This window comes from Mobula birostris, chromosome 24, assembly GCF_030028105.1.
Source record: "Mobula birostris isolate sMobBir1 chromosome 24, sMobBir1.hap1, whole genome shotgun sequence".
Taxonomy (NCBI): domain Eukaryota; kingdom Metazoa; phylum Chordata; class Chondrichthyes; order Myliobatiformes; family Myliobatidae; genus Mobula; species Mobula birostris.
In genome coordinates, this window is record NC_092393.1 from 23,362,656 (window position 1) to 23,434,744 (window position 72,089).

Genomic DNA, 72,089 nt, shown 5'->3' on the forward strand with positions numbered 1-72,089 from the left:
TACTTATTTACATTGCCTCTGATAACAATGCCTTTATCACATCCCACTCCTACATTGCACGACATGTATATGATGTACTGCTTGATTTGCAGTTTGTCCTTCTGTACTAAACCAGCTTCGATAGCCTCCAAAGATGAGTGGAGACATCGCAATGCACGAGTAACCTGCGTTCATTCACCTGACACAAACCCCATTGGTGCTGCTGGTTTAGAGCAGTTACAAAGCTCTGTTGAGTGGCTTTACGTCAGGGTGAGGGAGAGGGGTGAATTTTGTGAGTAGCCAGCGCAGTTAAAATTAACATGTGGCATGAGTGCAATGTATGCAAATCATTGTGGAAGCGATTGGGAGTTATTAAAAGGCTAATGAGTGTGCAGGAAAGGTTCAGCTGCAGTTTGGCATATAGAGTGCTTTGTGGAGTAATTGGTTGACCGTTGCACAGTTTCAGGTGGTCCATATATAGTAAAGTCTGGTTGTTACATAAGTGGCAGATTCTAAGGGCTATTGATGGGAATGTGAGGAGAATAGATTGGAGATTAGAGTATGACGATTGTAAATGGGTGGTTAATGATTGGCACAGACTCATTGGGTTGGTAGGCCTGTTTCCATGCCGTATAACTCTCAGCTCTAAATTGTGATTCTGTAACTGCTGATTTTCAGATCAGCTCGGTCTGCTGAGAGGGCCATTGGGGTTTCTCTTCCACCTATCAGAAATATTTATCAGGAACGCTGCATGCACAGGGCCCTTAGCATTGTCAATGATCCCTTGCGTCCAACCAACGATGTCTTTGACCCCCTACCATTGGTCAGGAAACGAGAACTGCTAGGATGGGAAACAGCTTCTTCCCCCAGGCCGGAGGACTACTGAATCCCCTGCTACCACCCAGATCTCATCACCTTTGAAGCACCTGTAGCATTACACTGTCTTCTTTTTTAACTTGTGTCATAAATGCACCTTATTACGTGTTAATTTATCTGTGGTGATATCACTTTAAGTGTTTATATGTACTGTGTGTTGTGTGAATGAATTCACTAGAGAAAAGTACTGGTAGAGCTACTAGGACTTGATGTTTCAATCCCTATGGTGAGTTGGCACTCTCGATGTTGGCAGTGGGCTTGGAGTGGTAACAAGAAGGGAGGATAGGTACATCATCAGGGTCATCAGGTGGGCACCCTTCTTCTTTGACGTTTCGTTGATAAGCCCACAACGTCTCCAGAGGGCTCAACGGTGCTACCTGGCGTCCCAGATACAACCCCCTCAATTCCATACCCTCCTCTCTTCATCTTGCAGCCCAGTTGTTGTCTTTCCTTTTAATCCAAATCCAATTGCTGCTTTCTTCTGCTGCATTTGAATGAATTCACTGGAGAAAAGTACTCGTAGATTGGAAGCAGCTTCTTTATTCAACAAAACGTGATACAGCACGCATCATATGGAGACGCTTTCAGTGGAAAGGTCACCTATGCCCAGCACTACACACCTATTTTGTACTAAAGATCAAAGATAATTCAAACACCTGTATTTACAATCTTCCCACCATCACACACAAAACAGGTGTTAATCTCTGTCGCAACCTTGCAATGGAATGTGGATTGGACTCGTGCATATGCAAACCATCAGTTTAGTGCCTGTTTCCTGGTCTGTGAACCTATTGGTCAGAGCTGCATTAAAATCAAATCCACAATCCATATTCCGATGTGAACACTGGTAGCCAAAGTTATCTGCTAAATGTGCTAAACCCAAAGATCATTCTAAAGGCTAATTTATACTTGTACGTCAAATGTACGCCGTAGGTACAGCATAGCGGCGTACCTACGCTGTATTCTACGCCGAACCTTACACCGTAGCCTAACGTGCACCTCTCCCAAAATGTAACTACGCGTCTCGGCGACGGAGACCTCAACAACTGTGATTGGTCAGCTTGGTAGCATCGGATTTCCTCCTACGCTGCAATAGTTTTCCATTGGGCAACTGAAGGGCAGGGAAGGAACTCTGGCTGCAATGCTTTCTATAAAGCTTTACAGACCTGTGAAATTATGGAGACCCTGTGCTTGATGCCAGTTTGTAGTTAGCTGCTACAGCCTGTTGACTTCCACCTGAAGCTAAAACTCGAATGGTGATTGCCAGTCTCTGAGTATACTGTGTGTACACTGATGCGAAATAAATGGTTGGAGACAATGAACCAAATCGTCAAATCTACCTGCTGACATCTGAAAATATTTGAAATGCATTTCCTCGTCCATGTCTCTTTCAAGCACAGAAAGTTCACCCTCTTTCAGTTTCAGTCGCCATTGTTTGAAGTTTGAGTTTTTTCGTGTTGAGTTTCAACACAAAGAAACTCAACACAGTGGCATAAAAACCCCACTGCCATCTAGTGTTTTGGCGGTGAATTGCAGAGCGATGCAGACACACCAACGCACAAGTATAAATGCTCACAACGGCGTAGCCCACTTGCGTAGGCTACGGCACAAGCCAGTACACACAAGTATAAATCAGCCTTAACACTGTGATGTGAGCCTTGGTCCGGAGGAACATTGTATCATTTGGTGATATACATGTGTACAGTTCAATGACAACAAACTGAACATGAACTTCAACTTGAAAGTCATGAGTTCTGGTATTGCATCATCATTACTGCCATTGGAAAACCAAAGACTGAATTTCAACGGGGCACTAGGAAGCCAGAAAATGGTCATGATAGTGTTCCAAGCCTATTTACCACTGCCCTGAGCAGTTTCTTCAGCAGTGTGAGAGCAGCCTGTTCCTTAGAAGTTTGCAAAGACTGGGCATGACATCTAAAACTTTGACATACTTCATAGATGTGTGGTGGGGAGTATATTGACTGACTGCAACACTGCCTGATATGGAAATACCAATGCCCTTGAACGGAAAATCCTACAAAAAGTGGTTGACACGGCCCAATCCATCAGAGGTAAAGCCCTGCTTACCATTGAGCACATCGACAGGAAGTGTTGCATCCATCATCAGGGTCACCTACCAGCCAACATTGACGTCCCCTCTTCTCGCTGCTACCATCAGGAAGAAGGTACAGGAGCCTTAGGATTACACCAGCAGGTTCAGGAACAGTTACTATCCTTCAACCATCAGGCTCTCGAACCAGAGGGGCTAATTTCACTCTACTTCACTAGCCTCATCACTGAACTGCTCCCACAACCCATGTACTCACTTTCAAGGACTCTTCATCTCGTGTTCTCAACACTTATTGCTTAATTATTATTATGATGTCTTTCTGTTTGTACTTTCACAGTTTGCTGTCTTTAGCACGCTGGTTGTCCGCCCTGTTGGTAAGGTCTTTCATGGATTCTGTTATGGTTATTGGACTTATTGAGTATGCCTGCAAGAAAATGAATCTCAGGGTTGTATATGGTGACATATACTGTATGTACTTTGGTAATAAATTTACTTTGAACTTTGAACAAATCCAAACTTTTGCTTAATTTTCCCTTTCCTAAAGTGCCATTCAGAAAAACTAGCCTTTTCAATTTGGCTAGCATAAACTGATTGATAAAATGGAATCTTCTAAGAGGTTTAGCTGCCTGAAATATTGGCCTACATTCAGCCCAAGATAGTTACTCGTTAAAGCCAGTAGCATCTGTGAAGGACGGCTAAGGTAGTTGCCGCAGGAAACACAACATTCAGAAGCTCTCTGGCAGGTCAGCCCCACTTACAGCACCACCACCTTCCCTATCCTCCTTAGTACTTAAATACAATACTTTACAGTGCCAGTGACCCAGGTTCAAGTCCCACCACTGCCTGTAAGGAGCTTGCACGTTCTTCTATTGACCATATGGATTTCCCCCGGGTGCTCCAGTTTCCTCCCACAGTCGGTAGGTTAATTGGTTATTGTAAATTATCCCAAAAAATAAATAAACATTGCATTTTACAAACTGAAGACTGATCAGTAAATTCTCCCCATTGTGTCTCTTGAGAAAATAAATCTGTTGTCTACAGAGAATCAAAAAGATTCCAACAGCATCCTTGTGTGTGGATGATAACTTGTTGCAATGGGAGATAATGAAACAACATTCGCCTTCTGTGAGATGTCAGTTCTGTGAGATGGAATTTATACTCTTGCTCAAAGTTAATGTTTATCCTTTGATCCCCATTAAGCTGGCCAAGCTCTGCAGCTATAGCCATGAGGATAAAATAGTCAGCCTGAATGTCATTTTGTTAAATAAAGAGGAACTTCAGGTGACAACCTTGATATTCAGCATTGTGCAGTGACCCCTGCTGGACTCCATATATCTGGCTGAAAACAGGAGACTACTCAACTGCTACATGTCCAGTTCAAATGATCTGCTGAACATGTGCTTTCTGAACTCACATCAGGCCTGACTTTATCATTGTGGAACCTTTCTGACCTGAACTTGCTCTTTGAAACAAGCTGAAGGAACAGCTCTTCTTCTGTATATTGCAACATTCTGGATTCAACACCGAGTATGACAATTTCAGATAACCAGCCATCCCAGTCTCGTATCTCTCATTTCCAACAACCTGCTTTCTCTCTCGTTCCATCTTTTTCTCTCTTTATCTCTTTCAGATTGTATTCTATTTACACCTCCTCCAATTATCCACCAGCTTATACCACTCCCTGTCAGCCAGGACCACCATCCCTTGTATTATTCAATTTCTCCTGATCGCCACCCTATGACAGACCTTCCTTTTTGTTCGTCCGAGCCATTGGATCATTACATCTTAAGATGTCTGTGTGTGAATTCTTTTGACACAGGGTAGCCTGTGCTTACCAACTCTCCTAGAGTCTTAACAGAGCAATTCCCACCTATGCATTTGTAGCCAAAGAAACTGATCTTGCCCACAGATTTATCCTTGTTTCCTCTTATTTCTCATCAACGTGTCATCTCTTAGTAACATAATGTATAAAACACCATTAGTTTCAATTTGTATGTTAATGAAGTCATCTTTTTTCAGCAACCCTCCCCCCAGTAGCTTCAAAATCCATCACTCAATAAACCCCATGTAGCCCAGTGCCAGTTTCTTTTCGTGATGGCATTCCTGGAACAACTCCAGAGCAACCACCATGAACAATCACCATAAAATTGCAAAATCAATATGAGCTGCTGCTTTTGTATTTTCCATTTTTAATTGTAAAATCACACATTGTTTTAAAATATAAAATAATTTCTTGTTACAAGGAATATATCTCTTCCCTGCCCCACAGTATTTGTAGACTTTCCCTGGAGCGTGGTCTTGGCACAATTTCTTTTTTAGGAGATTTAATACCTTTGGCCACCAGGGGTCAGCCAAGCACAATAAATAATACAGAAAACGAGAACCTCTGCTGATGCTGGCAATCCAAAGCAAAACACACAGAGTGCTGGAGGAACTCAGCAGGCCAGGCAGCATCCACGGAAAAGAGTAAACAGTCGACGTTTTGGGCCAAGACCCTTCATCAGGACGGGGAAAAAAAGAGAAGACAGAATGAGAAGGTGGGGAAGGGGAGGAAGAAGTACAAGGTGGTAGGTGGTAGGTGATGCCAGGAGTGGTAGAGGAGTGAAGTGAGGAGCTGGGAAGTTGATTGGTGAAAGAGATAAAGGGCTGGAGTAGGGGGAATCTGACAGGAGAGGGTAGAAGACTATGTAAGAAAAGGAAGGGGGAGCAGCACCAGAGGGGGGTGATGGGCAGGTACGTAGATAAGGTGCGAGAGCAAAATAGAAATTGCGGAATCGTGAAGGAGGAGGCAGGGCCTGACCATCAATTTCTCAAACTTCTGGTAATTGCCCCCCCTTCACCATTCCCCCCATTCCATTTCTCTCTCTCACCTTATCTCCTTACCTGCCCATCACCTCCCTGTGGTGCTCCTCCCCTTCCCATTCTTCCATGATCTTCTACCCTCTCCCCCCTTCTTCGGTCCTTTATTTCTTTCACCTATCAACTTCCCAGCTCTTTACTTCACCCTGCCCCACACCCCAACCTCCTTTCCTGGCTTCACCTATCACTTACCACCTTGTACTTCTTCCTCACCTTCACCTAGCTTCTTACTCTGACCTCATCTCTTTTCCCAGTCCTGATGAAGGGTCTCAGCCCAAAACGTTGACTGTTTACTCATTGCCATATATGGTGCCTGGCCTGATGCAGTCCTCCAGCATTTTGTGTGTGTGTTGCTTGCATAATACAGAAGCTGATTTTCTTGTTAGCAGGCAACAAACACACTCATCGCCATTTTTAACTTCAGGAAAAAAGCTCAGCTGCAGTAGCTCGAGTGGGTATTGGGGAGAATGCCAAACATCACAACAAAAGCACAATAATTTATTTGATAGTTGATAATATTTTCTAAAACATTCCCACCTATTTCTTCCACTTCACGATCTTTTATGCTGTTGTCATAAGACCATAAATTCATAAGATATAGGAACAAAATTAGGCCATTCAGCCCATCGAGTTCACTCCACCATTTAATCATAGCTGATCCTGGATCCCATTTAACCCCATACACCTGCCCTCTCACCATATCCCTTGATGCCCCAACCAATCAGGAAACTATCAACTTCCACTTTGAATATACCCACAGATCTGGCCTCCACTGCAGTCTGTGGCAGGGCATTCCACAGATTCACAACTCTTTGGCTAAAAAAATTCTCTCTTTACCTCTATTCTAAAAGGTCACCCCTCAGTTTTGAGGCTGTGTCCTCTAGTTCTGGCTACCAGAGGAAACATCCTCTCCATATCCAACTTATCTAGTCCTTTCAACATTCAGTAGGTTTCAGTGAGATTCCCCACATTCTTCTAAATTCCAGTGAGTGCAGGCCCAAATCTTCATTAACCCCTTAATTCCTGGAATAATCCTTGTGACCCTCCTCTGGACTCTCTCCAATGATAATACATCCTTTCTAAGATAAGGAGCCTAAAACTGTTGACAATACTCCAAGTGCGACATTAGTGTCTTATAAAGCTTCAGCATTTTCTCCTTGTTCTTATATTCTACTCCCCTTGAAATAAATGCCAACATTGCATTTGCCTTCTTTACCACAGACTCAAACTGTGCTTTACCCTTCTGGAAGTCTTGCACAAGGACTCCTAAGTCTCTTTGCACCTCTAATGTCATGCCTTCATAATTTCACGGTTGCCTACAAGACCCTTACCATCCTAACCCTTCTCTCCTCATCCTATTCTCCTTTCTTCTCTCTTCCCTCTTATAATATTTTATAAGATGTTATAATATAATTATTTGCAAATAAAGTTCAAAGTATCCCCCTGAGATAAATAAGCCATTGAAGAAGTGGAGATGAAAATTTTCAGAGTTTTGCAGACAGTAATTAAAATAATAATGCAAAATTGGTTGATACTGCATATAGAAGCATTGGAAAAGAATAACTGCTGAATTTAATAGCTGCAGAATGAATATTCAGCAATGGGTTAACAAGGGAGGTATGGGTGATAATAGACAGGTGACCTGTAATGAAAAGGAAACTGTATCCAGGTGATACAACACACTGTGAACTTGGGCAAACATTAGGTGAGCAAGAGTTGAAAAATAAAAAAGATGATTTGGCTCTTCCAGTTTAATGATAGTTTGAATATTGCAATAAATACTTACTTTATTGTAACCTTGGTTTAAAGTAGATTTTTCTAAACAAAAATGATTTCTTATATTGAACTTCGTAGCAGAATGCGACCTCCTTTCTAAGCTGGATTTAAGTGCATTTCCTACAGTACAGAAACAATTCATTGGGATGGAATAGTACTTCATTAGGAATTTAAGGAGATTTGATCTGTCACCAAAGGCTAATAAATGTCTGCAGAAGGTTTCAAGCTCAGCCAGCCCCATCATAAACAAGAAAATCTGCAGATGCTGGAAACCCAAGCAGCACACACAAAATGCTGGAGGAACTCAGCAGGCCAGGCAGCATCTATGGAAATGAATAAACAGTCGACGTTTTGGGCCGAGGCCCTTCATCACAGAGTCCTGATGAAGGGTCTCGGCCCAAAACATCGACAGTTTATTTATTTCCATAGATGTTGCATGACCTGCTGAGTTCCTCCAGAATTTTTGTGTGCAGCTACATCATGGTCACTAGCCTCACCACCCCTGAGGACATCTTCAGAAGACAATGCCTCAAAAAGGCGGCTTCCATCATTAAGAACCCACACACTGGGAAAAGCTCTCATTACCACCATCAGAGAGGAAATACAGGAGCCTAAGGACATACACTTAGTGTTTTAGGAACAGCTTCTTCTTCTCCGCCACTGGAATTCTGAAGGGAAAGTGAACCAATCCATGAACACTACCTCACTATTTTTTGCTTTCCTTTTGCACTACTTACTTAATTGTATTTTATTTATATTTCTTATTGTTTTGTATTTCGTGGTATTTTTTATGAATTACGCTGCTCTGCTGTTGCAAACAACAAATTTCATGTCACATGTCAGTGATATTAAACGATTCTGATTTACTGTCAGCAACCTGCCTGTATTGTTAAACAAGTGATCAAAATTAAACACCCTGAGGCTAATTTCCTGTAATTATTCTCTCCTTTTCTTTTCAGTCTCAATTGGCTCAATTAGCAGGAATAAAAAATTGATTTCATACAGAAATGATGCCATTCCAGATTTTCTTCTCAAGACCAAAATGATACATTATCTACACCTGCCCCTTACCTCCATTCAGGGCCAAAGGTAAATGGCAGGAGTCGCCTAGCACTTTAGCGCAAGGCTGTTTACCAGGTGCATTAAAAACCAATCTTACAAAATTTCGTGAAGATCAGTGAAAATAAAAATGCCAATATTTACAAATGATATCTACAAGAGAACACTTGTCCAGTGTGAACTCCTGGCAGCCCCGATCTCTCTCACTGAGGGCGAAGAGCTCCTTTTTATTTGGCGTTAGGACATACCATCTTTAATTACTCATAAGGTTAACATAAGACTGCACGTGAATTAGAATATGACGCACCCCACAATGTAGTTAGAATCATATTAAAAAATGAACAGAAGTATCTACCTTAACTACAGTATACAAACAGCATATATGCATTTACACATCCCATGACTAAAGAAATGAAATATTCCACCTTGTATAGCGAGAAAGGCTCCATAAATCCAACCCAAGTGCATCAGCTCAGTTTAAGACCCAGCAGACACCACATGGCTGCCGGGGAATGACAGTGTGAAACAGCAGAATGCTTAACACAATTGCTCACTTGCACTGAAATACAAATAAAGAATTAAATCACCAGACCTCGGTGTCTGACTCTGAATGTACGGATGGAGCAAGGTGAAGGGAAAACAGTGGGAATACCAGGGGCAACACTGAAATGTGTACACTCACGGCAACGACACCAGAGTGACAAGGCAATGTTTGCGTGAGAGCATAAGGAGTCCGCTTATCAATTGCTCTCCATCACACAGCCCTTCCATGTGAGGCAATACTTCATCTGCGAATCTGTTTAAGGTTGTCTATTGTATCCAGTGCTCATGATGCAGACTCCTCAACTTTGGTATCAAGATAGTTGGCCACCAGGAAGTCCTGCTCTTTGCGGATGGACTGAAGGTGCTTGACAAAACGGTCCCCCAATCTACGTTGGGTCTCACCAACGTAGAGGAGGCCACATCGGGAGCACCGGATACAGAAGACAACCCCAACAGGTTCGCAGGTGAAGTATTGCCTCACCTGGAAGGACTATTTAGGGCCCTAAATGGAGATGAGGGAGGAGGTGAAAGGGCAGCTGTAGCACCTCTGCTGTTTGCAGGGATAAGTGCCAGGAGGGAGATTAGTAGGGAGAGACAATTGGACAAGGGAATCACGAAGAGAGTGATCCCAATGGAAAGCGGCATGTTGGGGGGGGGGGGGCGGGTAAAGATGTATTGGCAGCAGGGGCCTGCTGAAGATGGCAGAGTTTGTGGAGAATGATGTGTTGGATGAAAAGGCTCATCAGGTGGGAGGTGAGGAACTCAATCACTGTTAAGGCAGCGGGATGATAGGATAAGCGCTGTGGTCTGGGAAATGGAGGAGATGCGGGTGAGAGCATTCCCTTTATCAAAGATATTTATTTCCCAGCTTCTTTTTCCATATTGAGGAAGGGATGGGTCAGTGATCTTTGAAATTTCATATAACCATGTGGGATAAATTGTATTGTGCTCATGGGCTGACATTGGATTTGGAAGATTGAGCTGCCCACACGTCGATTTTAAGTCCTTGTCATGACAGATGATGTGTGGCATTAGACTACACTGCTTTGAATAGATGTGCTCTTCATGAGAAACCAATCACTCTGAATTATAAAGGGACACTGCTGCACATTGGAAGTTGCCTAGAAACTCAACATCAATCTGTAGCGCCTTTTGTGCTGTATTGTACCATCTGCCCTATGTACTCAGCTTCCGAAATTCAAAGGAAATGGTCTATACAAGAAATTTAAATCAATTTGTTTTGTGCAATCCTGTTTTTCGTAAATGATTAGGTTTTTTTTAAATCCTCAAAGCCTGCAATGGCTGAAGAGGCACTGTCTGTTCTGATACTCTGTTCATCCACAGTGAGGCAAAAACTCTGCCTTTGGAGTGAAAGGAAGTGATTGCTGCGACGTGAAGGCACAAGCATCAATTTTCCAACTAAAGTGTGTCCTAGGAGTGCCCCAGCTACCGTATATCCAACTCACAATTATGAGGTGCAACGCTCGGGCAATTTTAGCAGCTGTATAACTGAGGCTCCTTGCAAGTGTTACAGAACTAAACCAAACTAAAATGTAAATATTTAAACACTTACTCTCATAGTGAGTCGGGACAACATAAGGTTCCTGATAGCTCACAAATGGTTTTATCCTCCCTGTTCATCCTACGAGCACCCTTGCAGCAGCTAGCAACTGGTCTAGCTCAGTATTTTTCAAACTGGCAGGCTGCAGCATTGTGGCTCACAGCACCAGGTTCAATCCTCACCTCAGATGTTATCTCGAGTGGAGTTTGCACATTCTCTCTGTGACTGCATGAGTTTCCTCCAGGTGTTACAGTGTCCTCCTGTATCTCAAAGGCATAGGGGTTGGTAAGTTATTGACCATTATAAACTGCCCCTAGTGTATAAATGAGTGGTAGAACATGGGCAGAGTTGATGAGAGAGTGGGAAGAATAAAAAGGGGCTGAATGTTGGATTAGTGTGAGTGGTAATCAGTAGTCAATAGACTCAATTGGCTAAAGGGCCTTTTTTCAGATTGTAAACCACTATGACTCTGGATGCCTTGCCACTTTCAAGCAATTGCCCAATGAAAATGGATGAACCTCAGGCCTCAGGCTTCTGGTACAAGCTCCAAGTGGACAGTGTATTTCAGGGCCAAAAGTGATCCAAGGTTCCTGATGAAACTGAACACTACAAACAGATCACATACTGAAGATGGAAAGATTGGGAAATATTTAACTACTATGTCATATCTTTAAAATTTTCCAAGGCATTTTACTGAAAGAAGAAAAATGGTAGGCTGACTCTTCCTACCATGGGAGGAAGCAGCATTGAGCATAATTGTAAATTCAGCAGTTCCAGTCAAAGCTAAGAGCTTGCCTAGTGCATCCAGAAATCCAGGTTATTGGCAACTGATCTATGAATGCATCTATAAGGGAACAAAGTTGTCAATTGCAAATTGGAAATCAAGAAAAACTGGAGAGGCTGAATATATGAAAGAAAAGCAGAAAAAACTGGCGATATTCAGCAGATCAGGCAGTATCTGTGGGAAGAGAAGCAGTTAACATTTCAGGTCAATGACACTTCATTGGGAGTTTATACTCACTTTTGCATTCCTAATTGACCATTGACCTGACATGTAAACTCGGTTTTTCTCTCTCCATAGATCAAAATTCAAAGTAAAATTTATTATCAGAGTACATACATGTCACTACATACAACCCTGAGATTCTTTATCTGCCTGCAAACATAGCAAATCTATAGAACAGTAACTGTAAAAAGGATCAATGGTCATCAAACTGTGCAACTGCAGTTATAAATAAATACCAATAAATAATGAGCATGAAATAATAAAATAAAAGAGTCCTTAAATGAGTATAACTATCCCCTTTTAGTCAAAAGCGTGATGGTTGAGGGGTAGTAACTGTTCTTGAACCTGGTGGTGCAAGTCCAGAATCTCCTGTACCTTCTCCCTGATGGCAGCAGTGAGAAAAGAGCATGGCCTGGGTGGTGAGGATCTTTAATAATGATTGTTGCCTTCGTACAGCAATGTTTCAGGCAGATGTACCCAGTGGTTGGGAGGGTTTTACCTATGGTGTATTGGGCCGGATCCACTGCCTTCTGTATGATTTCCCGACTGCTTGAATATTCCCAGCATCTTCTTCTTTTATTGCAGCTATTGTCAGATGGTTTATGAAAACAACTTGGTAGTTCACTTGCAGCTATAATAGTCAGATATTCCAATCATACTCTAGGTATTTCTCATCCACTCCCTCCTAAATAAATTACAGCTAAAATTACATCACTATGCTTTCTCAATTAGGTTCATTGTATCTGCTCACTTGGATTTCCAGCATCTGCAGATTTTCTCTTGTTTGTCATTGTACATGCTGAGGTGAATTCAGCAGTAAAACATTAATTACAAAGGATGGTTCATCATTGAAAATAGATTGTTAAACCCTGATTTTTTTTCATCTAAATTCTTATATTCTCTGTCAATCCCAAGCTGGGTCATTTCAGGAATTGCATTATAGCTATCAAATGAAAATGTGATTACAAATATAATTGCCACAGGTTTCACGTTTCTACTGCATCTTTGTGCACCAGCTACAAAATAGTAGGTCACGAGATTACTCTATTCAACAGCAAAACAAAGATGCTGATAGTTCTGAGAGGGAGGAATCGATGAAACAATGAAAATGTCAGAGCTGTGTGATAGCAGGTAGGTGAACAACATTATAACCATTAGCAAAATACAGCAGCTTCAGAAAATCTGGAGTGGAAACAGAAACTGCAAGGTCTACACAGCAGGACAGTGGATGTGGGGACGGAGTTGACATTTCAGGTCGATGACCTTTCATCAGAATTGGCAGAAATCAGTAACAGGAAAGGATTTAAGTTGCAAAATAAAGGTGAGAATAATGAAGGTCTGTTTTCGGGAGCAATGGTGGTAAGGGTGCTGACTGAAAAGGGATTGCAAAGACCACTACATCTGAGAGCAGTGAAATCTGAAATTAACTGAAGAAAAGGAGATAAAAGTTGAAAGCTGGGAATGGGAGCCTTACAAACAGAGGCACCAACAGATGGTAAAGTTTAACAAATTTAAACTTTAAACATGGACTCGTAACTGTTCATTTTTGAAATGACCCACATTGTTCCAATAGTCACAGACTCTGACTGAAGCTCCAGCAGCTGTGTCTAAGTAGTTGTTGTCAGAGAGGTTGCTATGGCAACATGGACAAATTAGCACACTTGTTAATTACTACCACCATTCTCTGTCCCAAGACTAAAGGTGAATTTATATTTATTTTTCAAAAATATGTTTTATTCATATAAATATATTGGCATGAAATACCAAATAGTATATGCTTTCCTTTATATTGAAGGTAGTCTATACATTTACCATGTACTTGAGGAGCTGTTTACAGCCTAACAGTGTCTGGTGATGGCAGGATTCTAGATTGCTGCCCTTGCATTGGTGGCACCAACTCCTGTGCATCCCTCAGTATGTAAAGTCTTCCTGTAGCATGGAATTAGTCACCTGGCAACTTTCACTTAGAAGTACCTTATTGTACTAAAAGACCAAAATGTTTTGAGCAGACTAAAATCCAGCTTTCTCTGAGGTGTTGATCTTTCACCCACCACTGGTGTCTGTCTAAGTTTGCATCCTTGGGAACAGCCTTTAGATGAGAAAGTCCTCTCTTACTCCATGTCCCGTGATCCTCTCATATCCCTTTTGCCAATCACCTGTCCAGCTCTTGACTCCATCCCTCCCCCTCCTGTCTTCTCCTATCATTTTGGATCTCCCCCTCCCCCTCCCGCTTTCAAATCTCTTACTATCTCTTCTTTCAGTTAGTCCTGATGAAGGGTCTCGGCCCGAAACATCGACTGTACCTCTTCCTAGAGATGCTGCCTGGCCTGCTGCGTTCACCAGCAACTTTGATGTGTGTTGCTCCTCTCTTACTTAACTGCTTTGGACCTTGACAAGGACTCTTACACTCCTTTCGAGTTCAAGTTCAAGATTAATTGTCATTCAACCATACATGAATACATCAAAGTGAAACAGCCTTTCTCCGGGGCCAAGGTGCAAAACACATTACCAACAGCCCACAGCACATATTGTTACCACAGCAAAAAAACAAAAAGTTACAAAAAAAATATATAGCCCAAGTCCCTGAGCGGCATGGGCTGTAGATTGAAGGTGCATGGGATGTTGCCCTGGCCCTGTTTGTCTTCCACCATGCGAACACTGGAGGGCAGCACCCGCGGAAGGAGCTAGCCCCCAGTCCAGTGCAGATTCCAGTACGCCCTCAGAAGCCTCTGGTCTCTCCCACACCACTCTTCATCTCCAACAAGAGACCCTACGGCATGAGGGCCTGGTCCATGCAACAACCAGGACTACACGGCTTCCCTGACGTCAGTCCTCCCAATAGAGCAAATGTCCAAGACAATCAATTGCACCATGCACTGCCTCTGAACAACAACAGCACGCAGCAAGGCCAGGCGACAACATAGCCTACATCTCCATGGCTATCGAGCAACTCACTAATGGGGTAAACCTCCAGTATTTGATGTTCTTAATTTCCAGCTGCGTCTTGCGATCCTAAAAAAGGTGCAAAGAACGAACAATTACCTTGCTTGAACCGGGAAAGGCCAGTGCAACTGAGTGCACCGCCATCATACCGGAAATTCCAGAGCTCCTTTGCAAACGAACCGTCCACAGAGAGTTGGGTGACTGTTCCAGCCGCATCACTGCTGTACTTAGGGCAATGTGCATTGGGTATGAGACTCCAACTGGACAGGAATGGTCTGATGGGGAGAACATCACTCACTGTCAGCCAAGCAAGGCCTGGTGCTTGGTAATGAGGCAATCTGCTCAGGAGCCAACCCACAGGATTGATCCATCATAAGACCATAAAACCATAAGATATAGGAGAAGAATTTGGCCATTTAGCCCATCAAGTCTGCTTTGCCATTTCATCATGGCTGATTCAATTTTCCTCTTAACCCCAAACTCCCTTCTCCCCATATCACTTCGTGCCCTAACCAATCAAGAATTTATCAACCTCTGCCATAAATATAAATAAAGACTTGGCTTCCACAGCTGCCTGTGGCAAAGAACTCCACAAATTCAACACCCTCTGGCTAAAGAAATTCCTCCTTATCTCCATTCTAAAAGGACACCCCTCTATTCTGGGGCTGTGTCCTCTGGTCTTAGACTTTCCCACCATAGGAAACATCCTCTCCACATCCACTCTGTCAAGGTTTTCACCATCCAATATGTTTCAATGAGGTCACCCCTCATTCTTCTGAATTCCAGTGAATACAGGCCCAGAGCCATCAGGCACTCTTCGTATGACAAGTCATTCAATCCTGGAATCATTTTCATGAACCTCCTTTGAACCCTCTCCAGTTTCAGCACATCCTTCCTAAGATAAGGGGCCCAAACCTGCTCACAGTACTCCAAGTGAGGCCTCACCAGTGCTTTATAACGTTTCACATTACATCCTTGCTTTTATACTCTGGCCCTCTTGAAATGAATGATAACATTGCATTTGCCTTCCTCACCACAGACTCAACCTGCAAATTAACCTTTAGAAATCCTGCACAAGGATACCCAAGTCCCCTTGTGTCTCAATTTTTTGTATTTTCTCTTCATTAAGAAAATAGTCAACCCTTTAATTTCTTCTACCAAAATGCATGACCATACATTTCCGGGCACTGTACTCCATATGCCACTTCTTTGTCCATTCTCCTAATCTGTCTAAGATCTTCTGTAGCCTCTCTACTTCCTCAAAACTACCTGCCCCTCCAACTATCTTTGTATCAGCTGCAAACTTTGCAACAAATCCATCAATTCCATCATCTAAGTCATTGACATATAACCTAAAAAGAATCGATCCTAACACAGACCCATGTGGAACACCACCAGTCACCGGTAGACAGTCAGAAAGGCTCCCTTTATTCCCACTCATTGCCTCCTGCCAATCAGCCACCGCTTTATCCATGCTAGAATCTTTCCTGTAATACCATCAGCTCGTCGCTTGTTAAGCAGCCTCGTGTGGCACCTTGTCAAAGGCCTTCTGGAATCCAAGTACACATCAACCAATTCTCCCTTGTCTATCCTGCTGTTACTTCTTCAAAGAATTCCAGCAGATTTGTCAGGCAAGATTTTCCTTTGAGGAAGCCATGCTGGCTACTGCCTATTTTGTCATGTGCCTTCAAGTACCCTGAGACCTCATCCTTGATAATCAACTCCAACAGCTACACAAACACTGAGGTCAGACTAACTGGCCTGTAGTTTCCATTCTTCTGATTTTCTCTATTCTTGAAGAGTGGATTGACATTTGAAATTTTCCAGTCTTCTGGAACCATTCTAGAATCTAGTGATCCTTGAAAGATCATTACTGATACCTACACAATCTCTTCAGCCACCTTGGGGAATACACCATCAGGTCCAGGTGATTTACCTACCTTCACACCTTTCGGTTTTCCAAGAACCTTCTCTCTAGTAATGGTAACTTTACCATACTGCTAGTGCCTTCCACATTGAAGACTGATGCAAAATACTTATCCAGTTTGTCCACCATTTCTTTGTCCTCCATTGCTATTTCTCCAGCATCATTTTCCAACAGTCTTGTATCCACTCTCACCTCTCTTTTACACTTAATGTATCTGAAGAAATTTTTGGTATCCACTTTAATATTACTGGCTAGCTTACCTTCGTATTCCAACCTTACCTTCTTAATGACACTTTTAGTTGCCTACTGTTGGTTTTTAATAGCTTCCCAATCCTCGAATTTCCGGTAATGTATGGATCTATTTCTTTTAGAGCCATGATCACCACCCTCCCCCACCCCGCAGCAGTACTAGTCTGTTGACTGAGCACATGCTGTTGTCTATGCATGCGCTTTGTTTTCTCTCTCTCTCTCTCTCTCTGCAAGGTGAATACACCAGTTAAAGCCATCTCTTGAGTGTGTGCTTCTATTTTGTTCTGAATACCAACCTGAAGGTCAGAAAATATCATGAACTGCACTGACAGTTGCAGAACAAAACAGCAAGAGTTAAACAGCATGAGAAAGCTGTCACGGACACTAACAAAGTCGTGAGTACAGCACAGTACACAGTGAAAGATGCACTGAATTAAAAGTAAAAATAACGTGACAAAGGTTTCGGTCAGGAAAGTTGACAAATTTGATGGTGCTAATGAAGGCTGGGAGTCGTATTTCAAAAGGGTGGAACTGTATTGTAACATGAAAAATGTGGAGGAACAAAAGAAAGCCCCTACGTTTCTCAGCTTAATGGGTACAAGAATGTACAATCTCTTATGCAACTTAGTAACTCCTGCAAAGCAAGCAAGCTAATTGTTTGATAAAGTTGTGACAATTTTACAAAATCATTTGAGTCCTAAACCACTGATAATAGCTGAAAGGTTTAGATTTTACAAAAGGAACCAGTCAAAGGATGAAAACATTGCAAAACTGCACAAATTTTCCAGTACTGTGTAATTAGAGATGGACTTTCTGATGCATTAAGGTACAAGCTTGTACGTGGCATGCATAATCAAAGCACTCAAATGAGGCTACTGTCAGAAAGAGACCTAACTTTAGAATGGGCATTGGTCATTGCAATATCATTAGAGACTGTGGCAAAGGAAGCAGCAGAACTACAGAAAAAGGGTTTAGAAAGTGAAATGCACAATATGTCCCTGAATGGAGCAAAAACCCAAAAATGCTATCGATGTGGCAAATCCTCCTATGATGCAAATGTCTGTCAGTTCAAAGAAAAAGTTTGCAGAAAGTGTCACTGACAAGGTCACATAGAGAGAGTGTTCAAGGCAGATAAAAAACACTACAAAGAGAAAAACCACACCAAGTAAGGAGTTTCACACACAAAACTAAGCAAATGCATAAAGTGAGCGAATGTGAAACAGACAATATGGAGTCTGACGAAGGTGAACTGTCATGCCTAGATGTGTCTGGTGTAAAACTGAGAATGGAACTGGACACCAGCTCAGCTTTCACTATAATTTCAGAGGCTGACTACAACACACTGTTTTTTAAGATACCGTTAGAGAAGACCTCAGTGATGTTAAAGACCTACACAGGTGAAAAAGTGTCTCACAAAGGCAAATTGAAGGTAAATGTGGCATATGGAGGCCAAACACAGTGGTTAGAGCTTTAAGCATTGAAATGTGGAGGGCCAGCACTTTTTGGATGGGAATGGTTGAGAAAAATCCAACTAGACCGGCACTCACTCAAAGCTCTCAGTGTGACATCAAGCAGGCAACTGCATCCCAAATGGTAGCACTAACCAGAGGCTGTCACAGCTACTTATGCTAATCAGAAGGTGTTTGAGATGGGAATAGATAAACAGATCGAAGACTTAGCCAAAAGCTGTTTCGGATGCCAAAAAGTTCAAAATGCACCCACACAGACACTGCTGCACCCTTGCAAGTGGCCATCATCACCATGGTAAAGGGTACATACTCACCTGCTGGGCCATTCATGGACTCCATGTTCTCGATTGCTGTGGATGCTCATTCGAAGTGGCTGGAGGTTATACCAATGAAGTCGACCACCTCAGCAAAGACTGTCCCCACTCTGAGGACTATTTTCCCCAGAGACGGCTTACCAGAACAAATTTTCAGTGACAACGGACCACAATACAAATCAGAAGAATTCCAATTGTTTATGAAGAAAAATGGCATCAGGCATTTCAAGTCAGCTCCTCACCACCCAGCCCAAATGGACTAGCTGAAAGGTTTATCTAAACCTGCAAAAAGTCCATTAAAGCAATGGATAAGGAGGACATTTCTCTACAGCACAAGCTGGACAACTCCTCCTTGTGTAGCGGAACTCTGTTCATGCAAAAACAAATCAAACACCTGCAATGTTGTTCATGAACAGGAATCTAAGATTTCACATAGACCTCCTGAAACCAGATCTGTGAAGGGAAGTACAGAATAAACAGTCCAGCCAGTTGCCAAGTGAAGCAGCAAGGAACTTCGAGATTGGACAGCAAGTCTTAGCATGTGATTACCAAGAAGTCATAGTCATAGTCATAGTCATACTTTATTAATCCCGGGGGAAATTGGTTTTCGTTACAGTCACTCCATAAATAATAAATAGTAATAGAACCATAAATAGTTAAATAGTAATATGTAAACTATGCCAGTAAATTATGAAATAAGTCCAGGACCAGCCTATTGGCTCAAGGTGTCTGACCCTCCAAGGGAGGAGTTGTAAAGTTTGATGGCCACAGGCAGGAATGACTTCCTATGACGCTCAGTGCTGCATCTCGGTGTAATGAGTCTCTGGCTGAATGTACTCCTGTGCCCAACCAGTCCATTATGTAGTGGATGGGAGACATTGACCAAGATGGCATGCAACTTAGACAGCATCCTCTTTTCAGACCCCACCGTGAGAGAGGCCAGTTCCATCCTCACTATATCACTGGCCTTACGAATGAGTTTGTTGATTCTGTTGGTGTCTGCCACGCTCAGCCTGCTGCCCCAGCACACAACAGCAAACATGATAGCACTGGCCACCACAGACTCGTCCGGCAGATGTTAAAGGACCTCAGTCTTCTCAGGAAATAGAGACGGCTCTGACTCTTCTTGTAGACAGCCTCAGTGTTCTTTGACCCGTCCAGTTTATTGTCAATTCGTATCCCCAGGTATTTGTAATCCTCCACCATGTCCACACTGACCCCCTGGATGGAAACAGGGGTCACCGGTACCTTAGCTTTCCTCAGATCTACCATGTGAAAAAAGACTTTTTTCACATTAAGCTGCAGATAATTCTGCTCACACCATGTGACAAAGTTTCCTACCGTAGCCCTGTACTCAGCCTCATCTCCCTTGCTGATGCATCCAACTATGGCAGAGTCATCAGAAAACTTCTGAAGATGACAAGACTCTGTGCAGTAGTTGAAGTCCAAGGTGTAAATGGTGAAGAGAAAGTGAGACAAGACAGTGGACACCTGGTAGGTTACCTACAAGAACTGGACCACTGATGGACACAGTGGATGTTGGAGATCAGACATGGAGAAATCATATGGATCAAATATTGGATGCGCAACCAAAGAACACTCCTTAGTCGATTGCATCCAACAGGATGGGCACATTACAGTCACCGGACTTACCTCTCAGTGATGCTGTCACTGACAGCAACGTGACACTGGAAACCTAGAACGTTGTCCTGGACAAGATGCCTACCAAAGCTGATGTCACATCACAGGTCCAGAGGTGCCAACCAAAGGACTGAACCTTTAAAACTGTGAAGTTGTTATGGACTGTTATTGTGAAAGTGTGGCGACCCACCTTCTACGCAGGCGAACCGGCTCACAAAATGGCGCGCGTGTTGGCAGAGAGGCCAGCCCCAAAATGGCGCTGCGCCTTCTTCTTCACCAGCAAGGGGAGAAAACCCACGCGCAGGAAGGGACTTCTGTAATGCACCTCTGACGTCATTTCCGCCCAGAGAGGGCAGGAACGGAACTGCGTAAAAGCCAGCGCCGCGAAGTTTGAATAAACTAGTCTCGAGTCCAACTTACAGACTGCATGTCGTTATTTCTAGCTCTGTGTGTAGCACGTCGCTACAAAAGCATGCTTATTTGGAATATGGGTTTATGAATGTGGAATTGAGTGTTTTGTACATATACAGTTTTATGGCGCATTAATGTAAAGGGGGAGGAAGTATAATGTATGGAGCTATTTCTTTTAGAGCAGGAACCCTCCCCCTTAGCGTTATGTATTGATCTGTTGTCTGTGCATGCACTGTTGTCTACATATGTGCATTGTTCCCTCTCTCTCTCTTCCTCCCTCCCTCGCTCTCTCTCATTGCAATGTGAATGCCCCTGTTAAAGCACTGGAGAAAAGGAGATGAGCCACCCTGACATTTTTGACAAAACTTGTCTCTCAAACAACACCATAAAAATGAGGCCCTGTGTAACAAAAGTGTAGTTCAGAGGGACATTATTAGATTTGAAGGTCTGTGGGATGGTGTTCGGCTGTGATAGGTGCAACATAAACACACATTATTTCCTTTACATCTTGGAGCTTATGAATGGTAATGAAATAATTGGTCTGGCAGCACCTAATATTTCATGGAAGTCTACAACTTTGATACCCTTCACAACACACAAAATGCTGGAGGAACTCAGCAGATTAGGCAGCAGCTATGGAAATGAATAAACCGTTGACGTTTTGGGCCAAGAACCTTCTTCAGGACTGAGATCCTTTATCAGGATTTGCATCCTTCGCTTGAAGAACAACAAATGTGCACAAGTTATCTGAAAAAATCAAAGTTTACCTAAATTATGCATTAACCCAAAATTAAACCGAAAATTACAGTGGTCCTCGCACATATTGTCAATGAATCAAAAATACTACAGATTCTGTAAAACCTCAGCTTCAAACTGTGAAATGTAAAACGATTCAGATGGAGAACAAAACGCAGTGGGAACAGAAATGATAAAATATTCATTAATACAGTAGCAACATGAACAGCAGTTTGTGTTAATGGAGCACTTCTGATGCAGTAAAATGTCCCAAAGTATTTTGCAAGTACCTAGTGAAGCAAAATTTGGCACAGCTGCATAAGGGTAAATCACCAGAAGTCGGGTCAGAGGATTATAAATTTTGGGATTACCTTATAGAGAGGATGAGAGATGATTGAAGTATTAAGGAGGGAACACAGGGCCTTGATAGTAAAGGGGATGACCATCAAGTTAGGAGCAACCAAAATTTGGGATGTGCCAAAGATCATAATTTAAGAAGTGTAGATGCCATAGAGGGTTGAAGAATTGAGTAATTTTCAGATAATGAGAAGAAAAAGGCCATGAAAATTCTCTTCAGTTTTTAATATTCAGGTGTTGCTTATCTGTGAGCTGATGCAGTCTGGTAAGCACGAGCAAATGGAAGAAAGAGAAGGTGCGGTTGGAGTATAGGCGACTGAATTTTGGCCAAGAACACATTTGCATAGAATGAAAAGAGGGAGTGATCTGGAATTGTTAAGCCCAGGCATAGCCATGCCAGCATGACAGATAACCTGAGGTAAGAATGGTGTAAGGAAAAATCACAAGAATGAGAGGAGGGATTCCTACTAATACCAGCAATACATGCTCCGAAGTTTCTCAGGTTAAATATCTCAACAAGATTCTGAAGTGTCCAATTCAATACATGCAATATGGTTGCAGGGGGAGGGTTGACTAAAAAAAACATTTTGTGAAAGGAATTGAAGAGAATGGTATTGATCATCCACTTTTACCTGTCGGACATTCCTTGTTGTTTAGTATCTGACAAAAAAAAATCTAACAACTTGAAGGCAGTGGAGCACCCCGGAGAAGGGGCAGTGCAGTAATATGGGTAAGATGTCATTTGCATGAGATGATTATGCTAAAAAACATCCTATAAATAAAATTAAAGGAAGTCTGGTATAAAGACAATACAATATTATAAACACAAGAAAATCTGCAGCTGCTGGAAATCCAAAGCAACACACACAGAATGCTGGAGGAACTCAGCAGGTCAGGCAGAATCATTGCAAATGAATAAACAAATGACGTTTCATGCTGAGATCCTTCATCAGGACTCAATATAACATTATATCTTGTAGATTACTTATTTCTGCTGTGGCTATTATATTAGTAACATAATTTTTTATACACATGCTATTTAATAATTCCTTGTATGTTCAGTACAAGGTTCCCCTGCTACATAGTGTTGCAGTGAACAAGCACATAGTGGAAAGAGCACAAAGGACACAATAGAATATATAGTATCTATATCAATGCCTGCAGAGTAATTAATAAGTTTAGCGGCCTGTAGGCACAATTACCACACAGGATTGTGATGTGGATGCGTTAACAAAGATGCACTTAAATAAGACCCAGCATGTTTCTCAATTATTCTAGTTACGAAGCTCTTGAGAAAGGTGGAGAAGGAAATGAAGTAATGGGGTGGTACTATTGATTAATGATTTTGATTTTATTCTAAATATACAGTACAGTCTAGGATATAACTAATGCTTCTATGATTTTGTATAGGATAAGCATGACTGTGGCTATATTTCATTAGGAGTTTGAGGAGATTTGGTATGCCACCAAAGATACTTGCAAACTTCTACAACTGTACCGTGGACAGCATTCTAACTGGCAACATCATCGTCTGGTATGGAGGGGCTCCTGCACAAGATCAAAATAAGTTGCAGAGAGTTGTAAATTTAGTTCGCTCCGTCCTGGACACAAGCCTCCATAGTATTCAGGATATCTTCAAGGAGCATCCATCATTAAGGACCCCCAACACTTAGGTCATGCCTTCTTCTCTTTGCTATCATCAGGAAGGAGGTGCATGAGCCTGAAGGCACACACTCAATGATGCAGTAACAGCTTCTGTAGAAAAACTTGCCAAGAACAATCATAGTCATGGAAAGACTATGATCACCCATGACCTACAACACGGTATATAACGAATGAACGATAACAGGAACAATTTCAGTCTATAAGTTCCAACAAGGAAGGGAGAAGTGTTGGATATAGTTCAAGAATATGCAATAGGGAAACTGTTACAGGAATGGATTATCAAACCATCAGTCACCACAATAAAATTCAGTTTAGAGCAATTATGGAAAGATACCAGAAGATATCTACAGCAAGGAAGGCAGAGCTTAGGAAGGTTAATGACACCTAACAGCAACTCCTTTGTTTGCATCTTCAGAAACAGCTCCATTTCCAGCTTTAATATCTCTATTTTTCCCTTTCAGGGTTCTTTTGAAGACTCTGACCTGGAGTTACACGTTGACTACGATTCCTTGCGGGAACGTAACCTGCTCTCAGGGTTTCACAACCAACCGTTGCTGTTTGGCACGCCAAAGACTCGGCCTAAGAGTCTGGCTCGGATTCAGAAGCATGGGATCTCCGGGCTCTGGAAATGGGCAGATCGAGGGTCGGTGCTGTGACAGGAGACCTGTGTGTTGTTGGGGGAGTCGGAATATCGGCAGTCGTGTGCCCAGTTTTTTGGGTACAGAGCTCGAAAAAAGCGACGTGGTGGACTTTTAACATCGTAAACCAGCAAGTTGTCTGTTATGTCTCCCCACTCGCTGGGAAAATGGAGACACCTCCTTCTCCCTTATTAGGGAGAGAGAGAACCTGTGGTACATTGACTGCTGGGTGAAATGCGAAGTCTTTGGGGTAAATGCAAGTCTGTGTCTTTGCTATTGCTTTGCTCAAGCTTGAGTGCTCGGTGGTTGTGCTGATGCTTTTTTCTGCTGGTGGGGGGAGGGGGGATTGTTGCTCGCTGCCGCTTATGCGCGGGAGGGAGGGAAGCTGGGAGGGACTTTGGGGTTCTAACATTTAACTGGCGTTCATTGTTTAAGGCACTCCTCTGTTTTCGTGGGTGGTTGTGAAGAAAAAGCATTTCAGAATGTATATTGTATACATTTCTCTGACATTAAATTGTACCTTTGAATCTTTGAATAAAAATGCTTCAATGGAAAATAGATAATTCAATAATTTAAGATGGAATTCAGCACTATTAGATTAGAAAAGATAATTGCAGAGTATGGCAGGTAATGATGCAATGGTAGACATTCGGGCAAAAGATGAGTAGAAAACAGGCATTTTTTTTAAAGTGTGTAACATCCATAGTTACTGGGCCATGAATGAAAAATGGAAATAAAATCCAAAACAAACTAGGAAAAAACATATTTATACAAGTGTCCAGAATGACTTCCAATTAATAACTGGGTCATTTATGGGAAGCACAGTGGAGAGCTGAAAAACTTAATACTGGGATTTAGATGATGTTTATAAGAAAGGATTAGCAGACAACTTAATTGAACATTAAAGCATTTCATAAGTATGTGGTTAGTTAGATAACAAAAAATGGGCTTGCTGGGGGCTCTCCATGAACTCTTGAATCATATGCCACAGGCTAAATATGGCCAAATGCATCCACTGCATCAGTTACTAAAGTGCCTCTGATATTCCATTACATGTGAGGTCTAAGACATTGTGCACGGTAAAAGAATCCCTATCTTGAGAATTCATTGCCATTGTGGAGACTACGGAGGAAGCCATTCAGAGAAGGGGGAGTGTTTCACAGGATCAGGAGAAAGGTTCACAGAAGGTAGCAGTGAAGATAAGAAACAGAACTGTAAGAATAATTGGGAATTCACCAAAAACATCAACAGCAAGTTGGAACAGGTTTTGAGGTTACAACTGACAATCAACAATCAGAAAAGTGAAGAGCAGAAGGAAGGTGCACACCTCAGACTTCCAAGCAAAGTACTGCAGAGATGCTCAACAAATGCTGAAGTATCTTTCAGTCCTTTAGTTAAGAACTAATTTGTTGTTTGAAGGCTACAACACACCTGTGAGCTACAAGTCCACCTCAGGATGTTCTACAAGTGTTATCAGAAGCACCTTGTATGTTGCCACCCACATAGATGGAACAACATATGTTACAGCCACATAGGAGCAAGATTAGGTCCATTGAGTCTGTCTGTCATTCCATCATGGCTGATTTATTAACCCTCTCAACCCCATTCTCTTGCCTTCTCCACATAACATTTGATGCTCTGACTGATCAAGGACGTTTCTCCTCCAGCTTAAATACACTCAATGCTTTGGCCTCCCCAGCCATCTGTGGCAAAAATATTCCACAGATTCACCACACTCTGGTTAAAGAAATTCCTCCTCACCTCCATTCTAAAAGGATATCCTTCTATTCTGAGGCTGCACCCCCCTTAAGGAAACTATGCTGACCTTGGCCTACTTTATCATGTAATTTTCCAGCAGTCCAAGTACCCTGAAACCACATCCTCAATAATGGATTCGAACATCTGAACCACTGAAATCAGGTGAATGGCCTATAATTTCATTTCTTCTGCCTCCCTGCCTTCTGAAAGACTGGCGTGACATTTGCAATTTTCCCAATCCTCTGGAACCATTCCAGAATCTATTGATTCTTGAAAGATCATTACTAATGCCTCCACAATCTCTTCAGCTATCCCTTTCAGAACCTGGGGTGTATTCTATCTGACCCAGGTGACTTACCTACCTTTAGACATTTCTACTTCCCAAGAACCTGCTTCTTAGAAATCAGAAATCAGAAATCAGAAATCAGAATCAGAATCAGGTTTATTTTCACTGGCATGTGTCATGAAACTTGGTAACTTAGCAGCAGCAGTTCCATGCAATACATAATATAGAAGAAGGAAAATAATAATAATAATAATAATTAAGTAAATCAACTACAGTATATATATATAGAATAGATTAAAAATTGTGCAAAAAACAGAATATATATTAAAAAAGTGAGGTAGTGTTCACAGGTTAAATGTCCATTTAGGAATCGGACGGCAGAGGGGAAGAAGCTGTTTCTGAATCGCTGAGTGTGTGCCTTCAGGCTTCTGTACCTCCTACCTGATTGTAGCAGTGAGAAAAGGGCATGCCCTGAGTGCTGGGGGTCCTTAATGATGGACACTGCCTTTCTGAGACACCACTCCCTAAAGACGTCCTGGGCACTTTGTAGGCTAGTACCCAAGATGAAGCCGACTAGATTTACAACTTACTGCAGCTGCTTTCAGTACTGTGCAGAAGCACCCCACCCTCCCCCCATACCAGACAGTGATGCAGCTTGTCAGAATGCTCTCCACGGTATATCTATAGAAATTTAGCAACTACACGCACTTCTGCCCACTGACTTTCTCAAATTTCTACCATACTGCTGGTGTCTTCCACTGTGAAGACTGACACAAATTACTTATTAAATTCATCTATCATTTCTTTGTCTCCCATTAAGACCTCTCCAGCGTAATATCCGGCATAATATACACTCTCTCCTCTCTTCTACTCTTTATATATCTGGAAAAAAACCCTTTTGGCATCCTCTTTGATATTATTAGCTAGTTTACCTTCATATTTCATCTTTACTCTCCATTTTTTTTTAGTTTCCTTTTGGTGGTATTTAAAAGTTTTCCAATCCCCTAATTCCCACTAATTTTTGTTCTGTTATACGCTCTCTCTTTTACTTTTATGTTGTCTTCGACTTCTCTTGTCAGCCACAGTTAGCTCCCCCTCCCTTTTAAATATTTCTTCATCTTTGGGGTGAAGAGCCACCCCCCTTCCCACTCTGCCTACCTGCCCGTCCTATTGATACAATATATACGCTTGGATGTTCAGCTCCCAGCTGTGATCTTCATTCAGCCACTACTCAGTAATGCCCACAAAGTCATACCTGCTAATCTCTAACTGCAGTACAAGATCATCTACGTTATTCCATATGGTGCATGCAACCAAATATAACACCTTCGGTCCTGCATTCATCACCCATTTCGATTTCCCCTCCATATTACCATCATATTCTGAACATGAATGAAATTTACCATCCATAAAAAATATTCTTGATGGAAATTACCTATTTTGGAGCATCAGCTTTAAATTGGAAAATTATAGCAAGCAGGATTTTCTTCTATTGGCTGTAGTGCATTGTCAATATTGGTCGTTAGGCAATTGAATTCCATGCACCCAGCATCCAAAGGAATATTTCCCCAAACTTAGAATCACTGTTTCATTCCATGAATATAATGAGAATAATCTATCAGATGATGACTTGCACTGTGATTGTGTCATTCACTGTTCTCAAAATGTTTTTCAAAGTACATGTGAAATTTAGACAATCCAATAATAAAGAAAATGAGTTAACTTATAAAAATGTAGAAATAAAGAAAAATAAATAAACACAATCTGGATGCAATGTGTATCACCAATTATGGATTTGAATCAAATACTGAATGAATAACGTGAGTGGAATGAGTTAATAATTTACAATCTGTCCTGCTCCGATATTTTTCTGACTGCTAGTGAATAATTAAAGGATTTCCTGCTGGAATGAATTGTTCTGTTAATAGTTCTTTTTATTATTTACTAGGAGTTACACCCTAATTATTCTGTGACTGGTAAAATGGTGTGTTCCATCACTTAGGAGCATACGTTACATTATTTTCTGACTGAGGAAAAAAGAGTATTCCATAAGCAGGTTAAAATATAATTACAGACCTCTGTGCATTCTCATCCATCGGTAGCTTCTTAAAATTATGTGCTATTCTTTCTCTTCCCAAATTCCCACAACTAAGAACCACAAGCCTTATGTATAACTTGTCAACACAGTAAAAAATAACAGACTTATGAAAAAAAAACCTTAACTTACCTTAGAAATCAAATCATCCAAAAATGATTAAAACTGTGCTGGAAAGTACTGTCCTATACCTTCATTTTCCACTTCAAACATTATTACAAACATTAGTTTAAACGTTCAGTTTAATGGCAGGTAATAGTGTCTACTGTGAATTTGCCACCCAGCTGGCTAACTGGCATTATGGAAATAGTCAGCTGTGGTTACCTGATATGGAAACTGTTCAATGCAAATCACATACATTCATTCTTCAGTGTCCATGTTATGCTTAGGCAAAAAAAAACAAAAATCTATTCCCTGAACTTTAGGAACTGGATAGAAACTATTTATACTCATTTTCTTTGGGTATGTTTATAACTAGGAGTGGTAATAATATCTCCCTGGGTTAGATATCAATCAAGTCTTGCAAACAAAAGAGCAACCTGCTTTTCCACAGAACCTACCAACACTCATCACTTCCCCTCACTCGTAAAATAAAACAACTGTACTTCTTTGGCTTTATGTCCTCAATTGTCTACAAATTCAGTCAGCAGGCTATTCAGCCCATCCTAGTTCTGCCAACACTTTGAAAATGCAACTGATGTACCACAACTCCACCATTCTGGCATCTTCAAGATGAACTTACAGTACTTCCTAGTCCATTTTGAAAGTTACTATTAAACCTACTTCCCCACCCTTTCAAGATATTTTTCTCAATTTTTAATGGGTTATTTTGGTTTTCTTTGTTTTGTGGCTGCGTTTTGAGAGATGAAACTCAAGGTTGCCCTTAATGATGGATGTCACCTTCTTGCAGCACCACTTCTTGAAGATAGAAAGATCATAGAAAGATGTAAAAAATCCAGTTACTTTCTGATGTCAGTCAGAGGCAAGTGTACTAAGAACCATCCGGTAATACTGTGAATGTTTGCTGGGGTACAAATGAACGCTGACATTTTACTTCATGGAATCACTATTCTAAGGAAAAGGGCACTAAGCAAGTTCAAGGCAATGTATCTGATCTTCAGAATGGGGTGTTTCAGCTGTCAAAATCCAACAATTATTTCAATGATTTCAGGACACCAGCTCATCCAATCTGTATCAAACCCAACTTGTTCTGATTAAAGTTCATTTTCCTGTAATGTTAACTCAATTCTTCACTCTCCATCAATACTCCACCCTCTCTTGGTTGTCAGTAGCACCATACAGATTTTGAACATAGAAAGTAAAAGGAATGGGCCACTTGGCAACTCAGCCTCTCAAACCTATTCCAACTTTCCATAAGACTATACTTAATCAGTTTCCTACTGCATTATCCCTTCCTGTAATTTTGAAAAATATGTTTGGCTTCTTGAAAATATGTTTGATGATAAGTAGTCATCAACCTGACACATTAACTTTCTCTCCCCGGCCTGCTGAGTACGTCCAGCATTTTCTTACTTCATTTCAGATAACCATCATTTCCAGTTTTCTTTTTCATTCATTTTCTCAAACGGAGAAGCAGCTTTGCTGAACACTTTCTACGCAGTTTAACCCACAGTGGAGGTTTGTTAGTGCTATTGGGTAGGCTTTAAGCTAGATTTGCAGGGGGATGGGAACCAGAGTGCCAGAGCTGACAGTGTGGCTGGGGTGAAAATAAATGATTTTAAAAGTTCAAGCAAATCCGCTAATAGAAAGGTTGTGAGTGGTGGTAAAAATCTTCTGAGGTGTATATATATTTCAATGCTAGGAGTATTGCGGGGAAGGCGGATGAGTTGAGGGCGTGGATTGACATGTGGAGTTATGACGTTATAGCAATTAGTGAAACTTGGCTACAGGAGGGGCAGGACTGGCAGCTTAATATTCCAGGGTTCTGATGTTTCAGATGTGATCGAGGCACAGGAATGAAAGGTGGGGGAGTAGCATTGCTTGTTAGGGAAAATATTACAGCAGTGCTCAGGCAGGACAGATTAGAGGGCTTGTCTACTGAGTCCTTATGGGTGGAGCTGAGAAACAGGAAAGCTATGACCACATTAGTGGGATTGTATTACAGACCACCCAATAGTCAACGAGAATTGGAAGAGCAAATCTGCAGAGAGATAGCAGGCAACTGCAGGAAACATAAAGTTGTGGTGGTAGGGGATTTTAATTTTCCATATATTGATTGGGACTCCGACACTGTTAGGGGTCTAGATGGTTTAGAGTTTGTAAAATGTGTTCAGGAAAGTTTTCCAAATCAATATATAGAGGGACCAACTAGAGGGGATGCAATATTGGATCTCCTGTTAGGAAACGAGTTAGGACAATTGACAGAAGTCTGTGTAGGGGAGCACTTTGGTTCCAGTGATCATAACACCATTAGTTTCAACTTGATCATGGACAAGGATAGATCTGGTCCTAGGGTTGAGGTCCTTAACTGGAAGAAGGCCAAATTTGAAGAAATGAGAAAGGATCTAAAAAGCATGGTTTGGGACAGGTTGTTCTCTGGCAAGGATGTGATCGGTAGGTGGGAAGCCTTCAAAGGAGAAATTTTTGAGAGTGCAGAATTTGTATGTTCCTGTCAGGATTAAAGGCAAAGTGAATAGGAATAAGGAACCTTGGTTCTCAAGGGATATTGCAACTCTGATAAAGAAGAAGAGGGAGTTGTATGACATGTATAGGAAGCAGGGAGTAAATAAGGTGCTTGAGGAGTATAAGAAGTGCAAGAAAATACTTAAGAAAGAAGTCAGGAGTGCTAAAAGAAGACATGAGGTTGCCTTGGCAGTCAAAGTGAAGGATAATCCAAAGAGCTTTTACAGGTACATTAAGAGCAAAAGGATTGTAAGGGATAAAATTGGTCCTCTTGAAGATCAGAGTGGTCGGCTATGTGCGGAACCAAAGGAAATGGGGGAGATCTTAAATAGGTTTTTTGCATCTGTATTTACTAAGGAAACTGGCATGAAGTCTATGGAATTAAGGGAAACAAGTAGTGAGATCATGGAAACTGTACAGATCAAAAAGGAGGAGGTCCTTGCTGTCTTGAGGAAAATTAAAGTGGATAAATCCCTGGGACCTGACAGATTGTTCCCTCGGACCTTGAAGGAGACTAGTGTTGAAATTGCAGGGGCCCTGGCAGAAATATTTAAAATGTTGCTGTCTACAGGTAAGGTGCCAGAGGATTGGAGAGTGGCTTGTGTTGTTCCATTGTTTAAAAAAGGATCGAAAAGTAATCCGGGAAATTATAGGCCAGTAAGTTTAACGTCGGTAGTAGGTAAGTTATTGGAGGGAGTACTAAGAGACAGAATCTACAAGCATTTGGATAGACAGGGACTTATTAGGGAGAGTCAACATGGCTTTGTGTGTGGTAGGTCATGTTTGACCAATCTATTGGAGTTTTCAGGGAGGTTACCAGGAAAGAGAATAAACAGAAGGCAGTGGATATTGTCTACATGGATTTCAGTAAGGCCTTTGACAAGGTCCCGCATGGGAGGTTAGTTAGGAAAATTCAGTCGCTAGGTATACATGGAGAGGTAGTAAATTGGATTAGACATTGGCTCAATGGAAGAAGCCAAAGAGTGGTAGTAGAGAATTGCTTCTCCGAGTGGAGGCCTGTGACTAGTGGTGTGCCACAGGGATCAATGCTGGGTCCATTGTTATTTGCCATCTATATCAATGATCTGGATGATAATGTTGTCAATTGGTTCAGCAAATTTGCTGATGATACAAAGTTTGGAGGTGTAGTAGACAGTGAGGAAGCTTTTCAGAGTCTGCAGAGGGACTTGGACCAGCTGGAAAAATGGGCTGAAAAATGGCAGATGGAGTTTAATACAGACAAGTGTGAGGTATTGCATGTTGGAAGGACAAACCAAGGTAGAACATACAGGGTTAATGGTAAGGCACTGAGGAGTGCAGTGGAACAGAGGGATCTGGGAATACAGATACAAAATTCCCTAAAAGTGGCGTCACAGGTAGATAGGGTCGTAAAGAGAGCTTTTGGTACATTGGCCTTTATTAATCAAAGTATTGAGTATAAGAGCTGGAATGTTATGATGAGGTTGTATAAGGCATTGGTGAGGCTGAATCTGGAGTATTGTGTTCAGTTTTGGTCACCAAATTACAGGAAGGATATAAATAAGGTTGAAAGAGTGCAGAGAAGGTTTACAAGGATGTTGCCAGGACTTGAGAAACTCAGTTACAGAGAAAGGTTGAATAGGTTAGGACTTTATTCCCTGGAGCGTAGAAGATTGAGGGGAGATTTGATAGAGGTATATAAAATTATGATGGGTATAGATAGAGTGAATGCAAGCAGGCTTTTTCCACTGAGGCAAGGGGAGAAAAAAAAGAGGACATGGGTTAAGGGTGAGGGGGGAAAAGTTTAAAGGGAACATTAGGGGGTGCTTCTTCACACAGAGATTGGTGGGAGTATGGAATGAGCTGCCAGACGAGGTGGTAAATGCGGGTTCTTTTTTAACATTTAAGAATAAATTGGACAGATACATGGATGGGAGGTGTATGGAGGGATATGGTCTGTGTGCAGGTCAGTGGGACTAGGCAGAAAATGGTTCGGCACAGCCAAGAAGGGCCAAAAGGTCTGTTTCTGTGCTGTAGTTTCTATGGTTTCTATGGTTCTATGAAGGAGCGTATAATGAGAATAAAGCTGAGGAAAGTTTCTTGTTTCTTATTAGAAACATTAATGTGCATAAAAAAGTCTCCAATGTTATGCATCATTTTCCTTTTTTTCAATATAGCTTATGAATAGAAAAGTTGTGAATTACGCAGCAAACACTAGCCTCTAATGATATGAATTAATCAGTGCATTAAAATTTGCACTGAAGCTGTGGTTTCTAATCTGACGTTTAGCCTGGCGATGATGTAATTCAGTTCCCGCCCCGGTAAAAGATCTGCCTGTCGCTATTCATATCATGAATTCTCGCTGTTATACATCTGTCGCTCTTTAACGGAGAGCAATGTTTCCCATGACAAACTACAAGGGGGAGGCACAGCCTTAATCTCATTTCGTTTTGGGGCTTTCCATAGACGGGACCTTGGGATAAGGAGAACGCGAGCGCCCGGCGGAAAGAGGTGTCAGAGCTGGGAAGGAGTGAAGGCAAGTATCTTTACTACCGGTCGAGAGGGATGGGGCGCAAAGACCGGGACGAGACTGACGAGTGTGAGGAAGCTGGGTGGTAACTGAAGAGCGAGATCGATGAAAGCGCAAAAACATGTGAGATGTAAGGAGAGTTTAAATTACAAGCGGCTGTGTTGCTGTAATCGTTATTTCCAACTTTTGACAAGTACACACACTGGATCTGAAATGGTTAAAATGTGTTTGAATCAAAGCGCCAGATTGTAACTTCCCCTTTACGTTTAATATCCAGAAGTTGAGAGCGCACTGTCAGTTGTCACGGTGATTCATTCATCAACCTGGGAGAGGCTGAGAGGTTCGGGAAGTGGGGGTGAAGATGAAAAGGAAGAGCAGGTGGGGTGACAGAACAGGGGTGGTTGAACTGGGAGCTGACCGTAGCTCAAGCGTCTGGTCGGAGCGATTAAAGAAATTTGAGACGCGGCACTACACAGATTATAGAGTAATAAAAGGGGTGGTTAGTTCTCCAGACTTGTGTTCAACTGTAGTGTTTGTGGGCAGTATTACGCATTGGGATAAGAGGGTTTTGCAAAGGACTCTTTGGGAGTTTGCACACAAGCGAAGTCCCGATCAATGGCTGTGTCGAGCCCGGAGCAGCTGCACCGCCACTCAATGTAAATGTTTATATAGAGGCAGAAAGCGGATAAAAAACAACTGGCAACGAGAAGCCGCGCCCAAAGCTACCACAACTCCAACAATAAATCATGGGATACAGTAATCCCAAAAGAATAGCGAGCCGTGAGAGTGGAAAATAAATGGTAATTTGGAGCACTTTTACAGAGCAAATCGATACGTGACGTGCCCAGCGGTGTTAGCTAATTACCAGGAGTGTAATTGCACATTGTGTGTGTTGGGGGTGGGGCTTCCCTCACCCTAATCAATTTATATCTGAGAAATAGATGTTGTCTGGATGGGAAGCAGAGAAACGGTACCATGCCAGCAACAATTGGCATTTCTGCTCTAGTGAGATAAGATTTGTCACACTCTGCCGAATTGTTCATGTGGAGTGTCCCAACGGGGGTGAAATAGCTGAAGAGATTTAGGAAGAGAACTGACAAGGTGACAGAAATGGTGAGTGATGGGGAGAAGGGAAAAGGGAGTGACCTGGGGTTCCCAAGAGGCTAGGAAAAGGTGGAATTCTCAGCAGTGGAGATTGGAGGGTGGTTACTGAGGATAGAAGAGTAATTCCTTCGAGCAGCTTGAAAATGAGGATAGGAATTTTAAATTTGCCACTTACTGGAGTATGAAGTAAATTGTAAATTGGTAATTTTGTTCATTGTTGTCACTTGTATTGAGGGACCCTGAAAATCATCTCTTGCACACTGCTCATGCAGATCCATTCTTTACAACTCTGATGTCATACAGAATAATGCAGAGAATTTAGATTTAAAAGAGTTGAACAATTATAATATAAGTAATGAGTCGATCTGCAGGGAGCTGCTTAAACCGGTTGATGGGCCTTAGGAGGTTGAGAGAGGAAAAGTGCAGAGACAAGTTTATAGAGTTTAGCCAGGACAGCATTAACTTGAAGATAAAATGGTTAAGAGTGATGGTGGTACCAATTGATGAACTGGGTCATGCTACACTACAGAGGCAAGTCTAAGTGGTCATGATGAAGGGGAAGAAAGAGTCGGAAGGTGGCCCAGGAGTTGTCAGTATTCTATTGCAGAATTAAACAGTGGCTAGGAATCACAGGCTGAGGGACAAATTTCTATCAACCCAAGATGGAAGTGATGCAATCTGAAAGGTATTTTGTAAATGGACAAATCATTGACAATATGATAATTCACAAACATGTACACTCTAGAAAGTGATCCCAATCTGGAGTGGATAAAAGTTAGTAATAAACAATGGGTTTGTTGCAGAAAATACTGGAATCGCCCACAGTCTTTCTTACATTGTTTCATTGTGACTGATACACTGTTTGACTCCAGGTGCACTTGGATTTTCTATCATACTTAAGTACCTGAAGGTGTTACCAAATTGGAAATGTTTCAGTTACAAATGTATGACTATTGATCTAAATCTTAAGTCAATATAAGGTAGGGTCTGTATTTTAATCGATACAAGGACTTTGTTATAAGAACTGTGATTTAAATTTGACAATGCCAAAGCTCAATCTTTTTATATAACTTTTCTCTGCAGTTAGATTAAGTCTTAAACATATAAACAATTCATACCAATTGTGCAGAACTTTAGTCTTTTGAAAGTTCCTTGTTCTATAAAACAAGGCCATGTTGCAACTATGATATATTGTGTTTGTATAGCACCCATAACATGGGGAATTATAGAAAGGAGAATTAAGTCAATTGAAGAAAAACCTTTTCATCAATAAAATACAAAGTGCATTTATAAAACACTTTCAAATCTGCTGTCTGCTGTTGCCTTTTTAGGTACTTCCGGGGATTTATTACAATTGGAAAGATTGTTAGAATCTACTTTCCAGGGGCGTAGTCCAAAATCTGAATTATGGTAAATCCTTCAGCCTTCACCCAATGGCTTAGACTGTGTACAGCAAATGTTCCAAACTGTTATTAACCTAGACAGGGTTTCCTAACTTGGTTAGCAAGGGGTAAGCACAGACCCCTTGCTTAATGGTAGGGATCCATGGCATTAGAAAGTTTGCGAACTGCTGACCTAGAACATTATAGGGATTTATCTATATTGTCAACTTGTGAAATTGACTTGATGGTTTATGTTAATTGTGCATGTTGAGTTTTCATTGGCTCATTATTGCTATTAACTGTTTGAGTTGCAATTGTCATCAATTGTCACTACCCCTATTTGTATAGGCAGTTATTCACAGCTTTCAGAAAATTAGCATTTAGTTATCTAATAATTTCAGAAAGAAAATTAAAGAAAAATTGCCAAAACTGAAAACACTATGGCTTTAATTGCTGTCAAATCAACACTTTGAAAGCCTATCTGCAGACACTTAGCTGTAAAAATTTGCTTCTTATTCTTGGCTAGAATATGAGGTTCTGTGTGAATTCCTCTTTGGTGTAGGTCAAACAACATCTAGCCATGCTCAGTAGAAAATGAATTCAATTAACCAAAGGACACTTAAAAACATTAATGATTATTTATTTGTGGCATATAATTTTATTAGTTCCCTGATAATGTAAATCAATCTAACATTTGATCAATCACATTTTAAAATTTCATTCAAAGTCACCTATCCTATATACTGTATCATTACACTTCATAGACCAAGAACAAATAACTGCACCTGCTGAAGGAGGGCAAATCTTTGGTGTCTAAATGCTGACATCTCCGTTACAGCTTTTAAATGGTGTTAACATCTATTTGTTTCACTTTGTAAAAAAATTTCCCTGTAAGAGATTCAAAGTTAATGAGACCAGTAGAGAAAACAAAATTAAGTTATTCTGACATGGAGAGCATTCTGATTGGCTGCATCACCGTCTGGTACGGGGACTACTGGACAGGATCAAAGAAAGTTGTCAAGTTAGTCAGCTCCATCATGGGTACTAGCCTCTGTAGTATCCAAGATATCTTCAAGGAGCAGCGCCACAGGAAGGTGGCATCCATCATTAAGGATCCCCACCACCCAGGACATGCCCTCTTCTCATTGTTACCATCAGGAAGGAGATACAGAAGCCTGAAGGCGTTCACTCAGTGATTCAGGAACAGCTTCTTCCCCTCCACCATCTGATTTCCAAATGAAATCACAACCCCACTATTTTATTTATTTCTGTTTTTGCGTACTTATTTTAACAACTATTATTTATATATATATATACACACACACCTCTGTAACTCAGTTTTTTTAATATTTACCATGTATTGCATTGTACGGCTATTGCAAAGTTAACAAATTTCATGACATATGCCAGTGATATTGAATCTGATTCCGATTTGTACATACATTTTAACTATGATTAAAACACAGTGAGCATTATAGCCAGGAGTTGTTGATATCCATTAAAATTTTCAGAAATTTCTGTACCAACAATGCATATGGCAATTTTCTGCCTGAGTGCACTATTCAGTATGAGTTGCTAGCTTTTGAGTAAATTTGACGATAAGCAGTCCACCTCCTTTAATTATATCATTCCGCACCCAGAAGCTCCAACAGTGAAAGCAGATTAGAATTGATTAAGAGTAGCTATTTACCAATTTCCTGTTCCCTTCATAGCTTATCTAAAATGCTGTATCTATGTTGAATAACCAGAAACAGATACCGGATATGGCTTACAAGGAATAATAAATCTTTTTGTATTTTAAGGCATGATGTTACTTGAGTAGTTATATTCTGATGTTCTCGACCTGCTTATATTGCAACTAGCTCAAGACAAATGGGTTTTTGTAGCTAAAATACAATGCATAGTGATAATATCATTTAATGATAATTAATTCTGAAATAATCATTGCATGTATGATCATCACAAGATATCACTTTCAGGCCTTCATATGTAAGAATAGCAGTTAAGTTAAGAAAATTGCAAACTGCTTTCAGCTCCTTACCTGCACAGTTTTAATTTATGCCACAAGGGAAGAATCACCTCCGTGAAAGTTGTTTGGATGAGCTTGCTACAAAATGTGATAATATATATCATAAATACATCTGCTTTCTCACTGCCTGCTTATATAACACTAGTGTCACAGAAACTTGCAAACCAATTCCAATTTTTCCTACAGAAGTGAAGTGAGTCTAACTCCAGTGCTGGGCAAGTTATTGGAGCAGATCCTGAGAGGCAGGTTTTATGAGTATTTGGAGAGACATAAGCTGATTAGGTTTAGTCAGCATGGCTTTGTCAAGGGCAGGTCATGCCTTACAAACCTGATTGAATTCTTTGAGGATGTAACAAAACACACTGATGAAGGTACAGCAGTGGATATCAAGTATATTGGATTTCAGTAAGGCATTTGATAAGGTTCCCCACGCAAGGCTCATTCAGAAAGTAATGAGGCATTGGATCCAAGGAGACCTTGCTTTGTGGATCCAGAATTTGCTTGTGCACAGAAGGCAAAGAGTGGTTGTAGATGGTTCATATTCTGCATGGAAGACGGTGACCAGTGGTATTCCGCAGGGATCTGTTCTAGGACCCCTCCTCTTTGTGATTTTTTTTATAAATGAAGTAGAAGGGTGGGTTAGTAAGTTTGCTGATGACACAAAAGTTGGGGTGTTGTGACTAGTCTGGAAGGTTGTCAGAGGTTACAGCACGACGTCAATAGGATGCAGAACTGGGCTGAGAAGTGACAGATGGAGTTCAACCAAGGTAAGTGTGAAGTGGTTCATTTTGGTAGGTCAAATCTGAAGACACAATATAATATTAATGGTAAAACTCTTGGCAGTGTGGAGGATCAGCAAGAGCTTGGGGTCCGTGTCCATAGGACACTCAAAGCTGCTGCGCAGGTTGACGGTGTTAAGAAGGTGTATGGTGTGTTGGCCTTCATCAACCATGGGATTGAGTTCAAGAGCCGTGAGGTAATATTACAGCTATATAAGCCCTTAGTTAGACCCCACTTGGAGTACTGTGCAACACACACAAAATGCTGGAGGAACTCAGCAGGCCATGCAGCATCTATGGAAAAAAGTACAGTCGACATTTCGGGCATACTATGTTCAGTTCTGGTCACCTCACCACTATAGAGAGAATGCAGAGGAGGGATACCAGAACGTTGCCTGGATTGGAAATCGTGCCTTATGAGAATAGGTTGAGTAAATTTGGCCTTTTCTCCTTGGAGCGACAGAGGATGAGAGGTGACCTGATAGAAGAGTATAAGATAATGAGAGGCTTTGATCATGTGGATTGTCAGAGGCTTTTTCCCAGGTCTGAAATGGCTAACACGAGGAGGCATAGTTTTAAGGTGCTTGGAAGTAAGTACAAAGGGGAAGTCAGAGGTAAGCTTTTCACACAGAGAGTGGTGGATGTGTGGAATGCACTGCCAGCGAAGATGGTAGAGGTGGATACAATAGGGTCTTTCAAGATACATGGAGCTTAAAAACTAGAGGGCTATATGGTAGGGAAATTCTTGGCAGTTTCTAGTGTAGGTTACATGGTCGGCACAACATTGTGCGCTGAAGATTTATGTTATGTTATATGTTCTAATTACACAAATGCATTGACCCGAAACAGACAAAGTGGCCAAACTTTTTTTTCAATAAGCTCCTCGCAAGCTTCTTCATCTAACTCAATCAAGCATAAACTTAGTTCTTTCTCTCATTTGCTGATGTAGCTTCCCCTTAAAAGCATCTATGCTACTCTCCTCAACAATATCCGGTATTAGCAAGACCCATGTTCTAATCACTCTCTGGCAATGCAGCTCTCCTAAATCTCCTATTCCATTTGTCCGGGTCAATACTCCAAGTTTTTGACTCCCTACCATGCCAACAGCCTGCTCCATGCATACTTAGCGTTTCTGTATCTAGCCTTTCAATATATTTTCTAATAATTTAAAAAATCTCCATCAATCACTTTTCTCTTCTGATTTTACCAAAAACGGCACAATTTGATTCAATTTTTTTCTTAAGTATAACAAGTCAGTACCAGAAATATTGCTCCTTATCCTTTTTTATAATGTTGACCAGAAATGTGCACAGAATTACAAACATGGTATAAATGAGTTGTTACATAACTTTAACTCCTCTACAATTCAACTCTAGCCACACAGAAATTACCGCAATGTCTGGTTATTAAAGCCCTTTTATTCTGTCTCACCAATTTAAGCGATATGCATATCTTGCCCTTTGAATTACAGTATTGTGCAACTACTTTTAGGGTCTTATCTTCCAAAGAGTAGCAAAATGTGTCCCCATAGATTCATCTATATTGAAACAAATTTTTCAGCTACATACTGTATATTGTGGTACATTTATTTGTTTTAATCACTTATATATTTGCTGCCTTTTTTTTACAACTTGTTTCTTTTGCTCAATCCTTAGAGTTTCTCTGCCTATTTTTGCACCTAATCTACTTCACTTTCTCTCTCATAAATAATGTATAACAATTTTAAAGCAGGAACAGTGTAATTGAATAAAACAGTAACAACATCAAATGCAAGCAAATGACTTTCAATATTACTAACTCTGATGTGACATATTTTGTAAGAAAATTAACATTATATAATCTTTGAAAACCTGAAAAACATTGATATGTTCTTATCAAATATCAAAAGGAACATTGACAATGTTAGGGTGCGTTACATTCATTAACAATAAAAGAATTGAGTAGTTTATCATTAGGTTTCTTCAAATATACTCCTATAAATTGAGCCATAGTCATAGAGTCATATAGCACAGAAACAGGCCCTTCAGCCCATTTCGTCCATACTGATCAAGATGTCCTATCCAAACTAGCTCCATTTGCTTGTCTTTGGCCCATAACTTTACAATCCAACTTTTCAAATGATGAAGGTAGAGCCGTAGATGTAGTGTATACAGATTTTAGCAAGGTATTTGATAAGGTACCCTATGCAAGGCTTATTGAGAAAGTAAGGAGGAATGGGATCCAAGGGGACATTGCTTTGTGGATCCAGAACTGGCTTGCCCACAGAAGGCAAAGAGTGGTTGTAGATGGGCCATACTCTGCATGGAAGCTGGTGACCAGTGGTGTGCCTCCTGGATCTGTTCTGGGACCCCTACTCTTTGTGATTTTTATAAATGACCTGGATGAGGAAGTGGAAGGATGGGTTAGTAAATTTGCTGATGACACAAAGTTTAGAAGTGCTGTGGATAGTGTGGATGGTTGTCAGAGGTTACAGCAGGACATTGATAGGATGCAAAACTGGGCTGGGAAGTGGCAGATGGAGTTCAACCCAGATAAGTGTGAGGTGGTTCATTTTAGTAGGTCAATTATGATGGCAGAATATAGCTTTAATGGCAAGACTCTCGGCAGTGTGGAGCATCAGAGGGATCTTGGGGTCCTAGTCCATAGGACACTCAAAGCTGCTATATAGGTTGACTCTGTGGTTAAGAAGATATACGATGCATTGGCCTTCATCAATCGTGGGATTGAGTTTAAGAGCCGAGAGGTAATGTTGCAGCTATATAGGACCCTGGTCAGACCCCACTTGGAGTACTGTGCTCAATTCTGGTCGCCTCACTATAGGAAGGATGTGGAAACCATAGAAAGGGTGCAGGGGAGATCTATGAGGATATTGCCTGGATTGGGGAGCATGCCTTATGAGAATAGGTTGAGTGAACTCAGCCTTTTCTCCTTGGAGCGATGGAGGATGAGAGATGACCTGATAGAGATGTATAAGATAATGAGAGGCATTGATTATGTGGATAGTCAGAGACTTTTTCCCAGGGCTGAAATGGCAAGCATGAGAGGGCAACACACATCAAAGTTGCTGGTGAACGCAGCAGGCCAGGCAGCATCTCTAGGAAGAGGTACAGTCGACGTTTCAGGCCGAGACCCTTCGTCAGGACTAACTGAAGGAAGAGTTAGTAAGAGATTTGAAAGTGGAAGGGGGAGGGGGAGATCCAAAATGATAGGAGAAGACAGGAGGGGGAGGGATGGAGCCAAGAGCTGGACAGGTGATTGGCAAAGGGGATATGAGAGGGTCATGGGACAGGAGGCCCAGGGAGAAAGACAAGTGGGGGGGGGGACCCAGAGGATGGGCAAGGGGTATAGTCAGAGGGACAGAGGGAGAAAAAGGAGAGTGAGAGAAAGAATATGTGTATAAAAATAAATAACAGATGGGGTACGAGGGGGAGATGGGGCATTAGCGGAAGTTAGAGAAGTCAATGTTCATGCCATCAGGTTGGAGGCTACCTAGACAGAGTATAAGGTGTTGTTCCTCCAACCTGAGTGTGGCTTCATCTTTACAGTAGAGGAGGCCGTGGATAGACATGTCAGAATGGGAATGGGATGTGGAATTAAAATTTGTGGCCACTGGGAGATCCTGCTTTCTCTGGCGGACAGAGCGTAGATGTTCAGCAAAGCAGTCTCCCAGTCTGCATCGGGTCCTAACCTATTCAATCTTTCCTTATAACTCAGATCCTCCAGATCCAGCAACATCTTTGAAATTTTTCTCTATGTGCTTTCAACCTTATTTACATATTTCCTATAAGTAGGTGACCAAAACTGCACAGAATGCTTCAAATTAGTCCTCACCAGTGTCTTATACAACTTAAATATAACATCCCATCTCCTGTAATCAATACTCTGAATTCTGAAGGCTAATGTGTTTTCTTTATGACCCTCTCTACCTGTGACACCACTTTCAATAAATTATGGACCTGTATTCCCAGATCCCTTTGTTCTATCACACTCCTCAGTGCCTTACTGTTCACTGTGTAAGACCTACCCTGGTTGATCTTAGCAAAGTGCAAAACCTTGCACTTGTCTGCATTAAATTCCATTTGCCATTTTTCAGCCCCTTTTTCCAGCTGGTCTGGATCCCAGTGCAAGCCATGATAGGCTTTCTCACTGTCCACTGCTCCTCCAGTCCACAAATTTGCTGATCCAGTTAGCCACATTATCATCCAGATCGTTGATATAAATGACAAACAACAACAGACCCAGCACTGATCCCTGTGGCACTCCACGAGTCACAGACCTCCAGTCAGAGAGGCAACTGTCTATTACAACTCTCTGGCTTCTCACGCAATGCCAATGTCTAATCCAATTTACTACCTTATCTTGTATAGAGTGACTGAACCTTCTTGACCAATTTCTCATGTGGAACCTTGTGTATGAGATGATGAGAGGCATTGATCGTGTGGATAGTCAACTTTTTCCCAGGGCTGAAATGGCTAACACGAGAGGACACAGTTTTAAGGTGCTCGGAAGTAGGTACAGGGGAGATGTCAGGGGTAAAGTTTTTTTTACGCATAATGGTGAATGCGTTGAAAGGGCTGCCAGCGACTGTGGTGGAGGCGGGTACAATAGGGTCTTTTAAGAGACTCTTGGATAGGTACATGGAGCTTAGAAAAATAAAGGGCTATGGGTACCCTAGGTAATTTCTAAAGTAAGTACATGTTCGGCACAGCATTGTGGGCCAAAGAGCCTGTATTGTGCTATAGGTTTTTTTATGTTTCTATTCTATGTCAAATGCTTTGCTAAAGTCCAGGAAGACAATATCCACTGCCTTACCTTCATCAGCTTTCCCAGTAACTTCTTTGAAAAACTCTGTAAGATTGGTTAGATATGACCACCATAATTGAAGCCATGCTGACTATTCTTAATCGGTCCACGTCTATACAAATACTTATATATCCAGTCCCTTAGAATACCTTCTAATAACTTTCCCACTACTGATGTCAGGCTCACCAGCCTATAACTTCCTGGTTTATTTTTAGAGCCTTTCTTAAGCAGCAGAACAACATTGGCTATTCTCCTACCCCGCCTGTTGCTAAGCTGCTAGGGCCCTGGCAATTTCTGCACTTGCTTCCCACAGAGTCTGGGGGAACACCTTGTCAGGCCCTGGGGATTTATCCATCCTATTTTGCCTCAGGATAGCAAACACCACCTCCTCTGTAATCTGTGTAGGGTTTCAAAATCTCTTGAAAACTAAGGTTCCCTACCCCTGATATCTCTACCTTTTATTCTGACAGGCACTCACAAGCTTTGTACTCTCAAAATTTCACTTTTGAAGGCCTCTCATTTACCAAGTACACTTAGCAAGGCCAAACAACAGCCTTTTCCCAATCTACACTTACTAGATGCTTGCTGATACCATCAGACTTGGCCTTTCCCCAATTTAGAATCTCAACCTGCGAACCAGACCTATCTTTCTGCATACTTACTTCGAAACAAATGGCATTGTGATCACTAGATGAAAAGTGTTCCCCAGCACAAACTTCGATCACCTGCGCTGTCTCTTTCCCTAATAGCAGATCAAGTGGTAATCCCGAGATCACAACTCTGGAGGTCTCCCCACCCCTTTAATTTGGTACCTAACTCCCTGAACTCACTTTGCCGAACCTCATCCCTCTTCCTAGGTACCTTCATGGACCACAACCTCTGGCTGCTCACCCTCAAGCTTAAGAATGCAGAGGACCCAATCTGAGATGTCTCATACCCTGGCACCCGGAAGCAACATTCCATCTGGGAATCTTGTTCTCATCCACAGAACCTCCTGTTTGTTCCCCTAACTAACAAATCCCCTGTCACCACAGCTTGCCTCTTCTCCCCCCAGCTTCCCTTCTGGGTTGCAGAGTCAGACTCAGTGTTTCATAGACAATTGCCCTATTATACCAGCTTTGCCATCAAAGTCAAGTCAAATTTGAGTTTACTGTCATATGTGTAAGTATATGCATGCATGGTACACTGAAAAACTGTCGTACAGCAGCAATAATGGCAGATAACATCACATAAGCAGCATTCACAAGAAAGCATGAATTATACCCAATTTTACAAGAAATACAGTTACTAGAACAAACAGAAAAGTCCATTTACGTGCAAAGTATTCATAATGTTATCCTACTGTAGTGATTGGGTTGTGCCAATTGATTCAGGAACCAAACGGTTAAACAGAAGTAGCTGTTTCTGAACCTGGTGGTGTGGTTCTTCGTGCTTCTAAACCTCCTGCCTGATGGTAGCTGCGAAAGATGGAATGTCCTGGATGGTGGGGATAGTTGATGATAGATGTTATCTTCTTGGGCCAGCACCTCACGTGGTTACTACCAATGGTGGGGAAGGATGTGCCCATGACATATCGGGCTGAATATATCCAACTCTCTGAAGATTCTTACTTTCAAATTACTGTACCAAGATGCAACCAGTCAGGATACTTAAGGTGTGTTGGTAGAAAATTTTTACTGTTCAGTGACATGCCAAACCTCCTGAGAAAATAAAGTCTCTGGCCTGCCTTCCCTGTGATCGCATCGATGTGCTGGACCCAGGACAGATCATTCAATATGTTTTAGAGCATAGAACATAGAATAATACAGCACAGTACAGGCCCTTCAGCCCACAATGTTGTGCTGACCCTCAAACCCTGCCTCCCATATAAGCCCCCACCTTAACTTCCTCCATATACCTGTCTAGTAGTCTCTTAAACTTCACTAGTGTATCTGCCTCCACCACTGACTCAGGCAGTGCATTCCACGCACCAACCATTCTCTGAGTAAAAAACCTTCCTCTAATATCCCCCTTGAACTTCCCACCCCTTACCTTAAAGCCATGTCCTCTTCTATTGAGCAGTGGTGCCCTGGGGAAGAGGCGCTGGCTATCCACTCTATTACTCTTAATATCTTGTGTACCTCTATCACATCTCCTCTCATCCTCCTTCTCTCTAAAGAGTAAAGCCCTAGCTCCCTTAATCTCTGATCATAATACATACTCTCTAAACCAGGCAGCATTCTGGTAAATCTCCTATGTACCCTTTCCAATGCTTCCACATCCTTCCTATAGTGAGGCGGCCAGAACTAGACACAGTACTCCAAGGGTGGCCTAACCAGAGTTTTACAGAGCTGCATCATTACATCGCGACTCTTAAACTCTATCCCTCGACTTATGAAAGCTAACACCCCATAAGCTTTCTTAACTACCCTATCCACCTGTGAGGCAACTTTCAGGGATCTGTGGACATGTACCCCCAGATCCCTCTGCTCCTCCACACTACCAAGTATCCTGCCATTTACTTTGTACTCTGCCTCGGAGTTTGTTCTTCCAAAGTGTACCACCTCACACTTCTCCAGATTGAACTCCATCTGCCACTTCTCAGCCCACTTCTGCATCCTATCAATGTCTCTCTGCAATCTTTGACAATCCTCTACACTATCTACAACACCACCAACCTTTGTGTCGTCTGCAAACTTGCCAACCACCTTTCTACCCCCACATCCAGGTCGTTAATAAAAATCATATAGAGGTCCCAGAACAGATCCTTGTGGGACAGCACTAGTCACAATCCTCCAATCTGAATGTACTCCATCCACCACGACCCTCTGCCTTCTGCAGGCAAGCCAATTCTGAATCCACCTGGCCAAACTCCCTGGATCCCATGCCTTCTAACTTTCTGAATAAGCCTACCATGTGGAACCTTGTCAAATGCCTTACTAAAATCCATATAGATCACATCCACTGCACTACCCTCATCTATATGCCTGGTCACCTCCTCAAAGAACTCTATCAGGCTTGTTAGACACGATTTGCCCTTCACAAAGCCATGCTGACTGTCCCTGATCAGACCATGATTCTCTAAATGGCCAGAGATCCTATCTCTAACAATCTTTTCCAACAGCTTTCCCACCACAGACGTAAAGCTCACTGGTCTATAATTACCCAGACTATCCCTACTACCTTTTTTGAACAAGGGGACAAAATTCGCCTCCCTCCAATCCTCCGGTACCATTCCCGTGGATAACAAGGACATAAAGATCCTAGCCAGAGGGTTAGCAACCTCCTCCCTCGCCTTGTGGAGCAGCCTGGGGAATATTCCATCAGGCCCCAGGGACTTATCCGTCCTAATGTATTTTAACAACTCCAACACCTCTTCTTCCTTAATATCAACATGCTCCAGAACATCAAACTCACTCATATTGTCCTCACCATCATCAAGTTCCCTCTCATTGGTGAATACCGAAGAGAAGTATTCATTGATGACCTCGCTCACTTCCACAGCCTCCAGGCACATCTTCCCACCTTTATCTCTAATTGGTCCTATCTTCACTCCTGTCATCCTTTTTTTCTTCATATAATTGAAGAATGCCTTGGGGTTTTCCTTTATCCTACTCGCCAAGGCCTTCTCATGCCCCCTTCTTGCTCTTCTCAGCCCCTTCTTAAGCTCCTTTCTTGCTTCCCTATATTACTCAATAGACCCATCTGATCCCTGCTTCCTAAACCTCATGTATGCTGCCTTCTTCCACCTGACTAGATTTTCCACCTCACTAGTCACCCATGGTTCCTTCACCCTACCATTCTTTATCTTCCTCACTGGGACAAATTTATCCCTAACGTCCTGCAAGAGATCTCTAAACATCGACCACATGTCCATAGTACATTTCCCTGCAAAAACATCATCCCAATTCACACCCACAGGTTCTAGCCTTATAGCCTCATAATTAAAAATTTTCCTGTCCTCTCTGATTCTATCCTTTTCCATGATAATGCTAAAGGCCAGGGAGCGGTGGTCACTGTCCCCCAGATGCTCACCCACTGAGAGATCTGTGACCTGACCCAGTTCATTACCTCGTACTAGATCTAGTATGGCATTCCCCCTAGTCTGCCTGTCCACATACTGTGACAGGAATCCATCCTAGACACACTTAACAAACTCTTCCCCATCTAAGCCCTTGGAACTAATCAGGTGCCAATCAATATTAGGGAAGTTAAAGTCACCCATGATAACAACCCTGTTATTTTTGCACCTTTCCAAAATCTGCCTCCCAATCTGCTCCTCTGTATCTCTGCTGCTACCAGGGGGCCTATAGAATACCCCCAGTAGAGTAACTGCTCCCTTCCTGTTCCTGACTTCCACCCATACTTACTCAAAAGAGGATCCTGCTACATTACCCACCCTTTCTGTAGCTGTAATAGTATCCCTGACCAGTAATGCCACCCCTCCTCCCCTTTTTCTGCCCTCTCTATCCCTTTTAAAGCACTGAAATCCAGGAATATTGAGAATCCATTCCTGCCCTGGTGCCAGCCAAGTCTCTGTAATGGCCACTACATCATAATTCCATGTACGTATCCAAGCTCTCAGTTCATCACCTTTGTTCCTGATGCTTCTTGTATTGAGGTACACACATTTCAGATGCTTTTGTATGTAACAATCAAGGTTTTTGCATTTCTTTTGACTCCTCAGATTAAAGGATATCACAGTTAAGAAACATAAACATTAGACACAGTTCAGAAAAGCATACTCTGTTCAGCTACTCGGCAAATGTCTAATGTACAATTCCATTTACTTTGCCTCAACCATCAGCCCTACTTCAGATCAAAGGAGAGGATTCTCAGTGAAGGTATACCAGTTTGCTCTATTATTTTTTATAAACCTTTAGTTCCGTGTTAAAATAGTTTTAGACTGTCAGTTGAATGGTAATTTGTGCTAAATTATGGGAAGAGTAAATTCACAAGCAAAAGTAAGTGTGTTACCACTGGCTGGAACTTGAACCATTTCACATTTAACTCTCATAGACATCAAAGAGATGAGACTTTCATCTTATCAGTTTGTACTAGATTCAACACTTGAGTTACAGAGATGAAAGGCTGTAAGGCTAACCCAGATTCTGAAGTAGCTCTCCCGTTCTTTATTTTGAAATCACAATGATATATTATTTCATGTCATTACTAAAAAGCCTTATCCTAATAGTCAGCCTTTCAGCATTTATTGAATTGGCAAATGAATAAGAATTGCTGAGATTATAAATTTTTTTGCAGAATGCTTAAATCTATACCAGCCTGGAATTTTGCTTTGGCTTGCAAAAGGCCAATGTCTAAACACACACACACACACACACACACACACACACACAGAAAGATTTAGTAAATGTAACTTGATTAGGCAAAATGCTTGTTCTATATCAATGCTTTTGAGTTTGGTGCTTCATTGAGTAGTACAATGAATCAGCAAATGTACAGGCATTAAGCAAGCTGAGGACTCCATCAGATTTAAGATTTAAATCAGAAAGGAAAAAGAAAATGGGTTTGTAATGCATTTTTCATTGTTTTGCAGAAACAGAGTAAACATTCCAAACAATTCATGGAGTTAGTAAAAGAATAAATAACACAACAAGCCTTTAAACAAATTTAGTTTTTCAGGTTGGTGAGATTTTTCAGTAGTAATTATGACTTCAACCACCATTAAGTATCAGCTATACTGTATTTCGTTCAATGTTTTCAATGATTTTTGCAGTGAGAATATTACTTAAAAAGTGAAAATTCTTGCCATGCACTGACTCTAATTGTAAATTCTGCATAGGTGCCCAGTATGACTAAGAACAACTTCCAGATCTCCATTTTGAATTGCCCATGTGCAGAAATCAGAAATAACTATCAGTTTTACACATTCACAGCAGCACCAGAGACTGCTTTGCCTTCATTAGAACTGCAAACTCAAAAGTCAATTACTCAGAACAGGCTGCACCTACGTTAATCAACCATCCCTGTTTTATGTCAGCTGGCATTTAAGTTCATTAAGAACATTACGTTGAAAGTGTTTAATCACATCCACCACTGTCATCTGGGTAAATATTATCCAAGCAGCTGACATGGTAGTAATAGGGATGATAGAAATTTGAAATAAAACAGAAATTGTTAGAAGCATTCAACAGATTCTGAATTATTTGTGGAAAGAGAAGAACAGCTGTTTCAAGTCAGTGTCTTTTCATCAGGACTTAAGATTTGACAAAACCACATCAAAACTGAAATATATCTCAGATGTAACTGGCCATGTACTAACTCTTAAATGAATTCAAAATTTGTAAGTTTGAAGTTAAACATTTTGTAAAACTATCAACAGGGTTATAAAATTGCAACTTAAAGCATAAATTAAACTGCGCTTAAAGGCGACCTTTGCCCTCCCTAGTATCAGCCACAGGAGGATCAAAAAGCAAACTGGAGGATATAGTTGATGCTACTTTCCAAAGAGAGTATCAGGAGTTTACAAGGTTGGAAGTCTCCAGAGCACAAAAGAAAGTAGCTAAAGCCAAATAAATGTTTTAGGTTCAAGAATATCAAGGAAACAAGGAAGTAGAGGTTTTACAACTCCAGAAAACTCTCCAAGTTTATACTTTGCCCGGTTTAACAGTGTCCATTCTTTGGTTGTCCTATTTATATCACACTGTCTCTGCTTTCTAATCAACGTGCCTGTAAAGAATCTTATTATTTTCTTTCACTTTCTTTGATAGCTTAATTTTATTGATTCTTTTTGCCTTCATTATAGTGTTTCACAAGTTCTTTCCCAATCATTTCATCTTCTTCATTGTGTTTTGAGAATATGTGGAATATAATTTTTGTTGGTCTCCAGAAGAATTTTTTCACCATTAAAATGAGCATTGATAGTGACCTGCTTCATAATTCTTTATTTTCACAGCTCTAAATGTTTGAAAAATATTTAGATATTTGGAAATATATCAAAATGCTGCTCTTGTAAAAATAATATTACTCTCTGCTGCTCATCTTCAATAATGCATTTTTATTTAAATACAGATACAGAGAAAGCTGGCATCCACCCCGGACACAGAGATGAAATCAAGTTCAACTGAGAACACGAATCTCGGCATGCCATTGTGCTCAGAGTCCAAAGATCTACTGACTAGTCATGCAGGAAGTACTTTTTACAGCAGTTCGAGAAGTGTATCCATTTGGACCTCAGAGCCACAGACAGCCTGGGAAGTTTATCATAAACCTATCATTGTCATGTCGATTGGAGGAGCATTTTTCATTTTGGGTTCCATTGCAACTGGCTTGTACTTTGCACAGATCACCAAGAAAACATGCAATATACTAGGGCCAGCATTTCTGTCGCTTGGGATGATGTTTCTTGTATTTGGATTGGTCTGGCTTCCTATTCTCAAAGAAAAGCAAGAAAAGAAGTCCGTGTCTAGATATTTCAGGAAACAGAGGTCACCATTGTTTACCTTGTGAGGTAAAATGGCACAACAGAGATTCTTGGATACCTTCACAATAATATATATATTTATGTGGACCTGTAGGAATTAATGGAGATGATAAACCACTCCGTATATATGTGCTTTGGATTCACTGAACATGACAGACTTCATTTTATAGGCACCTTTTGGGATCTGAGGATATCCCAAGAACTTTATAATCAATTATATACTTATTTTTGAAGTATAGTCACAGTGGAAGTTCATAAAATATGGAATAAAGTCACAGTGTGGCTCTTGAAATATTTTATTTGTTTGCTATCGCCTGAAGTAAGTGGAACGGTAACGATTTCAAGATTCTGTTTCATGTCCAATGTTGTGGAACTTGATCAGAAATTTAACAATGGCTTTTTAGGGTCATTCAGTTCTAGCTTACAAGTAAATGAGACTCCAAGAATTGCTGTCTCAAACAGTGTTATTTACTCTGCAATGAACAGTTTCAGAAGCCGTAAAATAAATTATGCCAGTAATGAATTATAATTGATAATATAAAGTTATTGTAAATATTATTGAATTAAGTCAATTACTCCATAATAGCAAGGAAGAAAATGTGCATGTCTTTTGTGTGAACAAAGTCGTACAGTGGTGCATAATTTTAGGTGTCATTCTGAGATAGAAGAAATGCAACAAAACCAAATATTGCACTCAAATATTAGTAACCTGCCTTAATTCATTGGAAGGTGTTTGCAAAATGTAAAGTGTGAGCCATTCTTATAATTACTTGCTTTCCAGTGAATTTGTCAAAGCGAACCTTATGTTAACTCTTTATACCCATCGGGATTTGTAACTGATGAGGATTGCACTACGTTTCCTGCTAACTCAGCTCTTAATTTTTAAATATGCAAGTGATTGTACATTACATAGAGCATACCGTAAAGGTAATCTCAAGGAATATGAAGATAGAATTGCATCTTTCAACATCAGCAAATTACATTTTGAAAGCATCTTTCACCTTGGAGCAAAAAAAAACAATGTTTTGTAAAAATAGACATAATTTGAGAATCATTTCTATAATTTATTTACATCATTGGCAAAGAAAGGTTAAGCTAAATGTGTTCCTTTTACTGAGGTTCAATAAAATTCAGCTAAGTGAGGACATAATCTTTGTAAAATGATAAATATAATTAAATTTAGTTTAAACATAAAGAGGATTATAATTTGATATTTCTCTTATGATTCCCATAGATGGATTCAATAACTTTGGGAATTCTTCCATTTAGGATAAATGAGCCAAACATACCTTATTTTAATCATATTGGTAGAAGTGACAGCTTCTGTTATTCACATCCTTTTTTTGCCAACTAAAAGTTATCATTTTCTTTTTTTCCATTCCCTAGCTTGAGTCCAACATGAGAACTGTGCAAGAGATAGCTTATGAAAGAGTATCTTCTTTATCATGTTCAATTTAGGAACTATAAATAACATCTGATATTACTTTCCCTTTATGTGATTAGTTATCACCACTTTCTTCACCATGAGCACTTTAAATGGTTGACTAACTCTTGACTGAGAACCTCTCAGTAATGATTTGGAATCAGGGAAGATATTAAGTGATGGGTGCTAAGTCATCAATCTACTTTTTTTTAGATCTAACAAAGAATACCTTTTGCAAATCTTTGAGTGTGATTTTAACCATAAGCAGTAAAGAGGAGGATGGTTAGGTTTCCACAGTGATCCTAAATTCTATACAAATTACGAAAACAGGCTCAAGCACTACGAGGACACAAGGGACTGCAGGTGCTGGGACCCAGAACAACAGGTAAAGCACTGAAGGAACTCAGCAAGCCAGGCAGCATCCGCTTTCCATTTCCCTCAATCGATGCTGCTTGACCCTCAGAGTTCCATCAGAGCTTTCTGTGTGGATATACACAAAGGTTTAGTCCTCTTTGGCAAGAGTTTATTGAATCTTAGTATCAGCATTTGATGTTCTTTTTAGCAGTAATTAATCGTGACTGTTCCAATAACATAAAATTTTGCACTAAAAGTATCTCCAAAGGTATGGATCTTGACTGTGCATGTGTGGCAGAAATAAACCTGAAATAGGTCATTAGCACAGTTTTTCTCTGTGTGTTTTTCATACTCATTCAGTAAGCACCTTCATGATCCCAGCACTTCTAGGCTTCTAATGTATCTTAAATGAATTGGGTGATTTAGCTACAATCAATTGAGATGGATGAAAAATATGATGCTCAATCTATACCTCTTAGTCACGCATCAACAAAATGGTAGGTGAATTAATAGTTCCAATTGCAGGAATGGATACAAGACCATAAGACATGGGAGCAGAATTAGGCCATTTGGCCTATCAAGTCATGAGTATGGTCTAATTAACATTATGGAATTGTGACTGTGGAGTGACAAAAGATGGGAATTAAATATTCCAGGATATTCTATAGTTAGTAAGGAGAATCAAAAGATAAAAGTGAAAGTGTAAAATGTGGAGACTGAAAGAGCTGAAGAAGATTGAGACAAAGTTGAAAAAATAATCTTGACATTAATGGATAGAACATAGAATAGTACAGCACAGTACAGGCACTTCGGCCCACAATGTTGTGCCAACCCTCAAACCCTGCCTCCCATATAAGCCCCCACATTAGATTCCATATACCTGTCTAGTAGTCTCTTAAACTTCACTAGTGTATCTGCCTCCACCACTGACTCAGGCAGTGCATTCCATACACCAACCACTCTCTGAGTAAAAAACCTTCCTCTAATATCCCCCTTGAACTTCCCACCCCTTACCTTAAAGCCATGTCCTCTTGTATTGAGCAGTGGTGCCCTGGAGAAGAGGCGCTGGCTATCCACTCTATCTATTCCTCTTATTATCTTCTACACCTCTATCATGTCTCCTCTCATCCTCCTTCTCTCCAAAGAGTAAAGCCCTAGCTCCCTTAATCTCTGATCATAATGCATACTCTCTAAACCAGGCAGCATCCTGGTAAATCTCCTATGTACCCTTTCCAATGCTTCCACATCCTTCCTATAGTGAGGTGACCAGAACTGGACACAGTACTCCAAGGGTGGCCTAACCAGAGTTTTATAGAGCTGCACACATCAAAGTTGCTGGTGAACGCAGCAGGCCAGGCAGCATCTCTAGGAAGAGGTGCAGTCGACGTTTCAGGCCGAGACCCTTCGTCAGGACTAATTGAAGCAAGAGTGAGTAAGGGATTTGAAAAGGATTTTATAGAGCTGCATCATTACATCGCAACTCTTAAACTCTATCCCTCGACTTATGAAAGCTAACACCGCATAAGCTTTCTTAACTACCCTATCCACCTGTGAGGCAACTTTCAGGGATCTATGGACATGTACCCCGAGATTCCTCTGCTCCTCCACACTACCAAGTATTCTGCCATTTACTTTGTACTCTGTCTTGGAGTTTGTCCTTCCAAAGTGTACCACCTCACACTTCTCCAGGTTGAACTCCATCTGCCACTTCTCAGCCCACTTCTGCATCCTATCAATGTCTCTCTGCAATCTTTGACAATCCTCTACACTATCTACAACACCACCAACCTTTGTGTTGTCTGCAAACTTGCCAACCCACCCTTCTACCCCAACATCCAGGTCATTAATAAAAATCACGAAAAGTAGAGGTCCCAGAACAGATCCTTGTGGGACACCACTAGTCACAATCCTCCAATCTGAATGTACTCCCTCCACCATCACACTCTGCCTTCTGCAGGCAAGCCAACTCTGAATCCACCTGGCCAAACTTCCCTGGATCCCATGCCTTCTAACTTTCTGAATAAGCCTACTGTGTGGAACCTTGTCAAATGCCTTACTAAAATCCATATAGATCACATCCACTGCACTACCCTCATCTATATGCCTGGTCACCTCCTCAAAGAACTCTATCAGACTTGTTAGACACGATCTGCCCTTCACAAAGCCATGCTGACTGTTCCTGATCAGACCATGATTCTCTAAATGCCTATAGATCCTATCTCTAAGAATCTTTTCCAACAGCTTTCCCACCACAGACGTAAGGCTCACTGGTCTATAATTACACAGACTATCCCTACTACCTTTTTTGAACAAGGGAACAACATTCGCCTCCCTCCAATCCTCCGGTACCATTCCCGTTGTAAACGAGGACATTAAAGATCCTAGCCAGAGGCTCAGCAATCTCTTCTCTCGCCTCGTGGAGCAGCCGGGGGAATATTCCGTCAGGCCCCGGGGACTTATCTGTCCTAATGCATTTTAACAACTCCAACACCTCCTCTCCCTTAATATCAACATGCTCCAGAACATCAAACTCACTCATATTGTCCTCACCATCATCAAGTTCCCTCTCATTGGTGATTACCGAAGAGAAGTATTCATTGATGACCTCGCTCACTTCCACAGCCTCCAGGCACATCTTCCCACCTTTATCTCTAATCGGTCCTATCTTCACTCCTGTCATCCTTTTTTTCTTCATATAATTGAAGAATGCCTTGGGGTTTTCCTTTACCCTACTCGCCAAGGCTTTCTCATGCCCCCTTCTTGCTCTTCTCAGCCCCTTCTTAAGCTCCTTTCTTGCTTCCCTATAGTCCTCAATAGACCTATCTGATCCTTGCTTCCTAAACCTCATGTATGCTGCCTTCTTCCAACTGACTAGATTTTCCACCTCACTTGTCACCCACGGTTCCTTCACCCTACCATTCTTTATCTTCCTCACTGGGACAAATTTATCCCTAACATCCTGCAAGAGATCTCTAAACATTGACCACATATCCATAGTACATTTCCCTGCAAAAACATCATCCCAATTCACACCCGCAAGTTCTAGCCTTATAACCTCATAATTTGCCCTTCCCCAATTAAAAATTTTCCTGTCCTCTTTGATTCTATCCTTTTCCATGATAATCATAAAGGCCAGGGAGCAGTAGTCACTGTCCCCCAGATGCTCACCCACTGAGAGATCTGTGACCTGACCCGGTTCATTACCTAGTACTAGATCTAGTATGCCATTCCTCCTGGTCGGCCTGTCCACATACTGTGATAGGAATCCATCCTGGACACACTTAGCAAACTCTGCCCCATCTAAACCCTTGGAACCAATTAGGTGCCAATCAATATTAGGGAAGTTAAAGTCACCCATGATAACAACCCTGTTATTTTTGCACCTTTCCAAAATCTGCCTCCCAATCTGCTCCTCTGTATCTCTGCTGCTACCAGGGGGTCTATAGAATACCCCCAATAGAGTAACTGTTCCCTTCCTGTTCCTGACTTCCACCCATACTGACTCAAAAGAGGATCCTGCTACATTACCCACCCTTTCTGTAGCTGTAATAGCACTCATACAATTTAAATAAATAATGCATAAGTTGTAATTTAGGAAAACTATCAAGCAAGAAGATGGCAAAATAAAACATAGAAAATAAAAATCTAATTGTGAGTTTGATTAGAAACATTGATATTTATTTGACATTCAGAAAAAGGATAAGGAAACTGAAAAGATCTTCCCTCAATCCAAACATTTTACATTTAAGTATGAACTTGAATATTTCTGCCACTTGGGAACAATTCAAGTTGTTTCCCCAACTTGTTACCTGGTTGCAAAGCAAAGTTGTTGATTCCCACAACTGTCTGGATAATTGCACAAATTGTCTCCATTTTTCCAAACCATTTGCTGCTTTAATAGAGTGCCTTAATGAATGTCAGAATCAAATTCATGCTTTAAAAATGATTGCTGCAATATTGACTTGGCACAAACAAAACAAAAATATATTTTTCCCCATTAGTGTTGTAAAATATTTACTGTCATGGTGACGCAGTTGGCTGGCCACTTTAGATTGTTTTGCTTTGAAAGGGTAATGTATGAAACTGTGATAACAGGAGAAGTGTCTAAAAAGGCAATTGGGTTTCAAAATAGAGAATGTAGACTTAACCTGTAACACAGAAATAGGCTCTTTGTCCCACCAAGTCCAAGCCAATCATCAAGCACCCCTTTTTAATTAATTCCAGTTTAAAGGCATTTTATTCTGCCTTTATTGCTATCAGTTTCCTATCCTCCACTCAATATTCCACTCACCCACACACAAGCAGCAAGTTACACCAGATAGCTAGTCGATCTACGTGGAGAGGATGTTTCCTGTGGGGGAGGTAATCAGAACTAGAGGGCATAGCCTCAAAATTGAGCAGCAACCTTTTAGAACAGAGGTAAGGAAGAGTTTTTTTTAGCCAGCGAGTAGTGAATCTGTGGAATACTGGGCCACAGACCGTGACGGAGGATAAGTCCGTAGGTACGTTTAAGGCGGAAGTTGGTAGTTTCCTGATCGGTCAGGGAATCAAAGGATGTGACAAGGCGGCAGGTGTATGGAGTTGAATGGGATCCAGGATCAGCCATGATGGAATGACAGAGCAGACTCGATGGGCTGAATGGCCTAATTCTGCTCCTATGTCTTATGGTCTTATCATTTTTGAGATGGGGGAGGAAAGCAGAGCATCCAAAGGAAATTCGTGTGGTCACAAGGGAAAGAGACAAACTTCATACAGACATGACTGGAGGTTAGGGTCACTGAAAGTGTGAGCTTAACCAGCTGTGTTGATAGCTAAAGATGACAGTACCATAACAACCAGTAACTGTTTCATAATATGTTAGATTTCAGCTCGTGTGTCTAATGGTTGTTGTAATGTGTCTAGTGTGGTAGTGCCTGTCACTCTTGTTTTCAGCTTCCATTGCTGGCTAGCAGTCTCATGAAAAGGAGAGCTGAATATGTAACTATCTCCCTGCCAGTACATAACCTCTCAAACAGCAAGCCTCCGCACTGGTGACACAAGGAAACTGAACTCCTTTCGGGCTCAGGCTGAAATGCAGAGGATGAGGAGGAGGTCTGGCCCTGCACAGACAGCAGGCAGGCCTGCCGGTGTGAGGATAGGCCCCGGTGCTTGTGAACCAGATCCCCGGCTGTGGGTTAATAGCCCCACTGTCTTGTGGGCAGCCTCGGGAGAGAAGAAACCTATGGAGTAAACCCAGACAGAAAATCCAGAGTAGAACCCCTAAGGCATTGAATGTCCCTCCAGCAGGCCCTGCAGCCAAGCCGGTGCCAAACATGTTTATTACTTTGCCTTCCTTTAGATTGCACTAGTGAGGCCAAGTGGAAGATCTTGACGATGGATCTCCTTAACTTCTGCCCAGGCTTGTGCCCTGGAGAGATCACTCCAGTGCCACTATCCACTGTCCTTCAAGATAGACAAATGCCAACATCTGATAGACAGATTTTAGTTTGTCTTGTTTCCCAAAAATCCATTGGTGTCATCTGAAGCTCAGCTAGTTATACGGATCAACACTCAAATGGCTGTATGATTTATAAATGCTGTAGCATTCCGGTCAGTTGAAAAAGTAGGAACAGACTCAACACCCTTTGCTTCTTTCAACACCAGAAGCTGGGTATTAAGGCAGTTATTACACTTTCAAATTCACTTTGAAGTGGCCAGTAATTTAGACCTTGCAAACCACCATTAAATTCAATAATCATTTAGACTGTGCATTTCATCCCAATCGCTTACTGATAATCTACCTTGAGATATAGAATATGAATGATCGAGTGATGCCAAGGGATTGGCTTACTAATTGTGGTAACATAAATGATCACCTATCTAAGTGATGCTGTCGATGATTCATTCTAAGAATAGAGTTCATCTGCAAAGAGACAAAGTCTGAATCACATATGTTAGTGGTATTACTGAGCAAAACTGCAAGATATCCAGCCTTGCTACAGTGCAAGGTTTAAAAATCTGAATAAGGGACAAAATGAGTGAACAAAATACATTGGTATTCTTTCTCAAGTTATTCTAGCTGCTTGGTCCTGTAAATAAGATACCCACAAGCCTAAACTTTACTCCATGTTCCACGTATGTACTTTGGGACAAATTCGAAGCCAGTAAATAGAAAAATCACTACAGATGGAAACTTCCCTCAAGATGAAGATTATGTGCTTCATTTGGAATTTGTAGAATAAAACATGAAGCATTCTTAGACATCAAATGACTGTGAAAGTTACTGATGTGGAGAAATCTTGTTGGCAGAGTATTGCTTGAATATGCTTAACAAATGGAGACAGATCATGAAAAATTGATGATTGGGTATGTTTGCACAAATCCTCTTTCTCTTTGAATATGTACACAGCGTGGAATGAAATAACGTTAACAATAGCATAGCTTCTGCTGGGTTATGATGTAGTCAAAGACATTTCCTGTCATACCACATCAGATCAGTACTGACCTATTGTCCAGATGCAAAAGCAGATGGGATGTGGGTTATATGTCGTTGAGAAACCTTTAACTCTTGAAGATGGGTGACACATTTTGCCATAGAAACCCTCTATGGTAGAATATCTGTAGGCTGCCTTCTTAACTAATATTTCATATTTACTACTCAATTTAACCACCCTCCCCTCCCCCACCAACTTCAGCTTTCATTTCAATGAAAGAGATTTCAAAACTCATGCTTAGCTTCATCGTTTGCCGCTTTACCCTAAGCCCTGCCCTGTAAATGTCTTTCACTTAAATATTGCAATCTTTAAAAAGTACTATTTAATTAAATAGTTCATTAATTTCTGCTGCTACCTACACATCAACGGAGCCCACAGATTCGTTAGTGTGCAAATTATTCTTAACCTATTGCCGGCATTCATTTAGCAATTCCTTCACCAGAAGAAAATGGCTCCGTTATAATTTATCCTTGCGTTGACAATGAATTTTAGCGTAGAATCTTCCACACAAAAGAGACTATTGTTATACTGTATTTATACAACTTCACTCCTGATACTACCGACCCTACTCTGAACGATATCATACTGCGCTGCGTTTCCCATTAATTATTACCCCAACGAAAACAGTTAAAAGGCTACTAATAAAAGTTAAAAACCATTAATTTAAGGAAGTTATTATTCCCAGTTGAGAAAAATGCAATTCAATAACGACTTTGCATATTTTCATGCATGCGGCTAAATTTAAACATCAAATAGGAATATTTTAGATTTTTTTGTTTTTCTACAGGTATCTAACGCGTCTGGAAGCTTTAAACTTAACTTTCCCAAATTTAACAGGATTTACGTCACGGGAAGCTGGGTGTCCCCGGAGGAAACAGGTGGGCAAGTTTGCGCTTCCCCGTCCCAAACTACTGTTGGGGCAGGGTTGTCGGATGTGAAGATGTTGAAGATATTTGGAAGGTGCCCTTGTTTATTCTGGGTGGCGATAATTTTAGACCTGGTAGGGTTGTCCCTCCTGTTGATCGGCGTTTTTGCCCACGTGCAGGTCAGCGGCAGGGGCGTCGGAGACTGCTTCATCTATACCGGTGCGATCGTCGTCTTCTTCAGCCTGGTCTGGTGGCTCTCCTGGTGCACGGGCAACATTGAGGTTTCTCTGGAGGAGCTCGAGAAAGGCGCCGTGGTCAAGGAGGACAGCTTGGCTAAGCTGACCAGAAAGCTTTCCGAGAGGTTGACAGACAGGAGGCACATTTCACCCACGGAGAACGGTGTGCGGATTAAGAAGGGAGCCGGAGAGCTGTCCACGGCCAACGGCTGGGTGGTGGCCAGGGAGCTGGGTGAAGTGTCGCTGCAGCATCTCAACTCATCAAGATACCTGGAGCTCAGTAGCGTATGGCGGCCCGGGGAGCAACAGAGTGGAGAGCGGTTGCTCTAGTCTAGACGGTGAGAACTATGAAGTTACCTGCGTGAGCCGGAATTCAGAGGGCGAATGAACCAGAAAATGCTGACAGATCAAAATTGGGAACCGTATTGTTCCGTTATTTGCAACCTATTCACTGTAGATTGGAGAACTATACATTGGTTGTTTTTCTTAGCGGAAAATTGCTCGAATCCGATCTTCGAATTTCACGAAGTTAAAGCACACGACACCAGGGAAGGAGTCTACTGCTGAAAGTTAGACTAAAGTTACCCTTCTCTGTGCTGAACTCAAATTATAACGGACTATTTGCAGTTGATAATGTACCGATGTAAATCTTCCTTGGGTGGGGAGTAATAGTCAGAGATAAAAGGGTTTGCAAATCTGCCTTGACACAATCGTTGTTTGAACAATTAACACAAATTAGCAGGGGCGAACTCCACACTGGAATTGAATGGCAGTAATTAGGGCAGGGAGAATGGGATTAAATAAACAACTGGTGATAGGCTATCTTGATTTGAAACTTCATTTTTCATTTTGTATATAATACACAATTACAACAATAAATTAGTTTCTCTCTCGATCACTCATTCAAGGTGTGTATGGGAAAAAAAATCAGAGACATCCTGATAGAAATGATTGAACAATTATTATTGTGAATGACTGGTTGGGTCAGTAGTTGAGCTGGCATTCTGTGGGGGTGGAATGTTAGGTGAGTAAAAAAATACAGATGTGCATAATGCAGAGAGGTTAGTTTATCCCATTGGTAGGAAGAACAGAAAAACAAAATATTGTTTAAATAAGGCTTACTTCATTTTAAGATAAGACCATAAGATATAGGAGCAAAATTAGGCTATTTGGACTATTGATATGCAAAACCAGTCTATCATAGCTGATTTATTTTCCCTCTCAACCCATTCTCCTGCCTTCTTCCCATAACCTTTGATGTCATGACTAATCAAGAATTTATCAACCTCTGCTTTAAATATACTTACTGACCTGGCCTCTACAGCCACCCTTGGCAACAAATTCCACAGATTAACCACCCTGTGGTTTAAGAAATTCCTGCTCAGTTCTGTTCTAAAGGGATGTCCTCCCATTCTGAGGCTGTGCCCTCTGGTTTGAGGCTTACTCACCACAGGAAACATCCTTTCCACATCCACACTATCTGGGCCTATCAGTACTCAACAGGTATCAATGAGCTCCCCCCCCCCCATTCTTCTAAACTCCTGCGAGTGGAGGCCTAGAGCCATGAAACGTTCCTCATACGTTAATCATTACATTCATGGATTCAATCTCGTGAACCTCCTCCAGACCCTATCCAGTGCCAGCATATCTTAGATAAGGGGCCTGAAACTGCTCACAGTACTCCAAGTGTGGTCTGACCAATACCTTGTAAAGCCTCAGCATTACAACCTTGCTGTTATTTTCTGGTCCTAACATTACATTTGCCTTCCTTACCACTGACTCAACCTGCAAGTTAACCTTTAGGAAATCCTGCACAAGGACTCTCAAATCCCTTTGCAACTCTGATTTTTGAATTTTCTCCCTGTTTAGAAAAGAGTCTACGTCTTTATTCCTTTTACCAAAGTGCATGACCATACACTTCCCTGCAATGTACCACTTCTTTACCCTTTCTCCTAATTTGTCTATATCCTTATGCAGACTATCTACTTCCTCAATACTACCTGCCACTCCACCTGTCTTTGTAACGTATGCAATCTTGGCCACAAAGCCATTAATTCAAACATTCAAATTACTGACATATATTGTGAAAAGAAACGGTCTCAATACTGATCCCTGCGGACCATCACTAGTTACCAGCAGTCAACCAGTGAAGACCCCATTTATCCCCACTTTTTGTCTCCTGCTAGTCAGCCAATGCATTCTGCTAGTATCTTTCCTGTGATGCCATGGGCTAAGTATCCTCATGTAGCATCTTGCTTCTGAAATCCAAGTAAACAACATCCTCAGATTCTCATGAATCTTGAAAGATCAATACTAATGGCTTCACAATCCCTTCAGCTACCTCTATCAGAACCCTGGGGTGTTGTCCATATGGTACATGTGCTTATCTGCCTTTAGACCTTTCAGCTTCCCAAGCACCTTCTCTTTCATCATAGGAATTACACTCAGTTCTGCCCCCTGATACTCTTGAATTTCTGGCATACTGCTAGTGTCTTTCACAGTGAAGAACGAAGCAAAATACTGTTTTAAGTTTGTACGCATTTCTTTCCCCCCACTACTACCTCTCCAGCGGTTCAATATCTACTCTCGCCTCTTCTACTCTTTATATATCTAACAAAAACTTTTGATACCCTCTTTGATATTTCCAGCTAGCTTACCTTCATATTTGATCTTTTTTAGTTGCCTTCTCTTGGTGTTTGAAAGCTTGTAGAATGCATATGAGATAGCTTTTTAGACCAGTTTGTGATTGAGCCCACTTCAGGAAAGGCAATTCTGGGTTGGGTGTTGTGTAATGAACCAGATTTGATTAGAGAGCTTAAGGTAAAAGAATCTTTAGGAGACAGTGATCAGAACATGATAGAATTCATCCTGCAGCTTGAGAGGGAGAAGATAAAGTCATAGTATTACAGTGGAGTAAGGGGAATTACAGAGGCATGAAAGAGGAGATGGCCAGTGTTGATCGGAAGGAAACACTATCGGATGACAGTACAACAATAATGGCTGGAGTTTCAGGGGCAATTCATAAGAGTCAAGATGGATACCTCCCAAAGATGAAGTATTCTAAAGGGAAGATGGGGCAACCACAGCTGACAAGGGAAGCAAAGGCAGCATAAAACTAAAAAGGGGGCGTATAATTTAGCAAAAGTTAGTCAGAAGTTAGTGGATTAGGAAGCTTTTAAAAACCAATGGAAGGCAACTTTTTAAAAAAAAGACATAGAAGTGATGTATGAAAGTAAGATCAGCAATGATATAAAAGGAAAACACAAGTTTTTTTTCCCAGGTATATAGTATAAAGAGTAAAAGAGGTGAGAGTGGATATTGAACCGCTGGAAAATAATGCTGGAGAGGTAGTAATGGGGGGGGGGGTCAAAGAAATATAGGGCAAAGTTAAGTACTTTGCGTCGGTCTTCACTGTGGAAGACAACAGCAGTATGCCAGAAATTCAAGAGTGCCAGGGGGCAGAAGTGAGTGTAGTTGTTATTACTAAGAATGTGCTTGAGAAACTGAAAGTTCTGCAGGTAGATAAGTCATCTGGGTCAGATGGAATGCACTGCAGGGTTCTTAAAGAGGTAGCTGAAGAGATTATAGAGCCATTAGTAATGAGCTTTCAAGAATCTTTAGAATCTCTGATTTTTTTTTGGATTTTTGGAAGGCATTTGACAAGGTGCCACACATGAGGATGCTTAACAAGATAAGAACCCATGGTTTTACAGGAAAGATATTAGCATGGATAGAAGATTGGCTGACTGGCAGGAGGCAAAGTGTGGAAATAATGTGGAAGCATTGGTAATGATCTTTCAAGAATCACTAGAAATTGTTATGGTTCTGGGGAAATGGAAAACTGCAAATGTCACTGCAATCTTTAAGAGGGGAGAGAGGCAAAAGACAGGAAATTTTAGGCCAGCTAGCTTGTCATCAATGATTGGCAAAATGTTAGACTATTATTAAGGATGAAGTTTCAGAGTACTTGGGGGCACATAAAGTACACCAAAGCCAGTGTAGTTTCTTTAAAGGGGAAATGTTGCCTGACAAATCTTTTGGAGATTTTTGATGAAATAACAGGCAGAATAGACAAAGGAGAGTTGTTGTTGTTGTTTACTTGGATTTTTAGAAGACTTTGCGTAAGGTGCCACATCTGAGGCCGTTGTACAAGATAAGGGCCCATGGTATTCATGGAACGATTTAGCATGGATAGAAGATTGGCTGATTGGCAGGAGGCAAAGAGTGGGAGTAAAGTGAGCCTTTTCTAGTTGGCTGCTGCTAGCTAGTGGTATTCTGTGAAGGTCAGTACTGGGGCAGCTTCTTTTCACATTAAACGTCAATGCTCTGGATGATGGAATTGGTAGCTTTGTGACCAATATAAAGATGGGTGGAGGGGCACATAGTGTTGAGGAAGAAGGGAGCCCGCAGAAGGACTTGGACAGGTTAGGAGAATGGGCAAAGAAGTGGCAGATGAAATATAGTGACACACATAAAAAATGCTGGTGAATGCAGCAGGCCAGGCACCATCTATAGGAAGAGGTACAGTCAACGTTTCGGGCCAAGACCCTTCGTCGGGACTAACTCATGAAATATAGTGTATGGAAATGTATGGTCATGCACCTTGGTAGAAGGAGTAAAGGTATAATCTGTTTCCTAAACAGGAAGAAAATTTAGAAGTTGGAGCTGCAAAAGGATTTGGGAGTCCTCGTGCAAGAGTCCCCAAAGTTTAACTTGCAACTTGAGTCAGTAGTAGGGAAGGCAAATGGATTGTTGGCATTCATTTTGAGAAGACTGGAATATAAAAGTGCATTAGTCAGGCCATACTTAGAGTATTGTGAGCATTTTGGACCCCATACATAACACAGGATATGCTAGCGTTGGAGAGGCATCCAATGGGGGTTTATGAGAATGATCCCAGAGGTAAAGTGGTTAACATACAAGAATCGTTTGATGGCTCTGAGTCCGTACTTACTAGAGTTTAGAAGAATGAGGGGGTCTCATCGAAACCTATCGAATATTGAAAGGCCTAGGTAGAGTGGATGTGGAAAAGATGCTTTCAATAGTGGGAGAATCTAGGACCAGAGGGCACAGACACAGAATACAAGGATGTTCCTTTAGAACAGATGAGGAGGAATTTTTTTTTGCACCAGGGAGTGGTGAATCTGTGGAAGTCATTGCTACAGATGGCTGTGGAGGGCAAGTCATTGGGTTTATTTAAAGCAGAGGCTGATAGGTATTTAATTAGTGAAGGCGTCAAAGGTTACAGGGAGAAAGCAGGGGAATGAAATTGAGAGGAATAATAAAACAGCCATGATCAATTGTTGGAGCAGACTCAATGGGCCGAATGATGTATTTCTGCACGTAGTCGGGCTGATGAAGTTTAGAAGAAAAAGAAACAGCGATTGAAAGAAAAGGTGAAGTAAGTATGCTTGGCGACTAGGGTAGTGCAGTCGCCCATTGGGTTTTTGTGGCAAGATGCGGAAGTAGATTGCCAGGCCTTCTGTGCAGATACTGCTGTTGCCGAAGCTGGGACCTGGCCAGATTTGAACTCAGGACCATCTGCCTCAAAGTCCAATGCTGATGCCACTACACCACCAGCCAGTCCACACATTATATACTTGTATATAATTATTCAGTCCATTATTTCCATTAGTGCTTCTGCTCTGCTACGTAAATCAGAAACAAACACTCCTTTGTTACAAAAATTATCCATCACATTTTAATTGCAATGTTTTTAAAAAGCTGTCAATTTAAAATGAGTGATAAATATACCAAGTTTTGGGTTTCATCATGTACTAAGGTTAAATATTTCCAAAAGTTGAGTTATCATATAACAGATCAGAGATTCTGCAGATGCTGGAAATCCAGAGCGACACAGAAAATGCTGCAGGAACTCAGCAGGTCAGACAACATCTATGGAGGGGAGTAAACAGTTAATGTTTCAGGCTGTGACCCTTCATCAGGAGTGGAAAGGAAGTGGACAGAAGCCAGCATAAGAAGGCGGGAGGGAGGGGGACAGGGCAGGAGTGCAACTGGTGGGTGAGAGGTGAAACCAGGTGAGCGGGTGGTGGGTGGATGGATGAAGTAGGAAGCTGGGAGGTGATGGGTGGAAGAGGTAAAGCCTAGGGATGGAATCTAATAGGAGAGGACAGTGGACCTTGGAGTAACGGAGGGAGGAGGGGAGCCAGAGGGAGGTGATGGGCAGGTGAGAAAAGGGTGACTGGAAGTGGACGTGAAGATTATACATGTGAAATCACTTTTGCATTTACAATGGTTAGACTATCCTTAATGCTTAAACTGATTTCTTCTGTAAAGATGAAATAATGCTTTCAAAATGGAAGATTTATGTTTAGATTAAAGGAACTGGTTTTCCCATTTCAGGCATCCAGTGTTGACCTCACTAAAGTTAAGCCACATGCCTGAGCCATGGCAATGTGACTGGTTTAACTTCAGATGTGTACCTTCCAGTACACGTGTCAAATGTTCCTCATTCACACTCTAGTAGATAAACAATAGCAACTGGATTAAATCTGTCCATCCAATTTCATTGCAGATCATTAGAACCAGGGCTCATTCTTTTGTCTAATCAGTGAATCCTTAATTTTCTGCCCAGAATATTGGACTGAATTCAAAACTTTAATTTACACTCTTAAACTATCCTCAATACTGAAAGAATTTATTACAATCATGCAGTCTGATCCATTGATAAGAGTGTAATAGATATGTTAGGAAAGTTATTATTCTAATTAATTATGAATTTAACAAGCTAATTTAATTTGTCAACCTGGAGTTGATTTCCTAAGCTACGCTTTCAACATATAAATGAAAATTGATTAATGCGCAAAAGGCTCACTGCACGTTAGTCCAGGCACATGCATGATGAAAAGGATTGTATTTTCTTTTTCAGTCATGCATATGATATTTAGACAAGGTCCTATTGCTGATTAACAGGATGTGCCAGTCACGGGCTGTTACTCTTGCTGAAGTTTAATCTCTCCTGTATCTGAGCTCATTTCCACTTCTCAGACAAAAATAAAAATAGTATTTTGTTCCCTATTCCATACTTAAAGAGCCCTTGAGCATACCACTGTCCTGTAGCAAAAAGAACTTTCATGACGTACTCCACTGGATCTCAGCTTTCATTCTTGTTCTGTCTATCCTTCGGATTTAAGTGCAGAGCCTCACATCAAGTCTCATTATCACCTGAGATTCTTTTTATTTAATATGCATCTATCAAATTCTGTAAACATTGCTATCCCTGTTATTGCTGTCTTGAACATTATTATAGCTCCCTTGATCTTCCATTCCAAAAATCAGTAGAATCAAGTTTAATATTACCGGCATACATCATGAAATTTGTTAGCAACAGCAGTACAATACATGTTTAAATGTAGAGGGAATAAACTGAATTACAGTAAGCGTATTTATGTATATTAAATGGTTAAATAAGCAGTGCAAAAACAAATGAAAAAGTAGTGAGTTAGTGTTCATGGGTTCAACGTCCATTTAGGAATTGGATGGCAAAGGAGAACAAGCAGTTTGCTGAATCGCTGGGTGTGTGTCTTCAGGCTTCTGTACCTCCTTCCTGATGGTAGCAATGAGGAAAGGGCATGTCCTGTGTAAGAGTTAATTGAGAAAGACATCTTGCTCAGTCGTTGCACTGGGCTTTGCATGCCAGGAACCTGATGCAGACTCCTGTCTTCTCCAGTGTTGTATCCTGGGGTTCCCTTACCGTGATGTGGTGAGGCTGCCTGTGAAGATTGGAGCGGAGCAAACTGGAGGAAGTGGTGCAATAATGGGGCTCAGGGTTACACCATAGCTGCCATGTGAACGTGAGCCATTGCTGAGATCTAGCAATGCCATCTTCCAGTCTGAAGACTTCCCGGACTCCATAGTCTTCCTTATCACCCATTTACTGCATGTGATGGAAGCTGCTGTGTCCTCTCTTTGTTCTGCTGTGCAGCATTGATGAGGGCAGAGCTTTCTCTATGTTGGCGAGATGAATTGCCTTCAACACCTGGTGAAGAGGGCAGGCAGGACAGGGATTCTCTACGGGATTCTTGATATAACAGTGCTGTCAGCACGTGCCTTCCTTCCATGTAATGATATAGTGATTCTTTTAGCACTGGTTCTATTAGTATTCTTGTTCCTTATAATCCACCCCAAGTGTTCAGCAAGACAGCCACACAAACATTGCCAATCAGTCAATTTCATTTGGCCCTTGTAGGTTTAGTGGATACACAAGATGGTGGTGCTAGTGCTTCGTCCAGCTGATCAACTCTAATTCTTGCAACTGTATGAATATTGGAAATGATGAGCACTGATTACCAAATGTAAAAAGAAAAACGATTTTTGCAGTTAAATGGTAACTTGTAACTCATTTTCCGTCTCAGGCAAAGCACTTCCCGTCATTGAATACATTTACAAGGAATGCTGCCGCAAGAATGAACCATCTGTCATCAAAGACCCCCAACATCCAGCCCATGATCTTTTCTCACTTCTACCAGTAGGCAGGAGGTAGAGAAGCTTTTGATCCCATACCACCAGGTTCAGGAACAGTCATTACCCTACAACCATCAACTCTTAATCTGGCATGGATAACTTCACTCGCCACTACTCTAAACTGATTCTACAACCTCCAGGCTCACTTTCAAGCATTCTTTGCAACTCATGTTCTCAGTGTAGCGGTCTTTGCCCCACTGACCCACCGTTGCCTAGGGTAAATAGCCGTCGACCCCGCCAAACAGTGCAATTGCTTTGGTGTGGATAAGGTGTGAGTCGCCTGATGAACAGCCACAACACAAATATGAAACAATATACCAACTGCGAGTAAAGAATTATACTTTGTAGCAAATTTTTGGTGATGGGTTAGTAGAAATAACAAAAAAAAATAGGTGCCGCATAAGTAACTTATCAGTCTTGTGAACATAGGATTTTAATACATTGGAGCTCACGCCTCCGATTCCCTCCACACATCCTTCCGAGACTCCAGCCACCCTCCGGTGTCCGCCGCCCTGGAACCGCTGTCCGTTCCACACACATCCGTCCTCTCCGCTCACCTCCCGAAAAGCCCGCACTCCTCAACTCAGCACACATATACTAGATAACAGAACATGACCTCCATTGGCTAACAAATGAATACAATTTCCATTATCTCCCTGTATAACCCAAATATTGCAGTTACAGAGAACCCCTTGCTCAGCAGTTAACATTACGAGAAGCCATTTTAATATAACACTTCAGGGAAGCCATTTTGGTAATAAGTGATCAACAGTTAACAGTCCACCTGGTATGCTGAGAGCCCTACATCAGCATTATTATCTTTATTTGCACAATGGCTGTTGGTTTTTGTTTATGTAATTTTTTTTGTAAACTCTATTGTATTTCCCTTTTGCCTGCAAAAAAAATTCTTGAGGTAGTTTATGGTAACATATGCATACTTTGATAATAAATTTACTTTGAACTTTATTGAGATATTGGAGTCTCAGAGAATGGGATATGACAGAAGTTTATGATTAGTGACTACTTATAAGCAACTTAATACATCTGTTGACTGACTATCTATGCATGCTCTATGATAATTATGCACCTATTTGAAAGAACAGGCTTCTATCATTGCCTTAAGTAAGGAAAATAGAAATTACTGTGACAGATAAACTGCCCCTGATGATCCTAGTCTGGCTTGCCCTACAAGCGGGCTGAACATGACCACCAATGGAAGTATCATATCAATCTGATAAGCCAAGCCCCAAAGGCTTAAGTGCATTGAAACTGTCAAAGAAGTGTTGAAAGTTCGTGAATCTTCAGCATTCTCAAACATTCAAGACAAAAATCACATCATGAGGGAAAAAATAAAAACATTTAAATTTAAAATTAAGTGCTCAACATTAGAAGAGACAATACATTTAAATACATTTAAGCTGATTAAGTAAAAAATTTAGTTCCCTTAAACTTCCCTCTCTTCCTTACAGCTGATCTTGTCCTTAGGAATGAATGGAGTCCTTGAATTTGTGCCATATCCAGATCTAACCTTGCACACATTTTGTAGGCAGATTTCATGCTTGCATTGCAATCCTGAGTAATGTGAAAACTGGTGTTTCTCAAAGAAAGGAAACAAATGATGAATTAAATGACACACATCAAAGTTACTGGTGAACGCAGCAGGCCAGGCAGATCTGTAGGAAGAGGTGCAGTCGACGTTTCAGGCCGAGACCCTTCGTCAGGACTAACTGAAGGAAGAGTGAGTAAGGGATTTGAAAGTTGGAGGGGGAGGGGGAGATCCAAAATGATAGGAGAAGACAGGAGGAGGAGGGATAGAGCCAAGAGCTGGACAGGTGATAGGCAAAAGGGGATACGAGAGGATCATGGGACAGGAGGTCTGGGAAGAAAGACAAGGGGGGGGGGGACCCAGAGGATGGGCAAGAGGTATATTCAGAGGGACAGAGGTAGAAAAAGGAGAGTGAGAGAAAGAATGTGTGCATAAAAATAAGTAACAGATGGGGTACGAGGGGGAGGTGGGGCCTAGCGGAAGTTAGAGAAGTCGATGTTCATGCCATCAGGTTGGAGGCTACCCAGACGGAATATAAGGTGTTGTTCCTCCAACCTGAGTGTGGCTTCATCTTTACAGTAGAGGAGGCCGTGGATAGACATGTCAGAATGGGAATGGGATGTGGAATTAAAATGTGTGGCCACTGGGAGATCCTGCTTTCTCTGGCGGACAGAGCGTAGATGTTCAGCAAAGCGGTCTCTCAGTCTGCGTCGGGTCTCGCCAATATATAAAAGGCCACATCAGGAGCACGGGACGCAGTATATCACCCCAGTCGACTCACAGGTGAAGTGTTGCCTCACCTGGAAGGACTGTTTGGGGCCCTGAATGGTGGTAAGGGAGGAAGTGTAAGGGCATGTGTAGCACTTGTTCCGCTTACACGGATAAGTGCCAGGAGGCAGATCAGTGGGGAGGGATGGGCGGGACGAATGGACAAGGGAGTTGTGTAGGGAGCGATCCCTGTGGAATGCAGAGGGGGGTGGAGGGAAAGATGTGCTTAGTGGTGGGAATTAAATGATCTTATTTTAAGTATTGATTTTGAAGACTATTGAACAGGAAACAAAGAAAGCTGAAATTATGCCATGGAATCTCTCTTGTCCACTTAAGCTTGACATTGTTAAAATTTTATTCAGAAGTTGCTCCCTCTGAGAGCACATGACTGCTGTTCCATTGAAGTGTCAAACTAGTAGACGTTTGCTACATAGCTTTCTGCCTCAAGTGAGAATGTTAGTTACTGTGCGGAAGTTCAAATATATTTACAGTGAAATTCTTGGCTATGCATGTTAAAAGTAGCAGTTATTGAAATAGTTTAAGCACAGTTGTAATTTCTTTTAGGAAAGATACTTGATAGATGAATGTTTTTTTTGTTACACTGTAACCAAGCTCTGGTTGGTAACCCTGACGCTCTGAAATGGGAAATTCCTTTGTGTGAGTAGTAGATGCATTCCTCTCTGTAAAGTAAAATCTTTTGGACAGTATTGCTATTGAATAGATAACCTGCATTTATTTCACAGCATTGGGATATCTCAAAAGAGCTTTTAAAATTAAGCATTTTTTAGTCTGAGAAATGTACTAGATGATTTGTCCAGAGCAAGATTCTTCTACTGACAAACTTAAGTTTTTACTAAAGTTAGGAGATATTTACATAGACACCTGAGGTGAATTCTTGCTTTTTAACCAATGCTTGCAATCTTTCACCACTGCCCTGAGAGGACACAAATGTCTTGATGTTAATCCTTCACCTGAAAGCTAGCACAAGATTTCCCCAGTGCTCACAGTAAATTCACTGTTTTTGTGAACCTAAAAATCAGTGGATAATA

The 72,089-nt window shown here is 41.3% G+C and overlaps 2 protein-coding genes across 3 annotated transcripts; both read left to right on the top strand.

Moving 5' to 3' along the window:
- Positions 1 to 33,169: 33,169 nt before the first annotated feature.
- Positions 33,170 to 52,977, top strand: LOC140187116 (phosphoinositide-interacting protein-like). Of its 2 annotated transcripts, none has more exons than XM_072242079.1 (2): positions 33,170 to 33,376; positions 50,479 to 52,977. In XM_072242079.1, the coding sequence occupies exon 2, from the start codon at positions 50,515 to 50,517 to the stop codon at positions 50,914 to 50,916; it is 402 nt and encodes a 133-aa protein (XP_072098180.1). In that variant the 5' UTR covers positions 33,170 to 33,376; positions 50,479 to 50,514; the 3' UTR covers positions 50,917 to 52,977. The 2 variants fall into 2 exon arrangements, with proteins under 2 accessions (XP_072098180.1, XP_072098182.1); XM_072242081.1 differs by lacking the exon at positions 33,170 to 33,376 and adding an exon at positions 33,460 to 33,500.
- Positions 52,978 to 60,011: 7,034 nt separating this feature from the next.
- On the top strand, positions 60,012 to 61,137 carry LOC140187154 (transmembrane protein 238-like). Its single transcript, XM_072242150.1, has one exon. It carries the CDS (start codon positions 60,081 to 60,083, stop codon positions 60,570 to 60,572), a length of 492 nt encoding a protein of 163 aa, XP_072098251.1. The 5' UTR covers positions 60,012 to 60,080; the 3' UTR covers positions 60,573 to 61,137.
- Positions 61,138 to 72,089: the final 10,952 nt, after the last annotated feature.

Excerpts from the sequence above, each read along its gene's own strand:
- LOC140187116 (XM_072242079.1), top strand. The coding sequence starts at position 50,515 with ATGAAATCAAGTTCAACTGAGAACACGAATCTCGGCATGCCATTGTGC.
- LOC140187154 (XM_072242150.1), top strand. The coding sequence starts at position 60,081 with ATGTTGAAGATATTTGGAAGGTGCCCTTGTTTATTCTGGGTGGCGATA.